The 72,089-nt window shown below is 48.9% G+C and overlaps 1 protein-coding gene across 1 annotated transcript; it reads right to left on the reverse strand.

Annotated features, from left to right (window-relative positions):
• Positions 1-18,209: 18,209 nt before the first annotated feature.
• On the reverse strand, positions 18,210-58,218 carry LOC8051884 (ubiquitin-conjugating enzyme E2 L3). The gene is made up of 4 exons (XM_029990728.4): positions 58,122-58,218; positions 55,617-55,712; positions 52,408-52,594; positions 18,210-19,711 (listed from the first exon to the last, which is right to left on the reverse strand). Exons 1-4 carry the CDS (start codon positions 58,146-58,148, stop codon positions 19,554-19,556), a joined length of 468 nt encoding a protein of 155 aa, XP_029846588.1. The 5' UTR covers positions 58,149-58,218; the 3' UTR covers positions 18,210-19,553.
• Between the last annotated feature and the right edge of the window lie 13,871 nt (positions 58,219-72,089).

Consider the following 72,089-nt stretch of genomic DNA (forward strand, 5'->3'; position numbering starts at 1 on the left):
CTCGCCCTGCTTATACTCGACGTCAACCTCTTTGTGCTACATTGTCGAGGTTAGCCTAGCATCCGCAGTGCTCCAACTCTGTCAAAGCGCATGACACCGAAGGGCGTGTTATCTGTCTCGACATTGCTCTCGGAGACAAAAGAGCTCGCCTTATCAACGTGTACGCGCCCGCCGACAACAAACGTTTGAACAATTTCTATTCCGACCTATTCTCGGCGTCAACTATCTTGCGCTACGTCACCAAGGCTAGCGTAGTTTCACAGTACTCCCACTCTGTCAAAACTACTTGCGTGAGCGCGCGCGAATAAGACGCAGGAAAAAGCCAAATACTTTCACAGCAGCGCGAAGCTGCACCGCTGTGGACGTTACGTTGGACGCTTTCCTGCAAACTGCAGTGCCGAGTGGTACAGAAAAGCCTCCTTAACGTTTACGTATAAGTACGCTTTTTTTCTTCACAGTAATTTTTAGGTTATTGTGTTTCAGCTGCAAAGTTTAAGTTAGAATTGTATTAATTAAATTAGTGATTAAAAATATAATTATATCGCGCTAAATAACGGTATACAACCGGTGCCGATAGCCTTCTAGTCGTGCCTGCTAATAGAAAATTTGACGTGAATGTAGTGCATGTGCGTAATTTTTACTGTAACTCCCGAGTTCCTCAGCAAACATAGTGAATATCATGATCAAGAAAGCAGATATTCAATAGCCTAAAAAAGATACCGAGAAATCCCCAAGAACGCAACACAACCGTGTAGTTGCACTGGGTGAACACCTCTTTGCAAAACCACACATTGGGAAAATGGCCTATTTAAATTTGTTTTGAAAATGCCAGCGCGTTCAAGTGAGCCCGTTCAAAAGTGCAGACCGAACTTTCGATGAGCGGTCCCATACAAATCTGTCTAATCGATAGGTCATGTTTGAACCGAATGCCTGTGCACCTTTAGAAAAGGAGGCGAGATGAAATGTGGGCCGGTGCGACCACAGCCCGCTGAAGTGCGTCTCAAAACCACGCCGTACGTACGGGCTTGAGGCTGGGTCACACACTTGCGACTGCTAACCAGCTAGTGCAGTACCTCTTGTGATACGATATCTTACGAGAAAACACTGGCGCCATCTATGATTTGGCCCTGGAACTACATTTCACTAGAGCGAAGGTTTTACAATATGTGCGAGATCAAATGGACGTACCGTGCGTCCATGAGGAATGGTCGTTTATAACGTGGTCAAAAGTTCTTCAAAGTCCAGTGAAATAATGATGCGCGAAAAATAGGAAATCGCAAGTGTTCTACGGCTACCAGATAGATGGCGCCAGTGTGTTCTCGTCCTAAGACGTCGCAAAAGGTTTAAAAACACTTGCGACGGTTTACGACCGAGTGTGTCGTCGCAAGACAAGACGTCTTGCGACGGCACACTCGGTCGTAAACCGTCGCAAGTGTTTGGTCTGGACAGTTGCTCAGACCTAGTGTTAATTTCTTGGGGCGTCAACATAACCGAACGCATCCTTCGAACGGGATAACCGCTAAAGTCGCCGAACACGGCTGTTTCAGGCAGTCGGCAAAAGCAGGGAACATGACGAAACTGGATACCGACGAAAACGAAGGGGTCGCTTGTGTTTTTGACGAATCCCCGCCGCCAGCCTTTACATCTGTTCAACAAAAACCATTACCGTAGCCAAGGGAGTCGACAACACGATGCGGTAGACGGTAGGTCGAAATTCTGATATCGAAACAACATCGGTTTATTTTTGCACGTTGCTCCAGAGCAGCGGTTCTCAAATAGGGGTCCACGGACCCTTTGGGGTCCGCGAAGGCATTCTAGGACACCGCGAAGCCCTGCCTCATCAGTCAAACCCGGTTGTCTTTTTTGAAGTTGAGAAGAAATGTTCCAATTTTCGGGTGAGTTTTTCCGAGTGTTCGTCAATGAGAAAAGTCTACTTCACACAGCCCTTAGTTATATTCGTTTATTAAACAATTATTATAATTAACCTATACGTTTCCCTTCCCGCCCATCATGAACGGGGTCTTCCATCATCTCCGCCGGTCGAAAAAGCATCAGTAGTTGAGAACCGCTGCTCTAGAGGGCGTCAAGGAACGCAAACTCTAGAACAAGCAATCGTGCTCACAGCACTGCTGCATTCACAATGGCGTTCGGTGAGGTGCTCCCCGAACGCCAGAGTGAATGCAGCAGTAGTGAGAGCACGATTGGCGGTTCTAGAGTGCAGGCACCTTAGTTAAACGCTATTGAGGGCACTGAAGGCTCGAATGCTTACAAAATCTATACTGTTGTCTAAATTTTGCAAATTCAGCAAAGATTGGGCTGGCCCTTCTTGCGTTTTCATCAACGCTAGTTGAACAACTCGGTTGGGAAACGAAACTGCCATAGATCCTGCCCTGAAAAAGTGGCACCGATCCGTACTCAAGAGCCGAGCTAATGGCGATCGCAACGCCGCCAATTCTCCCGCAGCGGCCGCTCGGGGAACTGCACGGCTGCTTGTATTGGTTCGGGAGTATTGCATTCGACAGCGCCCACCGTTTTACTGTTCTATTTTGGCTTTGGAAGCGGTTTCAGGGATGCCACTCCCATCTCCCAAGCGGACGCGCCGCGAATTACTACCGAAGCAGGACGCGCCCAGGTCGGGACGCGCTACCTGATATCACCGGTGAGGCATGGTTGTGTAAAAACAATAATTGACCCCGTAAGTGATTACGTCACAACATGGCGTCTGGGTCCAAACAAACCGTTGCAAGAGAAGTTGCTATGGACTAATGCATGGGAACTCCACATAAAGCTAGACTTTTGCTTACAAGTAAACGTTTTTTGTAAGCAACCTAACTTCTTGATATCTAATTACGAAGATCTTCTTCATTTCTGAAGTATTACACTCCGCTTTGCTTTGGTAGCAGACGACACGATAGATTCGCTGGCCTCTGTTGCAGCGGGCGTCTTCATTGAATTACGTTGGTAAACGAGCGATAAAAACGAGTGCATCGCCATGGCCGTAGAGGCCTACGCAATGTGCGTTTTTTTTTCTGTGAAGAGCCCAGCTTAGTTAAGAGGGATGAAAATGCCGTAAAATCAAACCACGCCATGCAGATCACTTACGACAACCTGAAGTGCATTACCGGCGTAGTGCAGGACGGCATGAGAAACAAATCGTACGCCGTCGAGGTAAGTCGTTTTTTATTATTATTGTTGAGGTTGTCAGCTTATTAAACGAGCTGTGCAACAATTTCAGGGCTTTGCTTAAATAACTGTGGAAGTTGATGCCTGACACTTCTGAAGTGAACTACAGAAAACAGATTTTGCCTGGATACCCTAGTTTTTATTTAAAAAAATGAAAAAAAAAGATCCAGGTTCTTGCCATCTCTCAACTCGTACATCGTCTTCCGGGTCACGTGCGCAGTGACGTCGATGGGGTGGGCGCAGGGTTCCGGTAAAGTTCTCTCTTTAGAGCAGCTTTAGAGCCATCAGTGAGCAGCGAGAACTGATCCGCTCGCGACCGCGTGACCACGTGCTGGCGGGCGCCGCGCGAACAATATGGCGAAAGGAGGAAAGTCTCATTCGGGTCCGGCCATACCCGCCCGGCCCTGCCCCCCTACCCCCCTCTCCGGCTTCTGGCGGCTGTTCGCGGTAGCAGATAGAGCTGACGGTTTTGCCGACCTAGGATAAATTGCGCCACTAAAACTCCGTATAATAAGTTTTGTCGATGATACCAGGTTTTTGACGCATTTTTATTTATGTTGGAACGACAAGATTTATAGAAAAGTTACCTTTTATCGAGGAGGTATTCGCACAACTTGCTATCTTTCTAAAAGACCCCCATTGACGTCATGCTGCGTGTTTCTCTAGGCCGCCGCTCGCGGCAGCAGGTCGGGGAATATTCTAATTTTTGACTCGCTATTACGCATCGGAATATCAACATTTCAATGAAAGGAGGTGTGTTTTCTGTAATTTGTGACAAGGTGAGCAATGTCAAAAGTAGAAGATGCCAATTCTTTCACCGTTAGGCTCCTTTAAAGAATTGCATGTCTATCGCCATTTCGCAGTATCTTTTTTTCCTTGGTACACATCAAATTTCGCGGATCTGCTCTTTTGGTGAAGATCTCTATCGAACCCGCGATGCGAGTACAATCTGTAATAAAGTCACCTTATGTTTTTTTATCCAGTTCTTTCGTGCTTTGGGGTCTTGCGGAATTCTGAAGAAACTGCAAGGATCTTTCTCCACGCGATGGCTACAACCAGGTACGAAGCACCCTCCCATAGCGCGAGTCCGCAAACAAAATTTGGGATCTAAACCGATCGACTGAAGTGCTTTTCTCACGGGTGCAATGCGATATTTTAGCAGACGATCAACTCGATCGACTCACGGACTTTCGATAAACCATATTTTGCATCGCACCCCACTATAAATTCTTATAGGTGTCTGAAACTCATTATATTTCAAACAAATGCAATATCAGAATATCGTCTTTATTCACACGATTCAGACGCCGGCTTGGCCGGCAGGCGAGTGGCAGACGGCATACTTCTTGCATTCGTCGTCTGCTGCAGGCATCTTGAGGACCGGAAGTTGCAGTCGTAAATATTTCAGAAACAAGCGATTACCGGCACACTTCTGTCGAAACATATATGACATTCAAGCTTTCTATATCTGTGATTTTTAGAAGTTTAAAGCCTACTCCTGATTTTTGAACGGTCAGGTTTTCGTAGCGAAACCTAGACACGTGTATTTGACCATAACAACGACCCTAGCAACGCTTTGTTTGGACCCATCACGTCACACGTACAGAGTCAATTGTGCCACAAAACCTTGTAAACTAACGGTTTTAGAAAACATCACACGCCTGCCATTCTGCGCTAATCTCCAATAAAAGTTCCTAGAAAGAGCTTTCTTGTTTGCTTTTACGCAAACATGCTTTCTAAAAGCTCATATCATGACCACAGTAACGAAAAAAGATTGAACCGCCATCTAGGCACCTCAAGCCTGTAAGTTTCGGTACTCTGGGAACTGTTGGGACCGCGGGGGTTCTCCGGGTAGCGTCACGCAGGGCCAGGCCAGGAAAGGAGCAGCGGGCAGACTCCCGTCCAGGAACATGACGAGACGGGAGGGTCTCTCGCAACGAAACTTTGTTTAATACATATGTACAAAGTATTTACAACGTCCGAGAGCACACCTTGCGGCCTCTCGTTTGCTCTTTTTATACAGTTGCTGTTGATGTTCCCGCGGTTGGCAGCCAATGGTGGCCGAACTGCCAACGAACGTCATGTTCAGGCCCCGCCCCCACTCATCCTCTCGAGCGCGCACACACATACACGCACACCCTGCAGCGTCGGACGGGCTTCCTAATCCGGCGCCGGGGCATTCTTGACCTCGATAAGCCGCGCCAGGAGTCGGTGACGAAGGGTCCGCTGTCAGCTCGTGAGACGTTGAACGTGATGGAGATGATCCCCTCATTATGCGGCGTCCTGCCTCGGGAAAGGTTTAGCGGGATAATCCGCAAGTGGCGCCGGACGAAAACTTGAGCCGAACGTACTCGGCCGGAAGTCCCACCGCCGTCGTCGTCCCCCGGAATCCTCTCCCGGTAGGGCAGCTGGTTCATGGATCGACTGACCCCCGCAGCCAGAGAGAAGAGTCCGGCTCAGCTCCGCTCCCAGGTGTGGCGGCGTCCACGCGGCGCCGGGCGACGTGTTTTGTCAACAACGGCTCAGACGGCCGGTCGCCGATCCTAAATGCGAAGGCCAAACCCCGCCGGGTGGACAAGAAGGGGAGGCGAAGGAAGGACGTGACCTTCGCCAAGGCCTATCGCAACAACAGGGAGGGTCTGGTCCGGGGCTTTTCCGTTTTCACAACAGCTCCTCCGCCGCTGGGAAGAGTGTCTTGAAGGGGAGCAGTCCACACTGGTCCCTTGAAAGACGCGGTCTCACGGCAAGGCTGGCGACTGAGGTCCAGGCTGGAGTCAACTCTGGGAAGTGACAGTAACGCAACCCACAACACCGAACCAGACTCCGCGCGGCCGAGCGCCCAGCCCTCCATACCCTCAATCCGCCAGACCACTCTCAAACAACAATAAAAAAATGCCACTTGGAAGTTCCGTGCTATTCTATCAACGAAAGAACACATAAACTTATTTCCTACGCCAGGTTGCTTTAGCGAAAGAAACTTTTGTAGACCAATAAAAGCCCTCTAACGCTCAACCGAAAATAAAACGGACTCCCGTGAAAACAAAACCACCTTACAAACCGGAACGTAACTCACATGGGGCATATCCCTATTAAATTCGAGCACGTCCTCCAGAACGAAAAACTCTACTGAGGAGGAAACCGCTTTAAAGGAACTTTAGCGCCAACGCAACGAGCTAAAGCCGAACGAAACGCAAAAACGGACTCCCGGAAAAAGAAAAGCAAATAACCTTGCCGAATAACCTAGTCGACTCAATTACACAAAAAAAACCACGGTTAGCCCTCCCTTTTCCCCCGAAAGTCCTTCTTTGCATCTAGCCCACGCCCTGTCTATTCTTGGCCTCACTCGGACTGTTCAGGCTTTTCTCCTTGGACTTGAGTGCAGGCCCGAAGTTCTTGAGTGCAGGCCCGAAGTTGCAGTCCCGGAGATCTCCCTTAGTGTCCGCGTCCGACGTGACGCCAGGCTGAACCACAGGCGATGAACTGCGTCTGGAACCTCGTTGAGTCGTTCCAGGCTGGTTGTTGCCTCCTCCAGGCTCCTTGCTCGTACTTGAGCTGTCGGTCCGTGGCTGGTTGTGGTGGGGGTCCTGGAGTTTTCCCCCTCCTAGCCTCGAAGACCGCTTCCTCTTCTTGAAGTGGCGCTCGTCGTGGTTGCCCTGACGCTCTCTGCAGGAAGCGTTGCTGCCAGAACGTACAACGCTGAACCGGCGCTGCCTTTTCTTCTTTCGTCTCGGTCGCTGGTTCGTGTCGGCATCCAAGTTTTCGGTCTCGGATCCCCCATGCCGCCAGCACGACGACGTCTTCAGGTGCACTTGTGTCGGGTCTGTTTGGTCCCGCCCGGGCTCCATCGTGACTCCGGAGGGTCCCTTGCCCGCGCAGCCGCCGCCGGTTGCAGGTCCCCTGGGATGGCCGGCTTGGGGTCTCCCGTCCTGCAACCTCGATGACGACTCGCTGTGGGACGCGTACTCGTCGACGTTCTCCGGGCACCCGGACTCCGTGAATGGTCTAGAATCCGGGCTCCGCAACCGCACCAGGCAGGATTGGTTGATCTCGTCGAAGGAAATCTCAATCACCTCCCTCCTGGTGGGCCGCTTGGACTCCTGTGACGGCGCCGTGGACTTATCCTCAAAGCCGCACGGGTGCCGATCAGAGCGGTCAGGATCTTGGCTTGATTGCTGGGCCGCTCTCCCCGGCGTCTCGGCGCTGCTCTCCATGAGCTGGCTCGACCTCCCCGGCGTCGTCTCCGCCTCGGCGTCGCCTTTGTCATCCGGGAAGTCGCCGCTGGACGCCCGAAGAGCCTTCTCTTCTTTCCCGTGATCCCAATCACTTTCAGCCTCCCGCAGCTCGGGCGTTGGGGAGGTCTTGCGCGGAACGGCGTCGGTCTTGCGCGGAACAGCGTCGGTCGCGTCGGAGGAAACATGCTGGTTTCCGGTCACCTCGGTGTCCCCAGCTTCTATTTTCCTCTTTTCCTGACACACCACTTTTGTTGCTGCTTCCACGTCACTCTCACCGTCCCGCCGCTCGCAGTTCGGGTCGGGCTTGCGAAGAACGGTGACGGCCGTGTCGGGAGAAAGACGCTGGTCTCCGGTCATCTCTGTGTCCCCAGCTCCCACTTTCTCCTTTCCCTGACACGCCTTCCCTGTCACCCTTTCAACGCCTGTTGTCTCCCGACGAAAACACTCAACCTCCCGCGCTTTCTTCGCGAGCTCGAGCTGCTCGAACTCGTAGTCGAGCCGCTCCATTTCGCGCTTATAGTCGCGCTTCTCGAGCTCCCATCTCGCGGTCTCGAGAGCCCTCTCGTCGGCCCACTTTCTGCGCTCCTCCCGCTCCCTTTCGCGAACCTCCTCCAGAGCCTCTGTGAACTCCTCAAAGCTGACGTCTTCGGCCTGAAGGAGCTTTATAATGTGCGGTTTTCTTTTAGTATGCCCCAAATCGATTCCTAATTCGGTACAAACCTGTACCAACTCGTGCCAACGAAATGCCTCTAGACTCATGATCTAGCTTGTGTTGGACCCCCTTTCTCACAAAATGCTCGCGCTAGAACGGTCACACAGTCCTTCTGACAACGACTATCTCCAACCCCCATAGTCAAAACTTAGAGCTAATGGGTCTGGCAGATTGAGAAAGAAAGGGCCGGGCACTCACCCACACAGAAGTCATGGTCCGGCGAGTCGATCCCGCCGCTGCCATCCAGTTGTTGGGACCGCGGGGGTTCTCCGGGTAGCGTCACGCAGGGCCAGGCCAGGAAAGGAGCAGCGGGCAGACTCCCGTCCAGGAACATGACGAGACGGGAGGGTCTCTCGCAACGAAACTTTGTTTAATACATATGTACAAAGTATTTACAACGTCCGAGAGCACACCTTGCGGCCTCTCGTTTGCTCTTTTTATACAGTTGCTGTTGATGTTCCCGCGGTTGGCAGCCAATGGTGGCCGAACTGCCAACGAACGTCATGTTCAGGCCCCGCCCCCACTCATCCTCTCGAGCGCGCACACACATACACGCACACCCTGCAGCGTCGGACGGGCTTCCTAATCCGGCGCCGGGGCATTCTTGACCTCGATAAGCCGCGCCAGGAGTCGGTGACGAAGGGTCCGCTGTCAGCTCGTGAGACGTTGAACGTGATGGAGATGATCCCCTCATTATGCGGCGTCCTGCCTCGGGAAAGGTTTAGCGGGATAATCCGCAAGTGGCGCCGGACGAAAACTTGAGCCGAACGTACTCGGCCGGAAGTCCCACCGCCGTCGTCGTCCCCCGGAATCCTCTCCCGGTAGGGCAGCTGGTTCATGGATCGACTGACCCCCGCAGCCAGAGAGAAGAGTCCGGCTCAGCTCCGCTCCCAGGTGTGGCGGCGTCCACGCGGCGCCGGGCGACGTGTTTTGTCAACAACGGCTCAGACGGCCGGTCGCCGATCCTAAATGCGAAGGCCAAACCCCGCCGGGTGGACAAGAAGGGGAGGCGAAGGAAGGACGTGACCTTCGCCAAGGCCTATCGCAACAACAGGGAGGGTCTGGTCCGGGGCTTTTCCGTTTTCACAACAGAACATTCAGTGACTCTAGCACTAGCCATATAAAGCAACTTCCATGTTTCAACTCGTCGCTAAAGGGTGACGCTGTTAACATATTTAGTTTCTCGATGTTCTTTCGGTGAGCGGACGTGTTTCCTGGTTCTCCTCGAGCATCCGAAGCTAAGTGCCAGTTTTTCTTCTTTTCTCTCTCTTTTTTTGAGAGTTGATTGGAAGTGACTATGCGGTAGCAGTATTAGGTTTGAACAGCAGCAGTTAACGTTTGTTTCGCAAAGTAGGCTCTGTTTGAATTTTTGGCGGGAAGGGACGGTTTGTTCCCGGTCTAGACATGGGGCTAGATTTGGGTCGGCATGACAAGGGTGGGGACGGGTTGGTGCAGTGCGAGGGGTGTGGGAGGTGGTGTTACCTAGAGGAGACGGGTTTCGGGAGCCTGGAGGAGGCGGCGGGGATGAGTTTCGAGTGTCGGCTATGTGTGAAGCTTCAGCAGGTAACTGGGGAATGGGAGGGTAGAGTTCGGGAGATTGAGGCCGAGCTTAAGGCAGAAGGAGAGAAGCGGGTGGGTCTCGAGGCCCAGGTAGAGGACCTGACTAGACAGCTTAATCATGAGAGGGAGCAGCGGGTCGGCCTCGAGAAGCAAGCGGAAGAGCTGGGGGAAGTATGGAAGGCGGGTTTAGAGGAGCGGTAAGAGGGAGTGTGACAGTAGGGTAGAGCGCCTGGAAGGGGTAATTCAAGCGAGTGAGAGTAGCGAGGGAAGAAAGGAGGAAGTGTCAGTTCTAGCGGGACGAACCACCAGTCTGCAGGCTGGGGTCCCTGGTGGTCGGGAGTCCGGCCTATTGGCTGGCGGGCTCGAAGACGCTGGAGAGCTGATTGAACCTCAGCTCAATGGCGCCTTCGAGCAGCAGGCGTGGGGCAGTCAGGTGACAGAAGATAAGTCGCAGGACAAAGGCGCGCAGGCACCGGGGGATCTAGGGTACTGGTAGTGGGGAGCCCTAACGTAGCACGGGTTAGGAGGGGTGTACATAACAGGGTAAAGGGAGACCAGAGGGTAACCGTAGAGGTCCAGCTAGGGAAGTGTATGGTGGATGCTATGACCGCAGCACGTGAGGGGGTGCGGGATAACCGGGAGGGAAGGAACCTAGCAATAGTTCATGCGGGGCTTAATGATGTGCTCAAGGGTAGGAGCCAGAACCTCGGAAAGCAGCTAAACGTGGGAATACGTAAGCTGAGGGACGTGTCTGAGAATGTGCATGTGGTTGTGTGCACCATTCCAGAAGTTCGGGGGCAGTCCGGGTTAACGGAGAGGAGGGTTGTCGAAGCCAACGGAGTAATTAAGGGTATGAGTCGACAGCTTCGGTACGACGTAATGGAGGTAAACAGAGAAGTGTACGAGGCTGGCTCCCGCCCTTTTGCAGGTGGCATTCACTACAGTGAGGCCACGGGTTACAGGGTGGGGGGTAGGATGGGCCGCACGGTGACTGCTTTTTTGGGGGGACCGAGGGCCCTGGGGGCGCTGAAGTAACTGAAAACCTTACGAAGTCAGGAGAGGCACCCAGGGTTAAAAAGAGAAAACGTAAGGACAGGTATAAACAAACAGCACAATCAGACATTGGATATATTAACATGCAGGGTGGTAGAAATGGGTTAAAATGGGAAGAGGTAGAGGAGCAACTAAGAAAGGAGGATTTAATGGTGTATGGGTTTGTGGAAACACATCTCAGAGACATGGAGCAGCCACCTTGCAACCCTGACTATGTGTGGGAAGAATGCAACAGAATGGAGGGAACGAGGAAGGGAGGTGTAATTGGAGCATTTATTAAGAAGAATATGAACTTTCAAAGGATCAGAAAGGAGTGCGCCGAACATTTGTGGCTGAAAGGAAAAGTCGCTGGGGAATCAACAGTCCTTGGAGTTGTTTACTTATGAACAGGGACAGGTGCTAAAGAGGAAAACAGAAAAATGATTGATTGCATATCAAGAGACATTAGTGAACTAGGGGAAGGCTCCGATATAATTATTATGGGAGACATGAATGCCCATATTGAGGTTCTGGATGGGTATACGGACTCAACTGGAAGCATATTACTAAAACTGGTGGAAAATCATGACTTAGTTTTATGTAATACCAGTCAGAAGTGTGACGGGCACATAACTTGGGAAAATGGCAATCTACATTCAACTATAGATTACGTACTCATGTCACACAAAATATATGGTAAGTTACAAGTAATGAAAATAGATGAAGAAGGTTCCAAAAGTCTTGGTAGTGATCACAAATGTATTAACATGAATTTTGCCAGAGAAGTAAATGCTGAAACTAGACAACATAATTCAAAGCAAACTTTCTGCAGCGACAACGAGTTGGAAATAGTTGTTGAAAGAATAGAGGCAGCAGTTTCAGGGCAACGGTATAGAGATTGGACCTATGAGAGCCTAACTAGGCTTTTTGCTCTAGAACTAGACAAAGTTCAGAGTAGACGAAAGGGGAAGCAAGGACATAGACCAAAAAGCTGGAGGGACAAAGAAGTGAAGTAAGCGATACAAAAACGTCAGGAAGCCTCTAGAGAACACAGATATTCCAAGCGTAGTGGGGAGTCCGAAACGGAAGTAAAAAGAAAATGGGACAATTTTATAACATGTCGCCGAGAGGCATCCAGTTTGATCAATGCGAAAATTCAGAGAAAGGGTGAGGAATGGATGAGTAATGTAAGTAAGAAAGATAAAAACGCTGCCAAGCAGTTTTGGGAGCACTTGAACTCACTCGGTGAAACGACGCAAGCTAGACAGAGGTTCATACTCTCGCATCAGGGAGATCAATTAGAGGGAGATGATGCGATACAATATATAGGAGCAGTGATGGAGGAGAAATTTCGGGAACGGGTACATGTGGAAGATAGGAGAACCGAAGGAAGTAGCAGTCCAGTTTGTGACATCGCGGATTTTGGACAAAGATAATGGGAAAAGGCGGAACGAAGAGTCCCTAGTGGCACGTCGACAGGCACAGATGGTATCCCTATTAAGCTGGTGAAGAATTTGGGTCCTAAATCTAAGGCAAAACTAAGGGAGGTGGTGAGTACCATGATAACAAAAGAAAATATTCCAGATGAATGGAGGCTTAGTAGGATGAGTATGATATATAAGGGAAAGGGAGATAAGTCTAATATTAGGAATTATCGTCCCATAATCGTGACACCGGTTATTTACAGGTTGGTAATGCAGATTATACAGAACAGACTGGAGGAATGGGTAGATTGCGAGGGCATACTGGGCGAGTTACAAAACGGGTTTCGGAAACAAAGAAGGTTGGAGGACAATTTATTTTCTCTAACTCAGTGTATAGAAATAGCGCAAAAAGAAAACAGACAGCTCTGGCTGGCATTTCTGGATATCAAGGGTGCCTATGACAATGTGAACCAAAGGAACCTGTGGGACATAATGGAGAGCTTAAACCTAGATGAAGGACTAACAGCACTATTAAGGAACATTTACAAAGATAACAAGGTGATTATAACATGGGAAGGAAAGGCGACAGGGAAAATAGAGATAAGACGAGGCCTTAGGCAGGGGTGCCAGTTATCGCCTTTGCTGTTTATGTTGTATCTGAGAGGATTGGAGGATAGACTAGAGAAGAGTGGGCTTGGATTCGATCTTTCTTACAGTAAGCTAGGCCAAAAAATTCAGCAATCCTTACCGGGATTGATGTATGCGGATGATATCGTACTAATGGCTAACAACAGGACAGAGTTGCAGGAATTAATGAGCATCTGTGGTAGGGAAGGAGAGGAATTAGGTTTAGAATTCAGTAGCGAAAATTCAGCAGTCATGATTTTTAACGAGGATGAAGTTGAGAGGCTGAAGATACAGAATATTACAGTTGAGAGAGCTAGTAAATACAAGTATCTAGGAGTATGGATATGTGAAGGTGCAGAATGTCTGAGAGAGCATGAAAAGTATATAATAGGTAAGGGCAACAGAAATGCAGCTGTAATGAAAAATAGAGCACTTTGGAATTACAACAGGTACGAGGTGGTGAGAGAGATTTGGAAAGGGGTCATGGTGCCTGGCTTGACTTTTGGAAACGCAGTGCTATGCATGAAATCCGAAGTGCATGCGAGACTAGAAATAAAACAGCGCGGAGTAGGCAGACTGGCTTTGGGGGCACATTGCAAAACGCCAAACCAGGGAGTACAAGGAGACATGGGATGGGCGTCATTTGAGAGCAGGGAAGCGGTGAGCAAGATGGAATTTGAGGATAGCGGTTGAGGCAAATGGATGGGGAGCAATGGGCACGAAAGGTTTTTAGCTATTTATACATGAGGAGTGTAGACACAAAGTGGAGACAGCGCACTAGGAAATTAAGAGGAAAGTTTTTGGGTTATAGCGAAGATACGGAAGAGCAAGTCTCAGTTAAGAAGAAAGTTAAGGCCACAGAAAGAGATCGGTGGCTAGAGGGAATGCAGACAAAGACGGCTCTGGAAAGCTATAGATTAAACAAAACAGTTATTGCCAAAGAAAGCATTTATGACAATTCTAGGGGAAGCTCATTGCTGTTTAAGGCGAGGACGGGTGTTCTGCGAACCAGAACATACAGAGTGAAGTACCAGGAAATGGATACAGTGTGCACTGCTTGTGGAGAGGAGGACGAGACGGCTGAGCACTTGATACTCTACTGTAAAGAGCTTCACCCTATGCCTACCGAAGACAACATAGATTTAATAAAGTCATTGGGTTTTATAGACAGCGAAGGGAGAGTGAATTTCAAGACTGTAGAGATTACCAAGCAAAGATTAAGTGAATGGTGGCAGAAATCGAGAGAAAACTAGGCATTTTCTTATTCACTGATGGCAAGGGAGTTTCATAGCCTCACTTTCTTTGCACTGCGGAGTGAATATAGATTTCACATTTAAATATTCTAAGCTTAAATGGTAAAACAAAATGGCTAGGTGGCGTAAGCTACCGCCCGATCCAAAGGGCTCAGCCGTATTCATCCATCCATCCATCCATCCAGCCTACGGAAGCCAGAGTTGCGCGTTCATCCCCGAGGCGCGCGGCACGGTCAAAAGCAAGGGCAAGTACGGCGGAGCGCGCGTACGTCTACTTTCCTGCACGGCACTTGATCTGGCTCCTCACGTGATCGGATCTCGGCGAATAGCGGCGTGGCGGCACGTGGAAAACAAACGCGCAACTCTGGCTCCCGTAGTGACCCTATACAGGAACTCTAATTTAGCTTAAAGCCCCTATATCAGTGGTGTCAAACTCAGTTGAGCGTAAGGGCCAGATAGCCCACACTGGGAGGGCCGAGGGCCAATGTTAGACTGATGGGAAGGGTCAAGCAATTTCGAAGTGAGAGATCTTGTGCTCGACGCTTTTTGTAAACCCAGTTTAGCCAGAGACATTTTTAGATTTGATTTGTTCATACTAGTTTGGGCCCTTACCTGGTGTGATAACAATAACTAAAATGACACCGCCCCGCCAACGGGGTCGCATTTTTAATTGAACAAGAGCAGGTACACTGTCGTTCCCCTTGTCCAATTCACTCAGGGATTAACCAAGCTCGACATGTCCCTAAAAACAATCAGTTAATTTGGCAGTTTTAGCTTTCCTGACGATTTCTAGTTCAACACCCATACTTCTTTTAATGATGATATATATATATATATATATATATATATATATATATTTTTTAAAGGCGAGAATTCCGTGCTCGTAGCTTTACATTCTTCAGTTCTCCTGCTGATCGGGAGTTCGCGCATCCAAGATGCATCCTTCAACAAAAAGCTCGCGCTTGCAGCGGAATTACTGTAAATTACGAAAATCTGGGAAGCAAAACATAAAGCGAGACAAAGGGCAAATGAACACAGATAAGTAAAAGCTATGTGAATACGTGAAAAGAGTGGAGCTACTTTTCAAGCGAAAATGAATCGGCGAGATGAGATCACGATGGCGCATGCCATTTCTAGCGCTTGTGACATGGGAACCAGGACTGGCAGCAGGTTGCCTGCGGGCCGCATGCGGCCCGCGGGCCGTTCATTGTTGCAGAAAAGCTTGAGGCACGTGCCGCGCGCCACCTCAGGGAAATTCATGGTGTCTTAAATCAAGCTCAGTGCTGCGCTGTGCTGCCATGATCTTTCCAAGGGCTGCACGCTGCACGTCCATCGACGCACCTTGCCCTACCTACTTCTGAAACATGAAGGGGCTTTAATTTAGCTCGGTTTCGGTGGACGCCAGCGCTCCAGGTTTCAAGGGTGTTTCCCAACAGACTGTTTTAATAACGCCGGTTTTCATTTTTTCAATTTGCAGCCTACTTTGTTAATATGAAGAAAAATATTTAAATATATGCAATTATGAACACATCTTATTATCCCTTTCAGCTGAACTCAGCAAGGGGCGAATTTTGCGGCCCATTCGAGCCAATCAGAGCAAACTCTGCGTTACAGCTCTCTAAAAGTCTGCAGCGATTGGCTCGCTGGGGCCGCAAGCTCTCCCCGTTTGCTAAATTATTCTGAAACGAAGTGCAACCAAAACACTGTCACCCCGATTCTACCTAGGATGTGCGGAGAGTATGTATGTCTGTTATGAAGTTTTGTCTGCTCATTTTTACTTTCTACACAAGGATTGCCGTGGCACAGTTCTGAAATAAATGTTAAGGAATTGATGAGCGCACTACAAAATTGCCTTTAAAGGGACAATGAAGGCGATTTTAATTTTTTTTTTAAATGGTGTTTTTAGGCTTCTTGGGAACTTGGCATACTGCCCAATTTTTTTATAGACATTTGTGACGCGTATTTCTGTATTTACGAAAGAACTGAAGAAACCGAAACTGAACTATCTGCGTTTCTCGTTTTTGGGCCTCCGAAAACGGAGGTGACGTGGGGAGTGACGTCACATGTGAATTGTCGGTACGGGCAGCATTTAGGGCGTCGAGACTCTGGTTACCGCGGTGGGTTATAGCAGCGCGGTGGCGGGGTCGTTTTGTTTGACCAACATGAACGGCAATGCCGCTCTCGCGAGCGAATTCGGGCTCCCGTTCAGGGACCTGACACCAAAAGAACGGGAGATGCTCCTAAGGACACGGAACTCTGGAATGCCTCTTTACGAGGACGCCCACCTGAAGATTGTGTTCAAAGTCTCCTGACCGAAAACGTAGCGCACAAATTCTGACGCCATCGCCGAGACCTCTGCGCAAGACAACGCTGTTCAACCAGACTTCGCAATGCTTCATCGCTTGGGAGTAGGTGAAAACTAGCGTTGCCCGAACGATCACGGGTCTTCAGTCGACCGTTTGAACATTTTTCAACTGCGCACAAATTTGGCATGGCTACCGCTTTGCAGAATCCCTCGAGTGCCCTGTTCCTAAAGTAAACACGGCACCGACATCTGAAACCATAACCAAAAAAACTCCCGCGTGCTCCGCGCTGTGTTCTTTATTTTATATATTTTGTTTGCCCATAGTTGCTCGTTTCGCGTGCAGTGTAGCAAAGAGAAAAATAATTATGGTGTTTTATTTACGGTTTAGTTATCATTTTCGGTTCGATTTATAGTTTTCATGGTTATTCAAGTGGAATTAGAAGTGTTCATAAAAACCACGAACCAAAGCGTGACCGAGGGCACGTTTCTCGTTTCGACCAATCGCTGACGCGTCTCTTGTGACGTCACGCTTCCAGGCCCCGCAGGGCATGGAGAATAGAAGGGTAGGAGAGGGCATGACGTCGGCCGCGTAGCCTCCACAAGCCATGCTCCCTTGACGCCTCGCCACTTTCTCATTTCCCTCCTTACTCACCCCGCCAACGTGACCACATCACGTGACCGTAGCTAGCCTTCGTCTTACTGTAGGCTACTAGAATACACCACAGTCTAACCTTCGATCTGATAAAACCTACCGGACGGAGCGCGCGCAAGCCTGCAAGGAGTCCTTCTACAATCAACCATCCATCTCACACGTGACATGTCACGCGCACCAATCGCCAGAGATCTGCTGTCACGCTGGGCACAAAATCGTTTCAACTTTTTATGACTAGGCTTCACCAATATTGCAACGTGCCCTCTCCTAGTACTTCTAACCTCCTTGCCGCAGGGTCACGTGACCTCCGCTTCTGCTGGTTTCTCCCGCAATGCTCGGGGCGTCGCCTCGATCGATCCCGGTACGATTATTACCGCGACTGTTTAATTGATTTGCGCGGCACACAAGCGCTTGTTTCGGCTGAAATTCGGGCATCGTGGCCTGAGGCGTGCCGGGAACATAGTTCAATCGCCAAAAAAATATCCGAAATTGCTTTCATTGTCCCTTTAATGACGCTGGCACTGCACGATTGCACGCACACGACATCCGTTTCCATTTCATTCGCACATAGGGCGAGGCGGAGGCCAGAAAATGTATCCAAACTCTGCACTGTAAGGCATACAATATCCAAGGGTACCGAAAGGTGTTCACCTTCATTGGCGTCCATGACATACAAATAACATTTCCATGAAATACTCTTGAACTAAAAAACTTCAAATTTCATGCTCTTCATAATTATACTCTGGAAAGGCACAATTATGCCCCATTCATTCGCACATATACACCATATTGTTACTGTGAACAAGCAATTGCCGCTTTTCTTATGAATGGCCGTCAACAAAACTAGGTGTGGTGGGAAATGGCCGTCAGCAAAACTAGGTGTAGTGGGAACTGCTCAGTTAGGGCACTAACCTAGGCAGTAAAATTGGATTCCCGCCAATACCGTTGAGTGTCAATGTCGTGTTTGCACTGTGTCGCAGTTTACCATGCCCTTTGCTCAAACTATTCTAGTTAGAACGACTGATTTGATTGGAAAGTCATTTGAATGTGTTTGTCAGAGAAAGAGGGGTAAGGTACTTTTGCACAAGATAGGCATCAGAGAGGTTGTGGGGGGGGGGGGTCTCTTGGTGAACATTACAGGTCCTAAGGTTGAGTTTCCCGGTGTCCATAAAACTTCAGAAAGGAATGTATGCTGGGTCCACGGGATATCAAAACACCAAAGCATGGCATCGATTGCAGAACAACAAATCAAGTAAAGATTTATTCAGGTGATTCTGCTGCATCTCTTGTCATCTACAAAAATTTTAACATCTGCTATATCGAGCGCTCCTTGTCTCTGGTGGAAGTGTTTCCCGTCCTGCAATCATGGACAAATGAAACCAAGTCCGGCCTTATCCCACCGCTCGTGGAACGAACAGGCGCATTCACAGCAGGTGTTTCTCCCCCTAAAGAAAGACTCCAACACAAAAACCTCTTTCACTTCAGATTACATCAAGTGAAAATGTCTCCGCGCAAAGAATGCCAGGGGCCATGCTACCGCCGACAGAACAAAGTATGCCGTGCAAGCAGAGTTTCCAACTAAAACTAAAATAGACCACGCTACCCAGATTGTGCCATTCTTTGAATCCAGAAAGTGCCAGTGTATAAAAAGGCGAGCAAACCAAATCACAGCCTTACTCACTTTGTTCTCAGATACCAGGACTCCAAAACAGAAACCTCTCGTAACTGCGCACACACACACACACACCATACAACCAAGTACAACTACTGCATTGCCAAGATAGAACGAAAGCACACTGTTCCGAAGCCGACGCGTCAAATTCTTACCAGTGTCCAACTGCTATGCTGGAATATGAACTCTTTTCTCACACATGGTCTGTCTGCGTGGAGAGCCATATTGGTACAAACATGCTCAAACTACTTGTGAAAACAAAAACACAGTGACAATAGCGGTCTAAAGCCACAAGACGAGGCCAATTTTGCACAAAGTACCGAAGAAGGCAATCCTCGAGGTGCGAGAGGCCCTTAGGACATCTGACGCCGTCTAGCTGTGATCAAGTTTTAGAACTCGTGCTTACGCAGCTGTCTTGAACGACCCGTCACTCCTTAGAATCAAAAGGCCACGACTTGTCCCTGATCCCCCGCCTCTTCGAAGAGACCAATGCTAACAAGAATTGAGTGATACTCACAAACAAAACGCCTCGTAATTTAAAGCCAGTTTCCCCAATAGCTAGTCGAATTGAGCCAACTGCTTCGCCCCAAACAAGGCAATGACAGTGAAAGAAATGCGACAGAGTTGGGCAATATTGCAAGTGCCGTGGTGTTACATACTCCAGCTACATTTCTTTCACTGCACGGCATGGAGAAACCGTCACATCCTTTGGGGTGATGACAGTGAAAAAAAAAAAGTTTAATTTTGTTAAGCTTAGAGAACTTGCTGAACAAACTACTAGTCTTAACCCAACATAAGCAGAAATGTGGAAAAAAAAAGAAACCACAATAAAAGCAGCTAAAGAAAACAAAAACATCTTTTTTTAGCTTAAGGGCGGTCCTCGTGTACACCGCTGCCATGTTTAGTCGGGTTGTGGTCGCTTCTCGGAGTGTTTCTTAGTGAAGTCCTCGGCATTCTTCAGGAACTTCTTCCTGTCTTTGCTGTATTCCTCCGCCAGGTCTGCACGCAGGGGGTGCTCAGGCTCGGGGTCGTTGACTAGTGCAATCAGGGCCTGAATCACTAAGAGACGGAAGAGAGAAAAGGAAAGAACAAAGTACCGTTATTTACCACGATGCAAAGCGATTGCTTCACCTTAAAAGGAAAGTCAAAGGAACATTTTAGACCCAGTAGCCTCAGAAAAACCTTTGTGCAATATTTTGTTACGGCGCTTGTTTTTCAAACATGTTTTCAGTGTGGCCAATAGACTTCCAAAATTTGAAGTGCCCTATTGCGGTAAAATGCATGCAATGCACTCTGGGAACTAGTTGGCCACTCAGTTTCGGTTTCAACTGAGCAGCTTCAGTTCACGCTATCAAGCAGTGACCGACATGCTGCATGTGTCCGACTCCCCACATATGTACAATACGCCAAGCATTCTCGAGCGTTACAAAAGAAAGACCGAGTCACTTTTCTTTGTTCCCAACAAGCCGGATATTGTGTGCGCGTATGCAAATGTAGTAAGACGTGGCTTAGTCACCTCACCCCACGACATTATCTTTGAGCTAATTTTCAATAATCCTGTATAGTATCGGTGAACCACAATTGAAATTTGATCATCCTGTCTAGTATTGGTGAACCACAATTGAAATTTTGATCACTTTGAACCCTACAATATTCTGTTTGCCAAACGTCAGCTTCTTGTTATTTTATTAAGCGAAAAACAAGCCGCATCCTCACAAGATACTCAGAGTTGAGCCCAACGTTAATGCATTAACTTGAAAAAACTCAATAAATTTGCCTTTACTTTGCATAAAACCTTCCTCATGTCATCATATATCTCCCACTCAAATTTTATGCTGATGGGAGAGCAAGTTTTCGCAAACGCTGAGATCGGCTATCTCAACGGAGACCCTAACAGTGTCCCCTACTCCTTGCGAAGACTTTTTGGACGAGCCTTTATAGCCGATTCACACGACGGACTGATCCGCCGACGGATTGATCACGTGACGACATATCCGCGGTTCGTCCATCTCCCAAGCGCATCCACACGAGGGAGACGACGACGAGCAGACGCCAGTGAGGACGGACCGAACCTGTTCGCACACCACAGTGCCGCGAACCTCCAACATCGCACAGTAGCACCGTTGTCCAAGAGAGAAATCGACGGTTGCTACCGCGATAAAGAATCGTACGCCGCTGCTACGTACAGATCGAGAACAAAACACCGGGACGGGCTTCGGGCGAAGCGCCACTAACTTTACTAACCCAAACCATGACAGTGACACAGGCATGATCCTGCCCGAGAAAGCTTCGGCGTAGACGCGACGAACTTCTGGGCTCGCGGAGGGGCGTTTGGAGATGCCTTCACACACTCCGCGCTCGTGCACAACACTCAAGCACACCACATCCACAAGAGAGGGCTTGCTCGGTGAAATCCTGATTGGACGTGCAAGAAATATCGCGGCGTGCTAGACTAGTTTTGACGGGAGCTTCTTGACACGGACCCGGAGGAGCACCGGAACCTGCGTCGCGTCAGCCGGACAAAGTTTCTGGAGTTTTTCTCACGCGTGGAACCAAGAATCGTACGACAAAGTGAACCAACAAACGTACAAAACGCAACGACGCGCCATTTTTGTTTTGAACGCACAGAAGCAAAATACCAAGAAAAACATGTACCGTTGCCAGACGAAATGCTTTCCAAGTCAGTCTGCCGCCAAACGTCCGCGAGTGAAAAAGGCGCTCGACTTTATCAGTCTGCGCCTCCGCGGAGGAGGCGCGGATCGCAGGAATCGGTGACGTGCCGGCCACGTGGTACACGGTCCGCGGACGAAAATCGCGATTTGGTCCGTCGTGTGAATCGGCTATTACCGACGTCCAGGATCTGTCTGTCTGGCCTGAAGTTATCTCGCCATACTCAGTCAAAAAGAAAACAAACACATAACAAATCTTATGGTCATTAGCAACCAACAAATGCGCTTAGAATCCTTTAGTTCGTTTGGTGCACCGCATAGGAGTTCACGCCTGTTTACGTGCCGTCCGGCGAACGGTGCGACATTCTTCACGCAAGTGCTCGACTGTTGCTTTCTTAAAAACGGTTTGTATGTGCGGATGTGCCTATATAATTGCAGGATGACTTCATGCGCATACACAATATTGAATTGGTAGAATGCAAGCGGGTAAGCTCCTCACTTCGTGCAGTGTTGCAGGAAGAGATACAAAGTGCATTCTATTTTAGTTTTTCAATGCCGCCTCCAAGTTTCACTTCGCATACTCAGGCGTATTAAGAAAAGCAATAAGGTCAAAAAGGTAATTCTGTCGATGGGCGCACGAAGTAAGTAGCAAACTTGCTGACCTGCAACATTAATGTAAATGTGCTAGCTCGGTGTATGCATATTTATTGGTTGGTACAGCGGTCTTGACTCGTACACAGGCAAAGTGCCCGAGCTTCACAGTGTCGAGATTCCCAACAATGGCTCATCCGCATGCCTCAAAATGCTTAACAGAAAGGCTCAGGTACACGAATACAACAAGCATGTAACAACTGACAAACTTTACGTATGGTTCAGGCTTGTGATAAAGTTTCAAGGTCTGGCCATTTAGGTTAGCTTAGGGACCAAAAACAATGCGCTTGCCATGAGCAAACATGAGACAACGGCTGCTTTTAGTCCCCGCTCTGTGTATGATCTCTTGCCGACCTGTCTATCAAAACCGATACCATGCCACTCTCCTCCCTGGCCAACTAGTTCCCATAGTGCAACACACACAGTGTTGCATGCAGGGACTTATGGAAGTCCCTGCTTGTTCAAGTACAAAAAACGCTGTTCACAACTCCCTGTAACACCGAATTAGAGCGCAGCTCTTGAGGAGGAGGAGGGAAGGGTACTGGGGGGGGGGTGAAGTGACCTGGGGGGGGTCACGTGACAATGCCGATGATGTCATCAGTGACGACGACGATGACGTCATCGGTGACGACGACGATGACGTCATCGGTGACGACGACGATATCAGTGACGACGACGATGACGTCATCAGTGACGACGACGATGCGGACTCCGATGACATCATCAGCGATGATGACGACGATGCGGATGTCGGTGACGTCATCCGTGATGATGACGATGCGGATGCCAGTGACGTCATCAGTGATGACGACGGTGATGATGCGGATGCCGGTGAGGTCATTAGTGACGTCACTGATGATGTCATCAGTGATGATGACGTCATCGGGGAGGTCACGTGACCTCGGGGGGTGTCACGTGACTTCGGGGGGGGGGGGGGGGGGGGGGGGGGGTCACGTGACCCTGTGGTGGTGATCTTGGGATGACCTTGGGGGTCACGTGACCTTGGTTGCGCCGACGGCGACGCCGCTCAAGCCGGGAACGGGCCCCTAAGAGCTGCGCTCTAACAAAGGTTGCTATCTTTGGGGACAACTCACTGGAGAATTTCTGAAGAGAGGAGGAGTGCTCAAGCGCACCTTGAGTCAACGCTCAAAATGTGCGAGCGCATATGCTCCCTCATTTTTGACTGCATCGTCACAGAAAGTGACTCCAAGTCAGTGGCGTCACAAGGGGCGGGGGCGGACTGCCCCGGGTGCTGCACTCAGGGGGGTGTCGCGGCGGGCTACCGTTTTGGGTGCCGCTGACCCTAGGGACGCCACTGCCCCAAGTATAACAGGGTGCATTTGATGCGTCTGGAAGATGTCGTTGCTGTTTCTCTGCCTTGTGGGGTGAGGCACCAAGAACAAACAGGCACGTAGCCAGGGGGTGAGGAGAGGAGGGGGGGACATGGCCCCCCCCCCCCCCCCCCCCTGAAATCTTCCATTTTGCTGGGGCCTCCTCTCCCCCCTTAAAGCGAGTAGAAATGTGGGTATTCGTGCGGCAGTTATGTCATCGATCGGTGGACGGATAATGTTAAACTCTTCAAACGTTTATGCCGCGGCGCGATTTGAATCGTCTGAGCTATAGTTGGTGATAGGTTAAGAATGCAGCGGCAAATTTCCCTGGAAGGATTCACATCGCTTCGCCAATCAATCACTTCTACTCGTTTTCTGGAAGTCATTCATGAAAGATCTTTCTTTTTCAGTATGGCAGTGTGCACTTTTGGCAAGACAACACCAAGAGACGTCGCCACCTTACAGTGTTGCAGTGGTGTGTGTAAATATTGCTTTTATTATAAATTAAAGAATAAATAAAATAGAAAGGGGGATGCAAGACGCATTGTTAGTCACCCATGGAGGGGTCTGGTTCGTCGTCTTGCGGGGATCGGGAGAAAAAGAGGATAGGGTAGGAGGTGACAATGGGGACGGGCGTATTTACAGAAATGAAGGGTATAGCCGCTGATACGATGGAAGGACAGGTCGCATCCCACCGCCGCTCCAAACGCAGCCGGAGCATGCGCTCCCCTGCTGGGCAACGACTTCAAGAAGCCGAAGCGCCACAGGGGCACGAGTGCCCCCGCCACGAATAGGGCGACGGAACGAAGCACCCGCCACTTCGACCCATCGGAGACCATAGGATGAAGGCATGTCGTATGCTAGTTCACAGTCTGGATGACAGGTTTGTCATTTCTAAAAAGTCAATGAGGGCTTTCAGTATATTTGTTCTTCTCGTCTGGGATCCTGATGGGAAGAGGAGAGCGTTGGAATCCCCCGGCGAAACATGGAGAGCCTTCAGTGTTTGCGTTAGTGTGGTTCGCTCTGGTCTCTAGCGACTGACACTCCCAAATAATGCGTTTTCTGTCTTCGATGATGTTGCATGTGGTGCAGTTGGGAGACTTAATGCGCTTAATGAGATGAAGTCCCTTGTTGGTTGAAGCGCAGTCGGCTCGCAACCTGTGTAGGAGTGATTGTTGAGGCCTGGAGAACGTTTTCCGTGGAATCAAAGCTGGGATGGGTGTTGAATTGGTTTCAAAATATGGGTGCATGCTTTCTATTGCCGTTGTTATAAGAGATTTTGCTGCAGTGTACGGGTGGACAAAGATAGTGGGACTTTGGTCTGAGTGGGCCTCTGCTGCCAGCGAATCTGCTCTTTCATTTCCGGGTATACCTACATGTGATGGGATCCATTAAAACCAGGTGGTTGTTTCCCGTTTTGCAGCGTGCCTGGTCAAATTTGCGATGGATCTGGCTAGTGGGCACGCTTTTTCCACGCATGTTAGTTGTTGTAAGGCGCCTCGAGAGTTCGTGAAGATGGCGATGTTGGATAGGTTGGTGTGTCGTAGAGTTTGGGTAATTGCTAACCAAATGGCAGCAAGCTCTGCAGTGGTGGAATCAACGCAGATATCAATTCGTCCTTACCGTGGTCTCCATCTTCAGGCGAGACATAGGCTGCAGTGCATGAGCTGTCTTTTATGCTTCCATCGGTATAAATGTGTGCCATGCCGGAGTAGGTATTTTCTTTTGTCTCAACGGCGATGCTCCGCGCTACCACCTCAGAAATGTGCTTGCGCCGGGGAAGGTCGGCTATCTCTGTTGAGACGTGGAGTTGACAGTCGTCCCGATAGGGGGAGGTAACGGGCATACATCCGTTGGGGAGCCAATAGTCTCGCGGAATGTTTTTACAGCCTTTCCAACCTGAGAGTGGTGTCGTGTCATGAGGCGTTGAAGTGGGTCCGAGGATGGAGCATCTGATAGACGGCTCACATATCTTAATGCTTTCTCCTGTGCTTGGAGCTGCAGTGGAGAATCTCCCGCCTCGGTCAAAGTTGGAGTGTTTTGTGCGGATTTAGGTAGCCGAAGGCAGAAACGGAGGGCCTTCCTGTGAAGGGTTTCTAAATATTTCCATTGCGTATAATTTATATTTAAGAACGGCAAGGCGTAGAGTATACGACTTATTATTAGTCCTCGGTAGAGTGTCATCATTGTCATCTGTCTGGCTCCCCAGTTTTTTCTAGATATTCGATGGAGAGCGCCGAGGAGCTTATGGGACTCATTGAGGATACCTTTTACTGCGGGGCACCAAGTAACGCAGTCGTCAATAATTACGCCCAAGTATCGAACTTGTGGTTCACGTCGAATGACTTTGCCTCCGATTTTAAGAGCAGAGTATTTTCCTTTCATTCTGCCTTTAGGGCGATAGGTGAGAGCTTCTGTCTTAGATGTAGAGAGTGTCAGACCGGCATGGTGGAGGAAAGAGGCCATGCAATTTAGAGCTCTTTGTAGCACTGCGCGGACGGTAGTGGACAGTCGGGTAGGCCCAGCGCACCATAGCGTTACGTCATCCGCGTATATGGCACAGTGTATGGGATAAAGTCCACCCACAGGAAGAGCAGTCGGTAGTCCAGCCATTACGATGTTAAAAAGCAGAGGACCCAAACGCTGCCCTGTGGTACCCCCTGGGTGCTGCTTCGTATCGTGCTCAGGCGGCCAGCCAGTCGGACAGCGAATGTTCTGTTGTAAAGAAAAGCAGTAATGAAGCGAAGGGCGAGCCCTTCTATTTCTATGTTCTGTAGTCGTTCTAGGATTACAGAGTGTGGCAGAGCATCGAATGCTCGATGGATGTCGAGAAAAACGGTGTGGATGACCTTTGCTTGTGCCTTTGCTTGCTCTAACGAGGATACGATGTCGCCGATGGCATCTGTTGTTGACCGGCTTCTTCGGAATCCTGACAGCTGAGAAGGAAAGGCTTGCGCTTGTTCCAATCGCCAATTTAAACGGCAGTGGATCAGGCGCTCAGTCAGTTTGCATAAGCACGAAGTCAAAGAAATCGGACGGTACGAAGATATGTCAGCTGCAGGCTTGTTAGTTTTTTTGATTGGTACTATTACTGAGTGTCGCCAGGTGTCAGGGACATCCCCAGATTGCCAAATATTGTTTATAAGTTGTAACAGTCCGGGTAGGAATGACTCGTCTAGGTTTTTTAGAGCCTGGTTTGTGATGCGGTCAGGACCCGGAGCTCCACGTCGAGGGCATCGGGAGAGGGCATATCGGAGCTCGGACAAGGTAAAGTCATCGTCTATGTTGATTGTTGAACAGGTTGGAAGGGGGGGCCTTCTGGAAGGCAGATTTCCTTGGGGAGGACTTATGGGGCGTGAGAACTCGTCTGCAAAGTGTTCAGCCAGTTCTTGGAGCGATGTTTGATTTCCCATTGCAATTGCTGCATAGGGGCATTGGGGAGTCACTGCACAGTAGTCCAAGGCCGCCTTGACCCAGTATCTGTCGATAGACTTTCACTGCGTTGGTCCCATTGTAGTCTCCCTGGCCTTATGCTATATCGACGAAGTGCTGCGTCGATGCATCGAGATTTTACGCAGTCTTCATCTTGGTGTGTGCGTTGGGCGATTTGCTGTGCTTGTCTGGCATTGGCACGTATTTGAAGACACGCGAGATCGGGTACGGGCTTGCTTATCGGGAGGGTGATTTTTGTTGTAGCTATATTTAAGGACGTTAGTATAGCTTCTTCTAAGCAAGGGGCCTTTGTGCTTTTCATCAAATCTGAGAATACTTCTCTGTACCCGTCCCAGTTGGTAACGTTGTGAACCCTGGTTTTTGGTTAGGTGCCATAATGTGGGGTCAGTCGGATTGGTAGGTGGTCGCTCCCCCAGGTGTCTGGTTCGATGTCCCATAGGAAGCTTATTTCTTTTGATACAAAAGTGAGGTCAAGAACACTCGCCTTTTGTAGGTTTGCGCGAACGAATGTTGAAGCTCCGGAGTTGAGGCAACGCAGTCCAAGGCCTCTGGAGACTTCAAGCAGTGCGGTTCCTCGTTCCGTCGTTGTGTCACTTCCCCAGGCGTAATGATTGGCATTAAAATCTCCGCACCAGACTATAAGCCCTGGGCATCGGTCTCGTAGTACTGCAAAGGTCTGGGTCCCACGATTGGGCTGGTCGGATGTAGGATGATATAATTACGATTGTTTGATCAGCAATCTGTAATTTGACGGCAACATGTTCGGCAACAGTGGTGTTCAGGTCAGACAGATCTATTTCTCCATGCAGGATGTGTCGGTTGACTAAAAGGGAAGTCCTTGATTTTCCATCGGGGTGAGCAGTGACGCTGCGGTACTCCACATAAGGAGAGATTCGCTGGGAGCCGTTCTGGGTGTATGTCTCCTGCAGAGCAAGTACGTCTGTTTTATGTTCAATGAGTCTGCGACGAAGCTCTGGCAGGTGACGGTGTAATGAACTGGTATTCCATTGGAGGATAGATGGAAGTTTTTTAAGGCGTTTTGGGGTTTGTGATCGTTTTTTGGGGATCGTTCGGTTATCAAGCGTGGCGTTGGTATTAATATTTGTTAAAGCTCTGGCAGTTGCCTGAGTCTACTTGATCCAAGAGTGGACGAGAGGTAATGTGAAGTCAATTAGGGTAATGCTTGTTCGTGCGAGCGGGTGCTCCAGTGTGGCAAGAAAGGTACGTAGTAGTGTTGCAAGGGTGAACACCGCGGATCCTAGTCCTTGAGATTCAGTATTATTGTCGTGCCAGCATCCGCCTTTGTCCCCCGCAGTCTTTGTGCAACGATGTGAGAATCCAATAGTCGCATCGCCATCGAAATGTTCAATGTGCCCGCTTGATCAACAAGTAGTCCCAGCACTGTCGAGACCACGGTTGACTCGCTTCGTCCGTGCCGATAACCTCTTTTTATTTGTTTACTGCTCGCCCCTCACTCAAGTATGTAGCAAGATCGTGGTAGTATAAGTGCTTCTTCGCGGTGGTTTCTGTAGGGCAATGTGAAAATGCTGCGGTCACTGTTGTCGATGTGGCACGCCACGCGAGATATTCGAGTGATCCCATGCCATTGCCATGTTGAACACCATCTGCTTTTCTGCTAGCTTTAATAATAGCGAGTTGCCGGCACTCCATGAGTTGCTGCACTTTCCGAGTTCGCTTCGGCGTCGGCACTGTACGCGTTCACTGCACCGAGAGAATCGAGCGTTTGGCCAGAATGCAATCCCGTCATGCATCGCTCAGGGGAGGTGTGAGAGCAGTCGACGGGGCATCGTCTGTTACTGATCTGCTACGAGCTGCCACACGCACAAAGCAGAGCAGAAAAAAAGTGGATTTTTCTGCTAGAAATTGCATACCGTGACAGACAGGATCGAACGTGAATTTGAACAGTCACTTTCTGCTATTTCAAGAAGGGTGCAATCGACAACCCATACTTTTGCAACTTTTGAATCATTTTGTTGGTGTACAGTCACTGAAATCTACCCATGAGTAAAAAGGCTTGGGACGAACAGATCAGCGGGTGCAAAATTTTTCTCACAGGTGTAAAGTTGTCGCCAGAATATGCTCCATTGTAGACTCACAAGTGGACATTTGTCAAGAAAGCTTGCCAAGAAGAACCCACTATGCGTCCAGTTAGTAGCCGAGAGAGCTAAACATGGTGATTTTAACCGAGGCTCAGGTAAAATCACCATGTTTAACATTTACATACACCAGTTACTTTGCACCCTCGTTTTTTGTTGTTTGAAAAAGCTCTTGATCGCACCGCTCTCATTAGAAATATAACTGAAGGAGCTATATGTGACCAAAGATCGAAATCGAAGGTGCCGTGAAACACATTGCTGGAGATTCCAACAGACTAGTTTGAAACCGTATCCTTTCAGTGGCTCATGCTTAAATGTGATCAAGCTTCTGCAAGAATAGTATCAACGGTGTTTTCCCCAGTGTAGACATGTCATAAGAATTAAAATTGCTCACTTTTTATTATTTCTGTTATTTTGTTGTCAGCTTGCGGCGGAGACATGCACCGTCTCTAGATATGTCCACGGCAATCGAGTTATTTAATTCATTGCAAATATTTGCAGTCACTGCTGCCTGACATGTCGAACAGCAAGGCGCTATTTTCGGCTCGAGGTCGGTACTCTTGTTACAACAGATGGCGAAAGCATCAGTTTGCACTCTCCAAGTTTGTCCGGGACCAGTTCTCTGTGTGGCACTCCAAGAGTGCGATGCATTCTGGAAGAATTCTCACAAGGCCAATGCTTGTGAGAATTCGCAAGCATTGTGCTTGCGAATTGCGAAGCGCAAGAGCAACTTGCCAGTGCGTGTGAAACAAACTCGCTATAAGTGAACGATACTAAATAATGATACCTTCATAGCAGTATTTATTTGTGAAACAAGGCACCCTTGCCAAATCGCACCAATGCAATCGTGGCATGGTTAGCCAAGAAAACAATGATTACTTTGTCTTACCATTGTCACACATCAAGGCGTTGCAAGATAAAGTTACAATCGTGCCCTGTCGCCACGAAGTAGAAGACATTCAAGCATTCTTCATCGAACCGTGCGAAGTAGCGCACAATATGGAGAAGACCTGTGCTGCCATGCAACAATATCATACTGCTTGTTCAGCGGTGAGCTTCTACCCCTCTGCTTGCGTCTGAAACCAACATAGCTGATGTCCCCGTGTCAGGTAGCAGATGACACACTATTTTTCTCTAAAGTGGCACATAAAACCTGTGGAACAGCATGCACAGCATTGTAGCCTGTCATCAACTATACTCACTTCCACTCCTGTGGTGCCATTCATAAAGCTCTCTAGATGTAGTTACATGACATAAAGGAACAATGTTAAAATTTCTGGAAGCTGCGCAGTTGGTCAAGATTTCAAGCGACCAAGCATGCTGGTCCTTAATTCGTTTTGAGGCAATCTCACGGACCTCGTGAAGAAGGCTCTGCGCAATGGCAAGACGAACCTGGTCGTCATCCCCGGTGGCTTGACATCAGTGCTACAGCCACTGGATGTCGCACTCAACGAGCCATTTAAAGATAGACTTTGCGAGATCTACAATCAATGGATGACGGGAGACAACCCGAAGACTCTGACTGGCCGCTTGTGACGACCGCCACTTTCGACAGTCGTCGACAAGGAAGTTCCTCCCCGACGAAATGGTGTCGAAGTTGTTCTGCAAGTGCAGCATCAGCAATGTGATTGACGGCACAGGGGACGACGCATTGCGGGACACGAGCAGTGAGAAGCACTCGTCATCTGACGAAGGTTCTGAAGAATCTGAGTAGTAACGCTCGCGCACTTTATTTTGTTGAGCGTTGTGGGAGCCGAGGGTGAAAGACGAGGCAGAGGGCACATGACAGGCGGTTGGCGGAGAAGTCACGAGCTGGCGCGAGACAGTGCGGGCTGAGCGAGGCTGGTAGCTGGACAAAAACGTCGAAGCCAAGCTGCCTAGCCTGGCCCATAGCGAACCCGGGAGCGGTCCGCCAGCTAGGTCTGGAGCAAGACCGGTGCAAACGGCAAGCCCTGGCCATCTGGCCTAGGCCACGACGATCCCGGGGTGGTTTCGCAGCGAGACTCGGGCATTGATAGCCCGGGACGGCCAGCCTATGCAGCGCTGGCATGGGAAAGGGGATCCGCAGCCCTAGACTTGGACTCAGACTGTGAGCTCTGATCGGCGGGCGACAACGAGAGTCGGCGTGCCTGGACTGACGGCTCTTGATGACGGGCAACCGGGAGGTACAGTAAATCCATTCGCTGTCTTCTCGTTGCAGTATGTCACTCCCTGGGTGACGGGAGGAGCGCATACCGATCGGGCGGAGATTACTAGTAGAGGGACTTCTGTAGGGAAACCCACAGTGTGAACCAATTAAATAAATGTGCCGTGTTTACTCGTCCTTCCGTATGCTTGGCCAAATTTGTTATTAGGGTAAGGTTGCATTATCTTGCATAAAAACATGTTTTTTCTGTTTTTGCAACTTGCAGTGGCGGTCCAGCCAGCTTTGAGTTTGGTGCAATTTCTGGAGCAGAAAAAATGTAGTTATGGAGCACATTGGTATAAAAGAAAAGAGCTTTTGGAGCAGCTTTGGAACAGCACACATGCAAGTAAGCAATTCGGTGCATTTCCAGATTAGTGGTACAGTACAGCCCGCTTATAACTATGGCGCACCGTGAATTCACGAGGGCGCCCATCAAACCATTTGGCCAATCTTGGCCGCGACACGATCACATGGTCGTGTTGCCGCGGGGTCGATCGGGATCTCGAATTCGGCTCCCGACGCGCCGCTTTCTCTCCTAGCCACTGGAGGGCGCTGCAGGCGCCCCCGTGGCAGGCGAGGAGAAACCTCCTCGCCCATCGATAGATATACTCGGTGGGGCAGGGGGCAAGAGGTCTCTAAGAACTCCGGACGCGACCGAGACGCAGGGACTGGCAGGCAAGTGGGTGGCGACCGGATCTAGGATATCGCGGGACGCGAGGCCTAAGGGCCTCCTTTGTGTTTAGCTTTAGCCTTAACGTGCATTTGTAAATAATTGTGTAATGTAGCTTGTATTTGTAATTTAGATTGAGTGTTTTGTAGTGTTGTGTTTTATTGTACCAATAAACTGGGAGCGGAATCCCGCTCCCGTGAAAGAACCAGGCTGGACTCGGGTTGTTGACGGACCACGTGGGAAACGGCGAATCGGCGGCGGTACGCGAATTCCCACAAATGGCGCCCAACGTGGGGCAGGCGAGCCGTAATTACGGTCGCAACGTCCGTCGACGACACCACGTGAAAGTTCACGCGGGGCGGTCCCCCTGGTTGGCGGGTCTATACCGCGGCACTGTGAAGGTGGAAAGGGCACGTCCAAACAAGTGTTCGGGATGGCCGCAGGTAATTTCGCGCTAACAGATTTAATGTTTCTGGTGGACGTCGCGACGACACAAGCGGAAAAAGAGCGACGGCTCTCGGGGTTGACGGAGGGGAACGCCGCGGAGATGACCGTAGTGCCGGAAACGCTGACGGTATCGCCAGCGGTTTTTATGCCGCAAAGCACGGAGATGTCCCGTGAGTCCGCGGCGTTGGTTGCGGCGTTCGCTCAGGCCTTACAGAGCATGCAGAAAGAAACGCCGCCGCCGCCAAAAACCCTCATCCGCATTCCGGTGCCGGAGTACAGCGGACACAGCGATCGAGCTCTGAGCGCGACCGACTTCTTGCTGGAAATCCAGCGATATCGGAAGGCTACCGGCGTGACAGAGAAGGAGACGCTAGGCAGAGTTCTGCCGGTGGCTCTTGTAGGCCCAGCAGCCAGGTGGCATCGCCTTGTGGGTGAGTCAGCCGGAACACTCGACGAGTTCACGGCCCTCTTCCGACAAGAGTTCTTGCCGGCAGACTACCTGCCAAGAATGCGCAGGGAACTGGAGGAAAGAACGCAGGCTCCCGCTGAGCCCTTCGGAGAGTACTTGCGGGCAATGCAGGAACTCCTGCAGATCGCCGATCCGAATGCTACGAACCAGGAGCAGGTCGAGCGGGTGGTGAGGCAGGCGCATCCCACCTTCTCGCGGTATCTCCGTGGGCGCCCATTCGGAAGTCTAAGTGAGCTCGCACAGGAGGCGCGCAGGGTTCAGGCCGACATACTGGCGGAGCGCAGGTACCACCTTCCCCCAGCACCAATCGACACGCTCGAACCCCGATGCGCGTGGCAGGGGCCGGTGCCACGTGGGTGTCGACGGGGGGAGGCCGCAATGGCGGAGGCCAGCGGGGAGCCGAGCCGGAATCCCTGGGAGCTCGCGGATGACGCCTTGGAGCCAGGAACGCGCCGAGGAGGGAGCGCGGCCGTCCACGCGACGGAATTCCGTCTGACCGGCGCACCACGGATCGCCGCAGCCCAGGAGCAGGCTGCCGCCGACCCGCTGCCACAAAGCGGTGAGCGCATCGGACGTCCCACTGGGGAGAATCCTATCCCAGGTTGGCGAGGCCGCTGCTTTCGGTGCCACGAAATCGGGCACTATAGGCGCGACTGCACAAGGGAGATTCCGGGAAACGGAGGAGGCCGCCGATAAAGTTATCGGCGGCGAAACAGACCAACGAGCGGGTCCCCGACACCCCTTCGACCGTGTGCGTGCCGACGGCGTATCGAGTCGGAGCAGCGACAAGCACCGCGGCCCCAATTATTTCCCTGACGGTGGCGGGAAAGGAGTTCGCAGCTCTTCTGGATAGCGGGGCTAGTGCGTCGCTAATTGGGGACGAGGTCCTCAGGCATCTCCAACAGAAGTCCGTTCGGGTGAGGCATGGGGAGACCACTTTCCAGTTGGCTTGTGGGTCGACGACTTCGAGGGGAGCAGTGCGTCTCGTGGTACGTTGGAATCAACGCGCGCAGAGACAGCGGTTCGTCCATTTGGCCGGGCTGACAGTGCCCATCATTCTGGGACGGGATTTCCTGGCCCATACGGGCATCATCATTGACGTGGCAAGTGGCGGGTACCGAGAGGGGGCACATGCACCCCTTTCAAGTTTCCGAGAGCGCTCCATGGGGGCCATGGCGGCAGCGCTGGGAAAAGCGACAGAACAGGAAAGAACCGACCGCGACGACGCCATGCCCATGAGTCACCCAACTCCAAGCTCCGCCGAGCACTGCGACGAAATGGGCCACCCGTTGGCCAATGCCGATGGACTGTCCCGACCAGAGCGAGAGAGGTTGGCGGCTTTGCTGCACAACTTTGACGAAATGTTCACCGAACAGCCGGGCTGCACTAAGCAGGTGCAACATCGCATTGAAACTGGGGACGCACGCCCTTGGAAGTCCAATCCGCGTCCTGTGAGCCTGGCGAAGCGAAAAGCGATAGATGCCGCAGTCGATGAGCTCCTGAAGTCGGGAATCATTCGCCGGTCATCAGGACCCTGGGGATTCCCGGTGGTTTTGGTGCCCAAGAAGAACGGAACATCGAGACTCTGCGTCGATTATCGGCGCTTGAACGCGGTGACCGTAAAAGATGCGTATCCATTTCCGAGCATCGAAGAAATCATCTCGAATCTGGGGAAGGCGAAGTATTTCACTACCCTCGACGCAAGCAAAGGCTACCTCCAAGTGGAGATGAGCCCGGGCGACGAAAGCAAAACTGCATTCGTGTGTCACCGAGGCCTGTTCGAGTTCACTCGGATGCCGTTCGGATTAACAGGTGCACCGATGACATTTCAGCGGTTGATCGACGGGGTGCTCGGAGATGCCAAGTGGCAGCACGCGCTCGCGTACCTGGACGACATCATTGTGTACTCGGAAACTTTCGAGGACCACCTTCGTCACCTCGAGGACGTGTTGCGCAAACTACGAATCGCCGGCCTCACGCTAAACCCGACTAAAGCCCAAATTGGAGCTTCTGAGATCAGCTTGTTGGGATTCCGGATCGAGAGAGGAAAAGTTTCCCCCGACGCGGACAAGTTGCGGGCGATCTTGGAGTTCCCAGTCCCTACCGATGTCGGGGGAGTGCGCCGTTTTCTCGGCATGATAGGATACTACCGAGCCTACATCCCGAACTGCGCCGCCATGCAGGCACCCCTCACGCAGTTGCTGAGGAAAGCTGCTCCCTGGAGCTGGGAAGCGCCGCAGGAGGAGGCGTTCCTCCAGCTGACCGAGGCCTTGGCGCGTACAGCATCCCTCAAACTGCCAGACCTGAATAGGCCCTTCACGATCCAGACGGACGCCAGCGACCAGGGACTCGGCGCGGTGCTCTTGCAGGAGACAGAGGGAGAGATCCGCCCGGTGGCATTTGCCAGCCGGGCGCTGAACCCGGCGGAGAAGAACTACACGGTGAGTGAGCGCGAATGCCTCGCCATCATTTTTGCTCTTAAGAAGTTCGATCATTATGTCGAGGGGACGGAATTCACGATCGAGACGGACCATATGGCCCTCGCGTGGCTCTCCCGAATCAAGGAACCCGCCGGAAGACTGGCGCGCTGGGCCTTGACACTGCAGAAGTACGAGTACCGAATTCGGTACCGGAAGGGCACGACAAATGTGGTGGCCGACGCGCTCTCCCGCGCACCCGTGGATCCCCCACCGCGCGAGACAGCAGACTGCGGAGGCAGGGCCATCCCCCGGGAGACGGGAAATCCCGCCTCGCGCTCCGCTCCCCACTGTGGCGGCGTCGCGCAGCTGGCTGAGGCGATTACCTCACTGGGACCGGCGTTCAACCGAACGGAACTGTACGAAGCACAGCAGAGCGATTCGTTTTGTCGCGCTATCTTCGACCGGCTCAGGCAAGAGATGGATCCTGACCAGATGGGCGAAAAGACACTCCGGCATTCCGGAATACCGAGAGGGCCAAGTGCCATCGCCCAAGAGTCAGACATCGAAGCAGGTGAGCTGGAATCTTACCTGATCGATGGGGACGGCGTCCTGCTGCGCTACTTCCCGGAAGAGAGCGATTCAAGTGAGTCGTTCAAGACCGTGATTCCCCGCGATCTCAGAGTGGCAGCGCTGCGTCACTACCACGATGCGGACGGTCACGGCAGTGCACCGAAGTCGTGGCATAAGCTGCGCCGTTTCGCTACCTGGCCGGGCATGAAGGGGCAGCTGTGCCGTTATGTCCGTAGCTGCGCAGTGTGCCAAGAGCGCAAGCCCAGGGGGGGCAGACCACCCGGCCTGCTCGAGCCCATCGTGAGTACGCGGCCATGGGAGATCGCGGCCTGCGACTTGATGGGACCCCTGCCGCGGTCAAGCAGAGGCTATCAACATGTGTTGGTAGTCACTTGCCACTTCACCGGATTCGTCGAGATGTTTCCAATGCGGAAGGTGACAGCCAAGGGAGTCCTGAGCAGGCTGTCCGAGGTCTGGTGTCGCTACGGGTTCCCCGAGAGACTGGTGAGTGACAACGCCTCGATATTTTGCTCGAAAGTCTTCGCGGCAACCTGCCAGGCCCTCGGGATTAAGCATTGTAAGACTTCGTGTTACCATCCCCAAGCAAATGTGACCGAGCGGCGGAACCGCGACATCAAGCCGCTGCTCGGGGCGTATGCTCGAAAGCAGCGGGACTGGGATCTGCATTTGGATTCGATTTCGTTTGCATTGCGGTCCAACCTCAACCGCAGCACTGGGTTCACGCCTGCGCTTTTGAACTTCGGCAGAGAACTCTCTACGCCGACCGATGCGGTTCTTCGCCCACGACAGAGCGCGGCCAGAGCGGTGCCCTCGCACGAGGACTTCGCGACGCGCACAAGAGAGCGACTGTCGCGGGCGCTGGACGCCGCCCGCGGAAACAGGGCTCGCGCGCGGGCGGAGCAGAAGAACACCTATGACAAAGCGCACCGCGATGCGCAGTTCGAGGTGGGCGACACCGTTCTGCGGCGAAGTCACGTGCAGAGCGATGCGACTAAGTTCTTCTCGGCGGCGTTGGCCCCCAAGTGGGTTGGCCCCTTTGTCATCGATTCCAAGAAGTCTCGACTGACATACACGCTGAGGGACCAGAATTCTGATCTCGTCCGCGGGACAGTTCACATCGGCGAACTGAAACCCTTTTTCCCCAGGGAAGGGGATGAGCCGGTCAAGCGGCCGCAAAGGGGCATTCGCGGGCGCCAACGATCTCAGGAGTTCCTGGGACCACCGCGGCACAGCTACAACACGCGTAGCCGGAGGCAACCCGATGGGATCGGAACCTCGTAGAGTGCGTGGCCCGGGAAAGGGAAGAAGAGGGGGGACGATCCGAAATCGGCGTTCCGTAACCCGGGAAAGGGAAGAAGAGGGGGTAGCTATCCGAAATCGGCGCTCCCGGCATATTTTTTTTATTGTTTTTTGTTTTTCTTTGTGGGTGGGGGGAGGGTGCCTCGGAACCCTTAGTGCTTGTTTTTCTTGTTTTTGCTTTGAATTTTTTTTTTGTTTTTTGTGCGCGGCGTTGCTGTTGGTGTTGGGGTACTGCTACCTCGCTGGGCGCACGCCTTGGACTTTTCCCATCTTGTGCTTCATCGCCCCTGCGGCTGCTGCTTCGAGACGCAACTTGGTGTGCACGAATGGTCCTCTCTGGGAGAGGATGAAAGGAGGAGTCGCCGTTTGGACAAACACCAGCTTGGGCTGAACTCCTCGTCTTCTGGCAGCGTATTCCCCGGCAGGAACCACAGCTCGGGGAGCTTTGTGGGACGTCCGCGACGCCACGCAGGACGCCGGGGTGCAGTTCTCAGTGACACTGGACTTCCAGCCCCGCATCGTTCCGGGAGGGCGGTCGCAGCTGGGTCGCAACCACAGTCCCTCTCCGGTGCACCACTCTGTGGAGGGGCCAGTCTCATGGTGGCCAGGCACACTGCTCAAGGACCCCGTTGCCCCGGAGGCCGCCGCCAAGCTGAAGTCGACACAGTCTACTGTGAGGTGCTCGGGAGAACTGATGGACCTCAGTGAGGACGACCCCTGGGACTAGCGGTGTGTGTGTGCGTGTGGGGGGGTCTCCAGGCCAAACAAAGCGACGGTGTTCCCAGCAGCCTAGCCGTACGTCTGAATTCCGGCGTACTTCGATTTTTAGGAGAGGGGAGTATGGCGCACCGTGAATTCACGAGGGCGCCCATCAAACCATTTGGCCAATCTTGGCCGCGACACGATCACATGGTCGTGTTGCCGCGGGGTCGATCGGGATCTCGAATTCGGCTCCCGACGCGCCGCTTTCTCTCCTAGCCACTGGAGGGCGCTGCAGGCGCCCCCGTGGCAGGCGAGGAGAAACCTCCTCGCCCATCGATAGATATACTCGGTGGGGCAGGGGGCAAGAGGTCTCTAAGAACTCCGGACGCGACCGAGACGCAGGGACTGGCAGGCAAGTGGGTGGCGACCGGATCTAGGATATCGCGGGACGCGAGGCCTAAGGGCCTCCTTCGTGTTTAGCTTTAGCCTTAACGTGCATTTGTAAATAATTGTGTAATGTAGCTTGTATTTGTAATTTAGATTGAGTGTTTTGTAGTGTTGTGTTTTATTGTACCAATAAACTGGGAGCGGAATCCCGCTCCCGTGAAAGAACCAGGCTGGACTCGGGTTGTTGACGGACCACGTGGGAAACGGCGAATCGGCGGCGGTACGCGAATACCGATCGGGCGGAGATTACTAGTAGAGGGACTTCTGTAGGGAAACCCACAGTGTGAACCAATTAAATAAATGTGCCGTGTTTACTCGTCCTTCCGTATGCTTGGCCAAATTTGTTATTAGGGTAAGGTTGCATTATCTTGCATAAAAACATGTTTTTTCTGTTTTTGCAACTTGCAGTGGCGGTCCAGCCAGCTTTGAGTTTGGTGCAATTTCTGGAGCAGAAAAAATGTAGTTATGGAGCACATTGGTATAAAAGAAAAGAGCTTTTGGAGCAGCTTTGGAACAGCACACATGCAAGTAAGCAATTCGGTGCATTTCCAGATTAGTGGTACAGTACAGCCCGCTTATAACGAACCCGGAAATAGCAACATAGCGGATATAACGAAGGAATTTTGATTACCCGTTCCCGTTTGTATGCCTGCAATGTAATACAAGTCCACTTTTAGCGAAAAATCTCGGAAGGCCTGTGCTGATATAACGAACAAAAATTCGCCGAAATTCTTCACATTCAATATAGAACGTACCACAAAATTTAAGCTCAGCTAAAATAAACAAAATATAAAAAGTAGCTGCTGACCAACAGCGTGCGGACCGTGCGTCTTTACAATGCATACCTCGGAGAAGTTTGGGCTGCTCGTCAAACCCCGCGCAGAAATGGGATGCTTCTCCACAAGACACGTGACGAGCGCAGCGTGGAAAAACCCGTTCGCTTATCGCGTTGCCGTGCTCCCTTTTCCCGCGTGGTTTTGGTTCACCCTCCTCCCGATCTCTGTTTGGATAGTGTTTCTCTGCTGCTTCCTTGTTGGCCTGTCATCTTGTGACCCAGACTGCCTTCCTGATTACCCTTTGACTACGGACCCTACACCAACCGCTTCTCCCTCGGCAAAGACTGACTATGAACTCGGCTGAGCGCACCTAATCGCAACTGACCGGACCGCCCACGGATTTTCTTGTTCATGTCAAGCACTGGCATTTCCACCCTGAAAAGAAAGATTCTGTCCCTAAAGGTGAAACGGGCAATTCTTGAGGAAGTTCGGTGCAATCTCAAAAAGTCAGAGATCGCCCACAAATACGAGATAGCGCCGTCGATGCTGTCGACGATCATCAGGAACGGGAACACGATTGACGCAGCCCTAAACGACGATGCTGGCAGCGTAAACCGGAAGCAGCTCCGCAAGCCTTTGTACAATGATGTGGAAGAGGCACTGTACAAGTGGTTTGTTGACGCCCGCGCAAAGGCAGTTCCAATAAGTGGTCAGATCCTTCTAGAAAAGGCTCGGAACTTGGGGTTTGTGTTGAAGTATGATAACTTCAAGCTTGGAAGCGGCTGGCTTCAACGCTTCAAGGATCGTCACAGCATCACTTGCAAACACATCGTCGGCGAGGGCGTGTCTGTTGATGACGCGTTGCTCCAGGCTTGGCTCGACAAGCACCTTGATCGGATCTTTGCCACTTACACTGATCGCAACATATACAAGGATGAAACTGGTCTTTTTAGGGGTGAAGTTCCTCAGGGTCTAGCCTTGCCCGTCTGGCGTCCGTGCCCACATCGATCTTGCTGGTGCTCATGAGCTCACATGCTGGTGTAGGGCAAAAAAGAAAAAACATGTTTGCGCAGTGGACAGGATTCGAACCTGTGCGGGGAGACCCCAATGGATTTCTAGTCCATCGCCTTAACCGCTCGGCCACGACTGCGGGACGAGTAGGGGGCTCCGAGATGTGGTAGTAACTCAAGAGCTGAGGATGTCATGGATGAAACGTTGCATGTAGCTGCTCAATGTCTATACAAGAGAAGGCGCTGCGGTCAAATGCGTATATAATCGCATTAAACTTTGCATGCATTGGCTCAACGTTTATAGACGAGAGGGTGCTGCGGTCAAATGCTCAAATGCGTATATAACCATGTTCCATACCACACATTCTCTTTCTGACATGGATGAAAACGAACGAAAGGCTCGGCATGCTGCGGCTCAGCGTCTATGCAGACAAGCACCACCAGAGCTTCGCCCCAATCAACATCATTCACCACGTGGAGATGCGATCAATTATTTACCAACTTCTCTCTGGCAAGACACTGGCATCCAAGGATGACAAGTGCATAAAAGCCAAGACGAGTAAGGAGTGCGTCACACTCCTAGTTTGTGACAACATGGACGGCACCGACAAGCGAGAGCTGCGGCTCATTGGGAAGTCCAAGAAACCACGGGGCTTTGCGAACACCATGTCCATTCCCATGACATACGTCCAGAACGGCAAAGCGTGGATGACGGGGGACCGCTTCCGCAAGTGGCTCACTGATTTTGACGCAGGCATGGCTTTGCAAAATCAGAAGGTGCTGCTGCTCCTGGATAACTGCAGTGCCCACCACATCAACCCACTGCTCAGTGCCATGGAGGTGCTCTTTCTGCCTACAAACACCATGGCCAAACTTCAGCCAATGGACCAGGGAGTCATAGCGAACCTGAAGGTGCACTACCGTCGCTGAGTTATCGAGCGTCTGCTTATTGACATTTGCACCGCGGTGCCACCCAAGGAACGCAAGGTTACGTTGGCCGGAGCAGTGTTTATGGCCAGCAGAGCGTGGAGAGACGTGAGGCCGAAACCATCGCCCACTGCTTCAAGAGTGGCGGCTTTTCCTGGACGAGGGTTTTGGAGGCTCCTGCTGCAAGCGACGAAGTGGTTGCCGACGCCGGAGTACCTGCTGTCAACGAGATCTGAGCACCGCTGGAGAAGACGTGGGAGAGCCTGGCACAGGTCCAGCTGGTCCCATCCGGCGTTAACCTTGTAGAGTCCGTTACGACGGAGGACGACATCGTCGCCACAGAGGAGATGACGGATGAAGACCCTGCCGACTGTGGCCTGGTTGAGGATGTGTGAGCCAATGAGAGCGACAGCGATGACGACTGCAGTGTGAAACCGTTGGTGTCCACCGGAACGGCGACCGCGGCGGTTGTTGCGCTCCGCTCATACTTCGTTGGTGCCGGGCTTGGACAGAACATTTTCGCGAAATCGGACAAGTTAGAAGCAGCAATTGTGAGCACGTCGGTGAATCGCGGGGCAGTCGTGTATCGACAGCTTCTTCGGTAAGCAGTAAACCCTCGCTTTAAAAGATTATTTTGTTGTTTTGTTTTGTATCCAGATATAGCGAAAAACGGGTATAACGAACTGATTTCCCGTTCCCGATGTGTTCGTTATGAGCGGGCTATACTGTACCGGCATGCATTCATGCGATCAGTAACAGGACGCCCATTAAAAACCCGAATTTAGCAGTTATGCTGTACTATAGTTGATGACAGGTTAAGAGTAAAGTGGAAGCTATTTCCTCTTTTGTCCACTTCCGCAAAGCGAACGCTGGAGAGGGCCTCCTTTTCCGCAGTCTTTCCAGTGATGCCTGGCCGTGAGCCGGGCATCAGTGGAAAGACTGCGGCCATCTGCGGGCCGGGGTTTCGAGACCCCTGCTCTAGATAGGGAGGTAAATTAGCACTATAAAAAGTCTTACGACGTGAAACGAGCAAATAATCAATAAAACTATTGTGGGTTTCCCTAATGTACAGATATTTTAATGAGTTCTACGATCAAGGATTTAGATCATTTAACGGGAAAAAAGGCAACAATTCGTAACCAAGCAGTCCTGACCGAGCATGATAAAGAAATTAGAACCATGTGCGAGCACATTTGTATAAAAGAGTGACGCTTCTGAACATGAGCACGCAGAAAAGAAAAAAGAAGAATTACTTGCGCTTGCTAATCTTCAGTAGTGTGCTTCGAAATGCAACTAAAACTGTTAAAACTGTGGTGTGTTAGGAATGTCGGTAAAATTGGTGCGAACCCTGTGAAACAATGCCGTGAGCCGGAAAACTGGATTGGATTGTGATGGCCAAACCCCACTGGATCCCCACAGTTATCAGACGAGAACGAAAACGCTCCAGAAAACCAATTTGTTTGCAGATTTGTTTGCCTTGGAGCAGTTTGGCAGAGCAAGGTGGAGGCAAGCGGGAATTTATCAAAATGGCGCAACTAGACCACCCCTGAACTTGTAAGTTAGGGGGTCATGCTATATTACAGTTTATACGGTAGTTTGTTTTTGCGGTAAAAAGAAAACCCTGCATATTTTTTTGGGGGACACGTTGAACATAGTGTGACATATGGTTGGAATAGATGAGGACTGATTGACTCACTTCTTTAAAGGGTAACTGCAAAGAAAAAAAAGTTTTTTTTTTTAAACAGCCTAATTGGGACAAGCATGTCCCAAAACAAATGTTCCGCGAAAAAAATGATTTTTTTAATCAATATTTACGCCACAGGACGCAATTTAGTAGAGTGAGAACCTCTCCACATTTGAAACTCCCGCTCTTTCGACCCCCGCGGAAGAGGAGTACGCCCCGCCCCTCACTCACCTTGCGTTGCGGAGTTGAACGACGCAGCGTCTTGACTTCCGGCAAGATCTGGCAACTACGCCAGGCCGCGGTCGCCGCGGTGCCGCCAGTACCGCGGTATTGTTTTGGTTTGACGCGGTTTGCGAGCACATGTAACGAAGACGTGACCGGAGAAGTGCCCCTGTGATGTTCCCGGAAGACGGAAAGTATCGTTCGTAATCGTCGTGCGCGCTTTGAAAGCGAAGGGAGTCACAGAATCCACGAGTGCGCAACCACAAGCCAAGGTTCACGACAGCGCTGCGTTGGTTTCGGCGATCTCGTTCTGTTTGGTGCAACACGGCGATGCGACAGAGCTGAAACGTTCGTGGTCTGTGTAATGCGGTGCTAACACGGAGCGCAAATTGGTTGTTGTGGGGTTGACGTTCAACCAGTTAAGTCCCGTCGTCGTCAGCTGATCCAGTCAAACTGGTCCGGGAGGACGCTGGGAGCGTTTTTAAAAGTAAATCTGCCTCGTTCTGTTTCAAAATGTGCAAGTTTCCCGACGCATACAGTGAGTAAAAAGCTGCGGGCGTTTTCAACAAAATTACGTCGTTTTAATTGAACAATAGACTCCGAATTGTTGTCCTAAATCTGCCGTTTTTATGCTTCGTGTTGGACTGCGTTTGTACAGCGACGTGTTGCATCGTGCGGTGTGAATAAATTTGGGCACGATTTCGTACCTGCCTACAGATGCATGAACTGAGACCATTTTTACGTAGTGGACATAGTGCTTTTTTTTTATTTTCTGTCTAGTTGCGGACGTTAGGTGCACACGGGGCGAATCTCGACGGCCTCCAGAGCGATATGACGAGAACGTAACTTGACACGTTGGTCGCTACGCGAACGCCCGATTGCCTCCAGCCAAATCGCATTCCTTTCGGGGCGACATGGCTGCTGGAAGGCTCACTGTCGGGATCACACATCTGACATCTCCGAAAAGTCAGCATTTGCACGCGCAAACATGCAAAAAAAAAAAAAAAAAAAAAAACATGCTAAGCAAGCAAAGAGGAAAACGAAAGAACCGCGCTATGAAAGCCAAAACCCCGCGTCGCTTCCTATCACTAACACCTGCGACAGCTGCTAAACACACACTACTTCACTTCAAGAAGTCTCACTCAAGCACCTGGGTCAGCACGAAACGACGAAACACTGATCACTTCGGTGAAACGATTAGTTGAGGTAGGCGAGACAGGCAGGAGCAGAGACGTCGGCGGCCATGAAAGAATGGCGAAGCGCTTTTGTTTGTATGAATCCAAACGGAAGTGCCCGTCTTGTAAACCTTTTGTAAAGAATAATAACTCTCATCACATGGGTTATTCTTTAAACGTAAAAATATGCCGATTAAAAGGAAATTGCAACATAGAACAAAGGTTTAACAACCGTATCTAAGCTGTCAATCAAACTCTTAGCCAATGAGAACCTTTTGGGATTGACGTCACATAATCAAAACTTCGTGGCGCGCGATTTAAAACGGACGAAATAGCCGCAAACTAAAATGAGTCTCACGCAATAAATATTGCTGTAAAAAATGTTTTTTCTCGCGGAAAAATTGTTTTTTGACATGCTTGTCCCAATTAGGCTATTTAAAAAAAAACTTTTTTTTCTTTGCAGTTACCCTTTAAAGGGTCGGTGTAGTGTGTAAATACCGCTTAGAAAAAATCCCTGGTGTTTATAACTTACAAAACATGCATTAGTATAACTTACAAACAACAGATTAGTTTTTATCTGCATAGAATCGTCGTAATCGCCAAAAAAATATTAAAAAAAAAAAGCAACGTTTTTTTTTATTTTTTTATTTCAGTCAGATTAAGTGGTTACATGATCTGGAGCCGATTATGTGTCGCCCATGTTTATCATTGTCACATGCTGGAGGAGGCAAAGAACGGAGCACGAAGCCCAGTTCAGAACATTATTGTGGTTCGGCTATTGCCGTCATCGATGCGATTGGACACAAGGTACTAATTGAATGCTTGTTCGGCTACTGGTCATCACGAGCCCAAATTGAGTGCTCATGCAATGCTTGAGTCAATCTATGAGTCACATTTAAACATCGTCACTCAGGGAACCATGCCAACATTGCGACCTCAGAGCTACGTAATAAATTTTTACAAAGGAGAGATCTTGCTTTGAAATTACACCACAACAAAGAAGTTTCTTGATCAGTGGCGTTGTGCACGAGTACAGTTGAGTCCCACTAGTGCCAGTAAGCTCGTGGAAAGTGAAAAAATTCCAAATGAATATCTTTGCACTCCACCTTTAATTATCATTACATATTCTTGCTGACAAGTCTATCAAAGTATGAAATACACTTGTCCTGCTGATTAAAGTTAAACACAAAGTAATAAGAATTTGCAATGCATGGCATGCTCTTAGGTACAGACAAAAGCATACTTAACTGGAGCAAATGATAAGTCTACTCTTCGTATATTTTGCGCTAGCATTGAGATACTCATCTCCTTTATGTCCCTTTACACATATGCTACATCTTCCGTTCACAGGAATATGCCAGAGCGCTATTACGCTTTACTTACTTTCTGCATTAAAATTAACTTCCACTTTTTCATTAATGACTGTACGTCCGAAGAATCTCAGGAAGGAGTGTTTATGGTGAACGAGATTGGAAGAGCTGCAGCCAAATGCATATGTAAATAGATGGCTGAAACAGTATGTAAAATTAACCCTATGGTTCAAGGCCCAAACAGCACCATGTGGTCCTTGGGCAATGCGAATTGTAAAATACCAATTTACATGCGAAAGAACAGTTCACAGATTGTATCGCTCCTTTGATAAACACGTGGCTCCTGCTGCTGTTTGCTTACCACTATTGGGTGGCACTTGAGCACGCTTTACATGTACAGGCTCTTTCATAGAGCATGAATGGGTTCTTTGCGCTTCGAACAGAATGAATTTGACGACAGAAAAGCTCCTGCAACGGGTGGTTGGCTGGACTGTGGACTGTTGCTCTTTTTCAGTTTAAGAATATAGTCCAGCGACCCGAAACAATTCAATTAGAAAGTTAGAACATCAATTAGCATTATGGCAAAGATTGGATTGTGTTAGCCTGAAAACGATTTAGTAAGCAATCTACTGAAGAGTAATGTGCTGATGGCAAGCGCCGATGGATCTCACTCTTACGCAGGAAAACTGAATACCTGACAAGCTTGACATCTTCCTCGGGCCACAGGCCAAGCCGAGAAGGCTACATCTTCATAGCTGCACATGCTAGGTACTAAATAAACCGGCCGCACGCAATTTCCGTTCTTTGTTCCTGAAACAGGTCTTCAACGCTTTGGAGAGTATATAAAAACATCCAAAGATATGAGGTCTGTGAGGGCGGTATCCAACCTTTTATTATTTTATAAGAAGTCGGCTACCTAGGACAATGGCACTTTCATCTTTCAAAAAAGACCTGACAAATGGGCATGCGCATTGTCGTGATGAAGCTGCCAGTCCCACAACTGCAGTTGTTTTCTTTTAGTGGTACCCTTTAACTGGTGAAGAACTTCAATGTAGTAGTTTTGATTGAATGCCTAGCCCAAAAGAGCATGCTTGTGCTGGACAACACCTTCGTGATAAAAAAACCCCCGCCAATGTGACATTCACATAGCCTTTGCCATACTTTCTTCGGATGTGGAGACGCAGGTGACTTCCACTGACTAGACTGGGCTTTTGTTTCAAGATCATAGCCACATACCCCTGAATCATCCCTGGTGATAATCCTCTCGAGGAAATTCAGGTCACTGCTAGCAGATTCCAGCAAATCTGCGCAACTATAGCAGAAACTTCCTTCCGCTCTCGTGACAGAAGTTGTGGGATACACTTAGCCGCCACATGTTCCATGGCTAAATTTTCCGTCAAAATAACTGAAACAGTGGTCACTGGAATAATCAGATCTCCCAATAGGTGGTATACAGTGGAAAGCATATTTTAGCTGACAGCTCACAGCGCACGCTCAAAAGAGGAAGGAGAAACTCTCTTGTCACCGAAACTCTCCTTTGTGTATCACAGAGTTGCCCAGACGTCGCTATTCTCCCTCTAGAAGATTCTAGAAAATTACCCAGTCACTGAAAATTCATACAAAGGCAGCTTTCCCCTCTCGCTCTTTCTCACGTGGTGGTGCAAGATGGATGACTTGACGTCAGTGCAAGGCATGTGAGCATGTTGGAAGCATTGTGGAAGCTTATTATCAGCCATGACCACCAGCGAATACCACCTATACTCCCAGGACCAGGGTTGGGCAGAAATACTCAAAAATGTATTTTGAAATACAAATGTATTTGTATTTTGAAATACAAATACTGGGATACATGAAAATAGTAGCTAAAATACTGATACTGAAATATATCTGAGAAAGTGTATCGTGATACATATCGGAAATACATTTTAAATAGAGGCAAAAAGTATCTGGAAATACAAATACAGGAATACATTTTTGGGAGGGCAGAAATACAGATACAGAAATACTGATCCTGCAACATATTTTTTTTAATTTGTTTGAGACGCCAATTGAGATGAAGCTTCAAGTTGGAAGTGGAAGTTTTTGATCCCGAAATTACTTCCCCGTAGGCTTGGCACTTCGCCTTGAAGGTAGTGGTTTCAGACGACAAGGAGACTTCAGTGGGCTCAAAAAAAAAAACATTTGATCAAGGACTGACCGCGATCCCCCCGACATCCTGTCTGTCCGACGAGGGATCCGAAAAGACTTTGACCTCTAAATAAATTATATGTCATCCTAAATCCCATCAAAACGTCAGAACGCCCCTGTCCAATAAGGACGCCCCTGTCAACATTGATCACATGATGTCACGGCGGAATGAACTGGTATTCTTGATCTGTAGGTGTGGCCTTGACCATGAAACTTTACCACGTTGCTGTATGAAAGAACAGTACGTACTTTCGTTGTAGGTTACCTCATTGAAGATCATGCAGGCGCATTTGTAATTTTCGAGAATAGTGAACCACCTGAAACATTCTGGAAGACATGCCTTATCTTCTGCAACAGCTGAAAAAACAATACGGTGGCATCCCTGTTCTGAACGTCATTCCTGCCGACCCTCCGCCACCCGACATATGGATTGCAGTTTTCAAGTTTCGCCTAGCATCATCTAAACAGAGGCCTCGTGGATCGCGACCCGATATTGCCGGCACAGGTGCGAGCCCTTCGAGAAACAGCGCGCTCGAGACGAGTCGCAGGTGTTCTGTTGCGAAAGGCCCCAGGAGACGACCTTGCCGTTCCATACCGCAGGGGTGGAACTCATGAAATGTGCTTGGGAGCAGCCACGGGAGCAGCTAAAACAGCTGTTTTGGAGCAGGTTGGGAGCAGCTAAAACTACACTCTGGAGCAGGCTAGGAGCAGCTCAGATCAGTTTTCATTGCACTCCAGCTTGTGTCTTAGACAAGCACGGGAGCAATTTCAGTTGTGCTTAGCAGCCCAGATAAACATGAGTGGTTAGGGACCTAGGCAGATGGGATAACAGTGTAACAGATGCGAAAACTTGGAACTTTGTGAGCCTTGATATTTTCTGAGTGGCTTTCAGCTGCTCAAAATGCAAACCAGCACCGCTTATCGCACAGTCCACACGTCCCCGACAGAGTGATTTTATGTGCGAACCACGTGACGTGCGTAAGCAACGGACGTGCAGTTGCGCGGAAGAACAGGGAAACAAATTTCGAGTTTCTCATATTGCGCAACTCAATATCGCAACAAAATTCGAGTTTATCCTATTGTGCAACTCAATATCGAAGCAGCAGACTACGATTAACGGAGTTATCGTATTCGAAGCGATAAGCCGGAGCAAGGTTAACGTATGCCGAGCAGATCTACCGCTCGCGTGAGAGCTGCTGGCCGGCAAGGTTTCGGATCGGACTGCGTTTCAGATCTATCAAATCACGATTTATCTTGCAGGAATGCAGTTCCAACTTCTAACGATGAAGTGCTCAAAGGAATCTTTTGCTCATTTGTTTTCAACTGACTGACTTCCGGATCCCGGGCTTCGGAGCCTCAGGCAATCTGACGCTTAACGACTCGACCTTACCTCGACCGACTTGTTTAACCGCTTATGGTTGAAGAATAACAATCCAGAGGCAGATGGTGTAGCGCTTGGAATCCGAACCCAGAGTTTTTTTTCGCACACTTCCTACTCGGGATACACAGGGAGAATAAAGAGAAAAAAAAGGATTGCAAGGCCGACCAAGCTAAATGCGATCATTGTTGCCAATCGAGTCGATAGAAACCGAAACCAAGACAAAATACAATTTTTTTGGCGCACGTTTTCCAATTTGGTGCATAATGGCGCGAGGTATTGACTGTGGCGCAGTTTCCGAAACATGGCGCAGGATGGCGCAGACAAATGCGTCTGGCGCAAAATGGCGCAAATGGCGCAGCCGTTCCACCCCTGATACCGACAGGCACGGGTGAACGCCCTGGAGCATCGTATCCAGGTGGCTAAGGTCAGCTGCGCCCGGAGACAGAGCGAGAGGCGCCCTGGAGTCGCCAACGCACCTTGGTTTGCGGGGACGACGTGACCTTCTCCGAAGGATCATCGGCTTGTCCCACGCCAGTGTCATCTAGCCGACTTTGCCGTCCGGCCCCTCTCCTTGCTTCTCCTGCCTGACCTCGACGCACGGCGACCCGACAGCCTTGGGATGTCCTCAACAAGGGAGGGGGCTTTATTCAATTTCCCCAGCTTAGATCGCCCATGGAATTATCCCCTAACACACGGAAGCCAGGACGCCTGCAATTATGAATGTCTTCCGCCTTCCTCGACTTTGATGGCACCATTGTCCGCCGACACTGACCGGCGACACCGCGGCCAAGGATGTCTGGCCCTTCCGTGTGTGTGTCGCGTGTGGCAGTGTGAGAGAGGGAGATGGCGTGCCTGGCTGTTACGAACAATGAACCCTGGGGATTTCCTACTAGGGATGTGGGCAAAAGTGAGGCTATAAAACCAGCAGCAAGCGGCTGCTACTGTGTGTTCTCCACAGTGTTCTCAAGTGTTCTTGAGTTGATGTAACCTGTTCATATGTACATATAGTTATATCATATAAGAGACAGCCCTCCTGCTCCCTGGTCCTTCGCGATTCCGGCCTCCACATGAGTTCCTGCCCTGGCTTGGTTGCCTGCCGTACCCAAAGTGCCCGGACAACTGCTCGATCCCAACAGTATGAAGTCTGGGTCGGCACAGTGAGGCCACGTCTGGCCTCCTTTCCGGGTTTCGCATCACCAGATCAGCAAGCCACGTTCACGTCGGCTGATGACACACGCTGGAGCCGTGCAATATTACGGGAGCAGCCGCAGATGCCTTCGAATGTGTGTTGAACTTCACTGCGTGAGTCTATTTCAAGTCAACCACCGCCACGCTCGTGCTGCAACGGACTGTGACTCAGCTTTGCCAGCTGGATGTACTGTGTACGCTAAGGCAAGAGAGGCGGTTAGCCATGGGCATTGGATGCCAGCAAACAATGACTCAAGAAATCACTACCTAAGGACCTGCGGCAGAAGATGCTCTCACTCGACTCCTGGCACGCCACCTGGTTCGAGTCCCCGACTACGCAACACTTCTCAAAAGAAAGAAGAGGACGCATAGAAAAATAGTTCGGAGAATCGGAGGGTGTCCAGTTACGTTCTTGTCATATCGCTCCGGAAGCCGTCGAGATTCGCACCGGGTGCCCCGGGTGCATCAAATGTCCGCGACCAGACACAGTTGTTACGTAAAAAACCTGGCACAGCCAGGTGATTACGTAATAGCTGTTCGCAGAAGCCCTCGGACGTTCAAATTCTGCGTTAGCCAGCAGATTTTTTTTCTCGGCTTTCGAACCATCTTACGTAAATTGTTTGAATAAATATGTACTGTTATCGTAAATCTTGGCTTGTGATCGCGGCTTTGTAGATTATCGTACTCGTTTTGCTGGAGACGCAAACGACGGGCATAACAAAATCGGTTGCATATTCCACATACCTTGCAAAAGCACTTCCCCAGTCACCTTGCGAAAAGTGTGAAACACGGAGTCCGCACAGTCCCGACTTCCCAGTCTTTTACCTGCTTTAGAGCAGTTTGTACCTGCTAGTAGGTATGTCTACTGAAACTTGAAACTAGGGGCAGTGCCAGAGAGCAAAGAGACAAAGTTCGGAAAGCTCGCTCGCCCTCCCCGATTTCTGAATTTTCAAGTGATTGTACCGTAATAAATGCACAACGCCTCTTCCCTCCCCTCCCCTCTCCCCTCCCCCCTCCCCCCCCCCCCAAAAAAAACACCATGTTCACAACGTAAAAAATGGTCTCAGTTCATGCATCTGTGGGCAGGTAGGAAATCTTGCCCAAATTTATTTACACTGCACGATGAGCGCAACACGTCGCAGTGCAAACGCAGTCAAACACGAAGCATAAAAACAGCAGATTTGGGACAACAATTTGGAGTTCATTGTTCAATTGAAACGACGTAATTTTGTTGAAAACGCCCGCAGCTTTTTACTCACGGTATGCGTCGGGAATTTTCCACATTTGGAAACGAAACTAAGGAAGATTTACTTTTAAAAACGCTCGCTGCGTTCTCCCGGACCAGTATGACTGGATCAGCTGATGACGACGGGACTGAACCTGTTTAACCTCAACCCCACAACAGCCAATTTGCGCTCCGTGTTAGGTGTCTACTTCCAAGCGCAACACCACACACACCACGAATGTTTCCGTTCTTTGTCGCATCGCAGTGTTGCACCAAACAGAACAAGATCGCCGAAGTCAACGCAGCGCTGTCGTGAATGTTGCCTTGTAGTTGCGCACTCGTGGACCCTGTGGCTCCCTTCGCTTTCAAAGCACGCACGACGATTACGAATGCTACTTTCCGTCTTCCGGGAACATCACAGGGGCACTTCTCCGGTCATGTCTTCGCTATGTGCTCGCAAACCCCGCAGCTTTTGTGTACCGAAACGATACCAGCGCCATGTTTAGCGTGCGTTGTTGCCTGATCTCACCGGAAGTCGAAACGCTGCGTCGTTCAACTCAGCAGCCAAGTCAACAAAAAAAAGAGCAAATCCAAGAGTGAGGGGCGGGGCATAGTTCTCCGCGGGGGTCGAAAGAGTGGGAGTTTCAAATGTGAAGATGTTCTGATTCTGACTAAATTACGTCCTGTGACGTAGATATTGCTAAAAAAAATATTTGTTTCGCGAAACATTTGTTTTGTGACATGGTTGTCCCAATTAGGCTGTTTAAAAAAACACTTTTTTTCTTTGCAGTTACCCTTTAAGAACCCCGAAAATGGAAGAAAAAGAACCACGATAACGGTATTTGGGTTGTTAGAAGTATAATGAGCTTGCCACCCGGAAAGAAAGCTTGCCATGTATCTTGAGATAGTCCCTAGTTAACCTGGGCTCAATCCCAAGAGAGAACTTTCCTTTCAAAATCCCATCTTGCGATTTGTATGCGAAAACCAATATCACAGAAACCTGGTCCCATAATGAGTTGGACAAGCCTACAGAACTTGAACCCCCCCCCCCCCCCCCCGTATTCACGAGCCTCAAAAACGACAAAATCGACAAGCTGAGAGACAGATGTCTCACCCCTCCCGGTGGTCTTTGACCGTATCGACGAGATGTCCGCAACATTGAAACTCGGAAGCGAAGCCTAAAGAAATGCAAGATGGCAGCTGTAAGCGAGGGCCATACCTTGGTCCGTCTTGGTGGCGGGCTTCCAGTTGTCCGGACTGATGATGGGCAGGCAGACCTGCCCCTTCTCATCGATGTTCGGGTGGTAGATCTTGGTACGGAACGTGATCTTGGGCGGCTTGAATGGGTACTCCGCCGGGAAGTTGATCTCTATCCGAAACGCACCCCTGTTGTACGGGACATTCTCCTGCGGGGGAGGAGAAAGACGGTCAAACTCCCATTTTCGCGAGACTACAGACTTTCAGACTCGGCCTCTACAAGCACCCGTTGCACCCAATTTCTTTAAGTAACGCGTTTTTTTGGTTCCGGACAGTTCAAGCATGGCAGAATCGAGTGCAGAACATGTGGCTATGATACAAACCCTTCCGTCCTTCTCAACAGTCTGTGTTACTTGAGACGAAGTGGCACCGCTTTATTTCAGGGATGAAGAGGGGTTTGTTGGCTGTCGCTCGAGTAGCGGGGTGCTGCCTGGAGCCGCAAGCTATGCTTAGAGTAGCAGCACTCCGTTAAGCAATTTTCTCGTGGTGCTTACAATTCGTTACGTTACAATTCGGAAACGAGCTTCAGATATAGTGTTTTCAGTTTATCTGCGATTTAAGATAAAGCTTCAGATGACTGGCAACATTAATTTTGAGCACCAGGATGGCCGAAGTAGTTTTACTCCGAAGCATTGCTTGTTTACTGGCGTTAGCATTGCCCCAGATCAATCCGAGGGAGTTGGGCCACATTCAAAACGGGAGGAAGAGGAAAGAATGTCTGACTGACAACGTTGCCAGTTTCTTTCCGGCGCAGACTCGACTGTTTATAGATCAGCGAAATAACTCCAGAGCATTGCTCCTTAGAATTCAGTGTCCCTGTGGAACCATTAAATGCCTTCAAGTGTACAATTGTCAACGAAACCTGTTTTACCGTCCTCTGCACAGACACATTTTGTTGCTCATCGTTCCTTACATGTGCCCTCATCTCTGCATGTCTACAATGGCCAAACCAAAGCATGCTGTTTGCAAAACACTCACCTTGCTCAAGTTCTCCCACTTCACACTCTACATTTAGTTAAAGGGCAACTCTGCTTCATTTTTGATATCTAGAAAACTATGTAGCCCTCTTCAGTATGATATAGGAAGACCCCATGTCAAATATTACGATCTAATTCTGACCATATATTTAATAAACTGGCCAGCAAACTTTCAAATCAGCCAAGTTGCCGAAATCTGCCAACTCCAGCGTGCGACGTGAGGCGCAATCATCAGCGAAGTCAATGCGACGGAGTTGGAGCGGCCAACGTTGAGCCACTACGTCAGAGGCATGACTACTTCATTCTCACGTTTTGTTTGTTTTTACTTCTCAGAGCAAAATTAAACGATGACGTCATGAGTTCCTCCTCCCAGTGTTGGCTGAACGGCATCCGCGTGATCACCGTAACGCGGTGCGCTAGTTTGCGCTGCCCTGCGCGTTTATCGGTCTGTTTCTCCGCTCCCCCTCTCCTCTTTCGTCTTCTCCCCCTCCCCCTCTCCCCCGGGCCATCACTGTCCACGCCATGCGAAGCGACCTGCCCACGTCGCGTGTCCGGTCCCTTGCCCCCACGAACGTCACAAGACCACGTGGTTTGACGTGACGTGGCCATGACTCTGACGGCAGGAGACCAATGTTGCCTGACGCAACCGAAGTTTTGGCTTCGGTATCAGCTGATGTTTAAATTAAGATTACACAAATAATATTCCACATTTCGCGAATCCGAGGACGTAGAGCTGTTTAGTAGTGCTTTGTGAGATGGAATCACGTGTAAGCCTAAATTTTTCGGAATTGAGCGGAGTTGCCCTTTAAATAATCTGTACACTGTCTATCAGCGAGGTGTGTACTTGTCCCGACATCTTATTGCATTTAGGAGTTTCCTTGTGACCAGGCCTTGAAAACAAGCCCAGTCATGATAAAAAAATGAATGGTGAAAAACATGGGGCAAACTATCTTCTGGGGGTGCAAGGGGTAAACTTTACAGAAAAACAAATACCAGAATTTATCACAATCCTGCACGCCAGGGGAATTGACGCAGCAAACTAGCATTCCAAGGTGCTGTTTCTGGACTTATGCCCATAGCAAGTTACTTAACCAATCTAGAAATTTTTTTCTAAAGGTGTCTAACAACAGTTGTGACCAACCACTCTGTGGATGGTCCGTGCAGCAGCGACCCGTATAATAGCAGCCCAGGAAGCACACACGGCTTTCGCCACTGTCTGCTACGTGGCGCAAGCTGGCACCCGAGTCGGTGGTGTATGCAGTCACGTGCATCCCCTCATTTCTCAGCGACGGCATATTTTTTGCTGCCCACTAATTTCATGTTTCCTTATTTAAAAACACAATGGGTTGACACATGAAATAGAAAATGAGAAACCTTGGGATTGCTCCGGGCATTTACTAATGTATCGCTATGCAGAGATTGCAATAAATGAAGAGTGATTTATCCTGTTTGTGCCACGACCCAGTATTCTCCCTCTAACCGAAGTGTGTGAAATGCTGGCATAGTCTTTTTTAAGTGGCAACGTTGCAGTTGAGCATTTCACCAATGTTTTACTACGCAAATTTGTAGTTCCTCACTCAACAGGATGGGCAATCTCTACCTATTCTCCTGCAGGGTATAGGGATAAACAGTCATTACAACCCCTGCAATGAGCCAGGCAATAAACCGTGAGACTTGGAAAGCATTTGTTTCTGAGCATATAAAATGTCTCGCTTAGTGTAGCAGAGCAGATAGCACTTTCAGGAAGAAGCGTTTCTGCTCCGTCGTTTCAATGATCCTTTACGAGGCAATGACCGCACACTCTAATGTTTCCAGACCCTTGCCCACAGATGTGGAATCAGCTTGCACGCGAACAAGAGCAACGAGCTCGCAGCTTTTCAAGGTCCTTCTACTGAAAGAGCACATGTGCGGGCGCTAGCTTGCACCTACACTTTTTGCAGATGGCATCGGAGAATAGAGTAGGCTTTTCACAAGTTTCTGACAACTAAGCTAGCCACTGTGTGACGAGCCTGGTGAGTATTGTCAGACAATCCAAATAAAAGTTTAAAACATGAGAGCTTGATTATTTGTCTCGCTTTGAAGCATTTCCTTTATTAGCTGCCAGGTGTCATGTTATTCGAGGCATATTTTTCAACATCGAATCCATTATACAAATAGAAAAAGGTGAGGACAGATCCTCGACAGAAAAACTCACCGGAACAATGAGGCCTTGCCACGTGAGGAGGTTGTTTTCATCTACTTGGATCTCGCGGAATGATTTTCCTCCAGCCTTCTTGATCTCTGTAAGTTCCTATTGTGACGGATCAGGAGAGACAATTAGTGTTCAATGACACTGGTGTCAACAGCAGCATGCAACAATGAGTCAGCAAATACTGTGCCCATTATCATAATAACTGAGCTCATTTGGTGGCATGAACTTAAGGAATAAAACTTGATGGATACTTTGGTGAAGTAAAATAGTAAAAGTGCCAATATTGTTTTTATGCTCACTGTGCTGTGCACTGCACAACCGAAGTGCTTTGGCACCAAGTTTTCATTATGGCAGCAAAGGACAAAACTCCAGAGAAGAGCTCTGGGATTATAGGCCCGAGGTTGAAGATAAAGATAAAGCTGACAACTCCGACTGCCGGAGTCGTCCGCTTATTTGGCCAGTTTAATCATGATCTTCTCTTCATGCCTTCTACAGTGGTCACGAATTTGTCCCACTTTTAGCAGTTGCACAGGGTATGGCACTATGAACTAGCCCTACGAGATGCAGCAGTAGCAGTAAAAATTCGACACGGGGCACCACCCTAGGCGCGATAAGACACCGGGAGCGAGATTAGAATGGACCTCCATAAATTGATGAAAGGGTGCTGCTGGCAAATTGAAAATTCGTGCATGCGGGGGATTGGTGGCAGAGCGTGTGGACGCACTGCAGCTCGGAGCACAAAGAGTGAATGCTCGCTTTGCAGAGCACAGGGATCATGGTTAAATTCCCACCCCTAGGGGCCCGTCTTGATCTGGACGAGCATCGTACCGGCATGCGGTTGTGTACCATTACCGCGCAATGCACATTAAAAAAAAAAAGAAACGAAACCCAGACTAGCAGTGGCACTGCAATGGCTAAATTTCTGATCCACAGCATAAACCAGTATCGCTGCAACTCAAAGGCAGAACGACTTTACACTGGACAAACATGAACGTCAAATTTGATTTTAGTAAGCCGTACGTACGCTGTAACCTTCATACATTAAATTTCTTGTTGGCACAGGGCTGGATTTATTACGGCTGACAACCAGAAGGCACAAGGGGGGTGCCTTCAAATCGTTCAAGGTAGCACCAAGTACTTCTATCCTGCACAACTCAAGACACGACAGATCACACCTCAGCATTTTCATAATGGGCAATGACATGGGTAATCAATTGCTTTCTTCAGTCACTGTTGTCAATAGCGAATAAAATGAGCATGTGAAAATGCGTTCCTGCAATGAAAGAGCGACACTACACAAGTTTCGGAATGGAAACAATGCCTCTTAGTGATACACACGACCACAATACATTTTCTTCTCAGGCATGCTGGAACACATCGTGAGCCCGAGCGAGTCTTCAACCGAACGGCAGAAATGTCATTGGTCTCAGTGATATCAACAGAAGGTTCATAGAAGTTGCGCAAAACTGTGAACCACAAGTCGTCAAACTTAGACTAGGACCTGGAGACGCGTTTCTCCTGTCTAGCGCGTAAATAACTTCACACGGCACTCGGGTTCAAACAGCCGGCTCAAGGGAGTCACAGGACTTTGGCCAAAGCCCTTCGCAAGAATCTATTTTCGGAACAACTTCATCGCGCAATTTCAAGTCAAAAAGGGCGATGGGATTTCCTATCAATGGACAAAGCTAGACTTAAGATTTTGACGAATTCCGCGTTCAACCGGATACCGCCCTTCAACGATAGTGGCCTTATCAGGAAGCTTGAAAGCGTAATAACAAAATCAATAAAAAAGAAAGAAAGAAAGAAGACATTTGGGCACGTATTTGATGGCGCGCAGGAAAGCACACCGATTTGCCTTCTGAAAGCTGTCATCGCCGACTGAAAATGCGTGGTTGCCGAAGTTTAGAAACCGAATTCAGCCGAAAACTCGCTCGTCGGACTGACGACGCTAATCGCCGTTGCTACACGGGCGCAAAATACTTCCTTTTGTAGGGGTAAAAAATAAAAAGGAAACAAGGTGGGACTTCATCCTGCGTCTGAAGGAATATTGATTGGTATTCTAACAAGATCAAAAATTACAAACATAGAAAAGACGTCACCCTGCTTAGCGTCCGACCTGACAAGGAAACTTCGGGAATGAAAACCGATCTGTGGCTCGACGCCCAAAAAGCTCGGTGGATGTTTTGATGGATGTCACTCCCAGCACAGCGCAGCTAGAACAGCCTATCACCCCTCATCCACCGAAAGTGTAGCGATGAAAGCGCATTTTCTCGCGTAGATACGCGGAATGGACAGTCGATAGCCACTATTTTCACGCGAACGGATTCGGGCACGATTAAGGAACTAAGCCTACTTTCAAACCGAGACGGCGGCACCGGTCGGCACCAGTTCCTCGCTGTCATAAATAAAGTGTGGCATATTCAAGACACGGTACGTGTGTATTAAAAACTGGAGAATTTGTTTTTACAATACGACTATTAGGGGTGACTTCTGCCAGAAATGACTCACTTTCTGCAGCCGCCTAGTCGCTGCCATTTTCGAAGAGAAGAATCCCGATACCAGCACCACCGCGCGATGCTTGCAAGAAGCGAATGTTGACGAAAAATATTTCGCGTGTTGTTGATGGCGATCGGCAGCGGCAAGACACGCGAGTTTCGAATTGAAATAAAAAACGACGCCATATTTACATTGCATTAAAAAAAATAAAAAAAATAGTTTCACTTAATAGCCAATTGTTCAATCTTGAACGAATTGGTTAAATCATCATTCAGAACGCAAGACGAACTGAGGGGGTACTTCATAGAGTTCTTATAATGTACGCTAGAGGTTCAACTGGCGCGTGTACTGTCTTGGTGCTGGCGCAAATTGAAGCAGACAGCAACCAGTTGAAAATTGAGGTCCGGTATGGTGCCTGGAGCGCGTCTTCGACTGGTGTGTTTAACGTCCTCTGCTGCCCATACATCAAAAGTGGCCCCGAAGTGGCAACAATTGACGTCACAGCAGTTGCGATCCTGGCGGTTGGTCATAGAAATGCTAATGAGAAGGCTGCGAGTAGCACAACAAAACGCGAGTCTCGCTGTCGTCACGGCGTCCCAGCTTTTTGCTGCTGAAGCTTCCGTGGGCTGCCACACTGGAAAGCGACCCGAAGGAGAACAGGTGTCTGCCACATACACCACCGCTGTTCGGACGCCGCCAGGATCGCGACCGGCGACAGCATGACACTTCTATGACGTCATGAGGCGGAAATCGAGGGACCACTTTTTTTAAGACGCGGTAAACACACCAGTCGGGGACGCGTTCAGGCAACACCACCTAGACAGAAGGCCTCCACACGCGTCATCATAGTCAGATCGATCGAGGCGAGAGATTGGGCACGAGTGCTGCGTCAGTGTTCGGCTGCGGCTCGTGGCCAATCAGCGCGTCGAAGGTCGGGCTCGGGTCCAATAGCCGACCGAGCGCGATCCGACTGTGATGACGTTTCATAGAAGAAGAGGAAACCATGCGGAGGCCTTCTGTTTAGGTGGTGTTGGTTCAGGGGGCATGGCCAGTGACGTCACGGATGTCAAAATAACAGCTTTTATTTTGGCGTCCTAGTTATTTTGACATCAACAACACGTTTCCTTTGGATGTTGCTGACTGCATTTTGAAATGTCGGTCGCCCGGCGTGTGTGTGGCCGGGTGCTCGGCGGTGTCCGCGCTGGTGCGTGTTGTCAACGTTGCCGCCTGTACTCAGACCGACACGCGGAGCGGCTCTGTTTACCAACACGGCCGGAAGGCCGCGCATGCGCGGTAGCTATGTGGGCAAAAGCAGCCCGGCACTCCGTGTTTTCGCCATTGCGCTCTATGGCGTGCGCTCGTTGTTGACGTTGTAATGACGCTTGTATCTTTATTTGTGCGTCGTATTTCCTCACAACGTATGTCGTATGCTATGCCCGACTATTTGAGCTCGTTCCCCGAGCCTGAACGGCAGCGGTATCGAAACGAACTGTGCGTAGACGGCGTGGACTACGAGGATCCGTACGCCGTATAAACAAGACTTGCTGGACTTCCGACGTAAAGTTGCTGCCACCGACGTCGATGGCTCACGTCGTCGTTTATTTAGTTTTTTCGCCAAGCCAGTTCACGGCCGACACGGTGCAGGCGTACACGTCTCTCGAGGTCTACGATTACTTCGAGTTGGTTTCCGCACTGCCGGCGGGATCAGCAGCCTGTGGGTCCGCGGAAGTGTGTGCATTCATTAATTGATTAAATACACACAGCGTCTTCAAGTCAAGGTATGATATTTTCCCTGCCCTCATGACCACAAGGCATGACAAGCAGTAACGCTTTGTCCGTTCTGCAGTCTTGGCGGTAACAGGTTACAAGTAACGGCGTTGTTGGTAACGCGTTACTTTTTTCAGTAACGTAGTAACCCACTCGTTACGTTTTCGACACAGTAACGGGTAACGTACTTGTGTTCCTATTTCAAGTAACGTAGTTACGTTACTCGTTACTACTTCCAAAGTATTAAAGAAATTACACTTAAATTTTTTACGTATTTTAGGCGTCAAGCCATGATTGGCTGTGCGTTTTTTCTCGTAAGTATTTAGGTGAAACCGTAAAAAGAGATAAAGTAATTATGTTCAGTTTCTGCATGAACATAATGTTTCTTGATATATTACCTGTATCGTCAAAACCGTAAAATGTGTTAAATCATAATTTAAAAAAAAAGTAACGCAGAATCAGAAGTAACGTGCGTTACTTTTCATCGGTAGCGGTAACGCGTTCCTTTTTTTTTTTAGGTAACGTAGCTCAGTAATGCGTACCTTTTATTTGCAAGTAACGAGTAACGTATAGCGTTACTTTTTTTCGGTAACGCCTACAACACTGCCGTTCTGTCGCCGTTCCCCTTCTGCTGGGTAGCACGGGCGTAGCGAGACTCGGACGAGCGCTTGGCCGGTGCTTTGTGCGCGAACACCATGGGAACAAAATCCGGGTGGTCTCGATCAGACAACGGTTTCCCTGCACATAAGCAAGCCTCGGGATGGAGATTGAAATGGAAGCCGCACTTGCCTTCAAGAAAGTGTTTGCCGCACAAAAGGTCGTTCGCGCGAGGCGACCATTCTTTTCAATCCACGGATATTATCCACCTTCTATGCCTTCACAGTCTGCCGGGAACTTGTGGAAACTCACACTGCTGCGTTTCTTGTACATTTTGGCGCAATTAACGGCAACACAGCTTCGCGGCATGCTGAAAGGCTATCACGCCCATGCGAAACGTGCGCGCTTTTGCCCACACCCCCCGGCTCCGGCGCGATCGCAGCGCCGCCGCAGCTCCGTGACGTCAAGCCCGCGTGTCGGTCTGTACTCGTCGCGTTCTCAGAACATCAAAATAAGCGTTCTCCATTTTCAAACTTCGCCCGGTGCCGTCTGTCACTCCTGTTGCAAATGAAGATTACGTGTACCGGAGGCGACGGAGCCCAGCCGAAGTAATTTTGTACGCATTTTTCTGGAGCTGTACTTGTGTGCAATACGACGGACTATCACCCCTGCATAGAATAGCTGCGAAGGCCGTGCAAGCGGCGAGCGAGTAGCCTTGACCGGCATGACTGCACCCGCTGCAGGAGCGCTCGTGCCGGGTGATCCAAAGCAACTAGCTCGCGCTTTTAGCACTGTCGTCGACAGCATTTTTTTTTTTTTTTTCAGTGTTAGTCGTAAAAAAAGAAATGTCGTAAATAACAGCAAATGCCCCAACAAAACAAAATGTTAAAAAAAAAAAAAAAAAGAAAAAGGAAGCCTCCACTGCGGATCGAACCCACACCGCTTGCGTATGAGCTATTTTAACCGCTAAGCCACGCTACAGCTTCGTAAATCGCGTTTTGACAATTTGTTTTATACGACACTTTCGGACGGCATTTAGCGCGGAGTACCGTCGGTGGAGTACCGTCGAACGGCACCTGAATGCTCTGCAAAAGTGCCTCCGGACGGTACTGTAGTCACTACGAATCTTCTTTTGCAACAGGAGTGACCGACGGCACCAGGCGAACGAAATTGGAAAACACTGTTTCTGGATACGCGACGAGCACAGGCGGCACGTCGACGCACACCAGTGAGTACACCGCCGAGCACCATCGAGCACCCGACCGCGCGCACACTCGCCGACCGACCGACGTTTCAAAATGTAGTCGACGGCATCCAAAATAAAACGTGTTTACATTAAAGAGCACCAAATAGGGGCGCGGCCAATGACGTCCGTGACGTCACTGGCCGCGCCCCCTGCACTTCAAATCGGTGCCGAAATTACTCACCCCGTTCCAGGCACCATAGTTCCGGTAATTCACGCTAGGGAAGGACGGGGCCCGCGGCCCGCTGTCGATTTCCGACAGCCGGCCCGGCCCGGCCCGACCCGACACTTTAACTTAGACGGGCCCGCTCCGGCCCGTTTCATTTTTGCCAGTATCAAGCTGAGTTTACGCAGAATGGCAGGCTAGCCTGCCACTACTGCGCATATTTATTACAGTGTACTTGAAAGTCAGCATCATTCTTTATTGTCGCACATATATTTACACTACGACTCAATGGGCAATAAATGTTTACAATAAGATATAAGCACACACACACAAAAAAAGCACACACACACACATGTAAAGCACTCCTTGACGTGCCCTCTGAATTCAGATAAATTATATTATAGAAAAAAAGACTAAACTCATTTTTGCGAGACGAAGTGTAATATTGAATGAATATGAATACGAGACGTCCAATTAAATGTATGCCAAGTCATGCAGTTACTGAGACAAATAAGTACACGTGACGTGAAGCCATCTAAAATGCATTGCGAAACTCCGTTGACGAGGAAAATTAGTCACTCTTAACGCGACAAACTAAATAACAATACAGGCATGCGCTCAACCAGTCGGCGGTGGAAGGGTCGGCGAGATCGGTACTCGGACACTTTCAAACAAAACAGGGCTTTAAAATAAAAATGTACTCATATGAAACAGACGCCCAATATTTTCCAAGACTCGGCTCCATATTAACACAGAGTACAGCGAGTGTTCTTAGAGGTTCTTGTGCAAAAATAGAAGATTATTTACCCTATCTGGCTTTAGACGGGTTCTCCTTTCCTGGATGAGATAGCCAGCAGCACTCAGGGTTGGCCAGAAATACTCAAAAATGTATTTGGAAATACATTTCGCGCGCCTCCCTTGGTGATTCGATTATTCAAGGGAGGCGCGTGAAATAACGTAGAACATTATCGACCTATTTCCATTCTGTCTTGCTTTGCTAAAATCCTGGAAAAACATATGTTGATAACTATAAATAGCCTTTTAGATAAATACAGTTTACTATCTCCTTATCAGTACGGATTCACACAAGGCCGAGGTACTCAAATGCTCCTTGAGGACTTTTCTGACATGCTCAATTTATCTTTTGAACGGAATCAAGTTGCCTGCGCACTGTTCCTTGATGTCCGCAAGGCATTTGACAGTGTTAACCATCACATTTTGATAACAAAGCTTTCAAAGTTCGGCTTTCGAGGTTCTTTTTTAAATTTACTGGAAAACTTTCTACAGGAAAGGCGTCAATGTGTTTCATTTGGAGGGTATCAAAGCGGATTCTTTTCAATCAAAGCGGGTGTCCCCCAGGGCTCGGTTTTAAGTCCACTGTTATATAATCTTTATGTTAATGACCTCTCCATGGTGGTACCAATTTCACTATTTCAATATGCTGACGACACCGTTATTTGATCTAGAGCGTCCAATTATTCAGATGCCTTTTCGTCTTTGCAAACTGCGGCAATTAAAACTGGACTGGTTTGAAGCTAATTTAATTAAAGTTAATGCATCCAAAACGCAGCTAATATGTTTCCACAACCCTTTGAAAAAACTTAATATGACCTGCTTTTACGATTACATACGTCTAGGTGCCTATCATGTGCATGTGAGCCCTGTACAGCATATATCTTCTATAAAATATCTTGGCCTATTCTTTGACAGTGACCTAACCTGGAACACTCATCTTGCTCATGTGTGTAAGAAAATTCGTGCAGTCTTGTTTGCTATACAACACGAGATATTTTATGCCACTATCCGTTCGAAAACTTTGTTTTACATGCTCTTGTTTACAGTGTGCTCCGTTTCGGTATTACCGTGTATGGTCATTGTGCTCTGCGTTGGCAAATTAGAATTAATTCGATTCTGCGTTCTTTGCTAAAGAACATTTCCTATGATTTATGCCTTGGTAAGGACATTGATGTATTTAAAGCACTGCATTTGCCTGATTTTAACTCGCTATTGATGGAAACTGTTGTTCATAGGCATTTTTGGGACAGCCAATTTAAAGTTCCATACGTACCTTCTCGTATTCTTAGACCCGAAGAGCGTTACCGGATACCTCGATGTTCGACAAGATTTGGAAAAAGAGTTCGGAGTTACTATGTACCAGCATTTATGAACAAACTACCTTCTAGTATTCTAAATTTAAGAACAAAATACAAGCTCAAGAAAGCCCTGAGAAATTTTAGATCGTAGAGTGCTCACTAGTTTGCTTTTGTTATTCTGATTTTTTGTGTGGATTTTATTTTACATGTTTCCTTTTGCAAACGGCATGGTCTCAGTGATTTTAAGACGCTGCCAGTCAAGCCCAATGTGGCTTAGGCAGGTCAGACTTAACATACGTTATGTTCATTTGCAATAAAATTATTATTATTATTATTATTAAATACTGGGATACATTAAAATAGTAGGTAAAATACTGATACTAAAATGTGTCTGTAAAAATGTGTCGCGATACGTATCGGAAATACATTTTAAATAGAGGCAAAAAGTCTTTGGAAATCCAAATACAGGAATACAATTTTGCGAGGGAAGAAATAGAAATACAAAAATACTGATACTGCAATACATTTTTCAAATTTGTTTGCGATGCCAACTGAGATGAAGCTTGAAGTGGAAGTTTTTGATCCCGAAATTAATTTCCCATGGGCTTGGCACTTTGCCTTGAAGGTAGTGGTTTCGGACGACGAGGAGTCTTCAATGGGCTCTACAGCATTCCATATTCAAGGACTGACCGCGGTCCCTTCTCTGACATCATGTATGTCTGACGAGGAATGCGAAAAGACTTTGACCTCTAAATAAATTTTAAGTCACACTAAATCCCATCAAAACGTCGCCACGCCCCTGTGCCATAAGGACACCCATGTCAACATTGATCACATGACGTCGCGGTGGAATGACCTGGTATTCCTTATCTGTAGGTGTGGCTTTGAACATAAAACTTTACCACGCTGCTATATGAAAGGACAATACATACCTTCACTGTAGGTTATCTCGTTGAAGATCGTGCAGGCAGTGTCATTTGGAATTTTCGAAAATAGTGGACCACCTGAAGCATTTTGAAACACACATCTTCTGTTACGGTTGAAAAAATGATACTGCGGCATCCCTGTTGTGAAGGTCCTCTCTGCCGACCCTCCGCCACCGACGCGTGGATTCCAGTCCTCAAGTTCCGCCTAACATCATCCAAACAGAGACCTTGTGGATTGCGGCCTGATATTGCCGGCACAGGTGCGAGCTCTCCGAGAAACAGCGCGCTCGAGACGATTCGCAGGTATACGAAGTCTGGGTCGGCACAGCGAGGCCACGTCTGGCCTCCTTCCTGGGTTTCGGATCACCAGAGCAGCGGGTCACGCTCACGTCGGCTGATGACGTACCCTTGAGCCGTGCAATATTACGGGCGCAACCGCAGACGCATTCGAATATGTATTGAACTTCACTGCGTGAGTCATCCTACTATTTCAAGTCAACCACCGCCAGGCTCGTGCTGCAACAGACTGTGTCTCAGTTTTGCTGGCTGGGTGTACAGTGTACGCTAAGGCAAGAGAGACAGCAGCGGGCATTGAATGCCAGCAAACAATGACTCAAGAAATCCCTACCTAAGGACCTGCGGCAGAAGATGCTCTGACTCCACTCCTGGCACGCCGCCTGGTTCGAGTCCCCGACTGCGCAACACTTCTCGGAAGAAAGAAGAGGAGGCACAGAAAAATTGTTTGGAGAATCGGAAGGAACCTTGGTCAGCGTAGTAACAATGCCCCAGCATCCCCTTCACCCTGCAGGTGCCCTCAAAGAAAAAAAAAGCGTTTAATTTTTTTTTTTTTTAGGGGGGAGGGTGGACTATTTTCCGAGAAATGTAACGAAATACATTTTATCCTGATTCAATCGCGACGCAAAGAAACATTCCAAATGTGTTTCGATACAGGAATACAGATACTGGCGAAAAAAATGTAACGCGATAAGAAATACAGATACGAAATGTATTTCTGCAATACTATCGCGATACTGCCCAACCCTGACAGCACTGAAGTTCCTCTCACTAGAAGCACTTGCGGCGGGCACACAAAGTAGCTGCTTGGCGAGTCGAGATAGTCCTGGAAACTCACTCTGATGGCACTTCCGAAAGGGCAGAAGTTCGCTCTCACTAACGTTTGGAAAGTCTGCTTTCAAATATCGCTGAAGCTCGTCAGATCCTTCAGTACTTGAAGTTGATCTCGCACATCTTTCCATTCAAGAAAGTCGTCCAACGTCGTCTTTGCTCGCTCCGTTTCTTAGGGTCCTGGGAGCTCTGAATCTCGGCTCACGCAAGCCGAATTTGATTTCAATAGCTGCCCGACGCTCTCGAGGACTCAATCACTGCCAGAAAGCATGCGAAGCTGACGAAACTGGGACCAAAGAAATGTAGCAATCATGTGAATGTCGTGAGCTTCAACCTTTGCTTCAAGGTATTCTGCCGTTCGCTTCTTGATCCGCGTGAGCTCATCATCACGCTGGTATGATGCGCTCAAGTGCCTTTTGAGCTTGTACAAGAACAATATGAAAAACGAAAATGTTGGAACCGCCTCACTCCCCATCGCATCGCTGGCATCTTTGAATGGCTGAAGAAAATCAATCAGCAGCTTCATATCGATTTTGATGATCCCTTCCATCAGGAGGCTACCTCGTTCGTCCAGGACTGCTTGGGTGTTCTCGTACTGGTCATGGACCGATTTCAGCATGGCTAGTTTCGAATTCCACCTCGTCTCAACGTCTTGATTGACGGTCTTTTGCAGGTGATTCAGAAGGCCCGTTTGTTTCAAGAAGGTCACGACAGCCTTTGTTTTTTCAATAAAATCCTTCAGGTTTGGCACTTCATTTACCATGAACCCCGAGTCGAACACCTGGCGAAGCACAGTGTTCAACAAGTGAGCTGCGCAGTTTAGTCGTGTGAACGACTGTAGCGCGTTAACAATGTTGGCGTTTTGGTCTGTCACGAACGTGATGTTTTTCAGCAGCTCCACATTGAGGCCCCACTTCAGCAATCTGCGCTGCAGTTCTCTCCTGTTGTTTTCGCCGGTCTTTCTTTCGTTAGGAAAGTCACAAGTGAAAAGTACCTTGCTCTGAATGTTCGAATTATCATCGATGAAGTGAATTGTCAGCGTGGTATATGCAACTTTCCTGAAGTCTTCGGTCCACATGTCAATGGTTGCTGCACATATCTTCTCTTTCATTGCAAGGTCCACTTCCGACCTCATTGCGTCTCAGAGACTGTCCGCAACTTCGGCCACACGCTTTGAAATTGTTGTAGCGTCAGGGAGGATAGCCGCAACGTCAACATTCCCGAAATTGGTGCCAATTTTGATTAGCGCCTGACACACTTTTCGAAAGTCAGTTCCACTTACTGTGGGGTCATTCCATGTCAAACGTCCCAGACGTTGCGCTCGACCACCTTCGATTTAAAAAAAGAAAAAAAAAATGCATGGTTTTTTGCCGCATTGTCTGTAGCCATGCCCTAAAATATTTTTGACGAAATTTTTTTTTTGATGGCGTGAGCGCGGTTTTAGCTTCTAAAAATAGCGTGAAACTAGGTATCACTCCATAATTTATGAAAAATCAGCTTTTTTATGAAAGACCCTACAATATTTTCTTAAATCTGCACGGCTTTCGACTTGCAATGTGGTTGGGCTTGTGCAGTTTTGTTTAATTTGAATATTTTGTAAAAACACAATTATTTTGTGAAAATTTTAACGTTTTTGTTATTTTAATAAAATATCTAATTGCTCCGGGGACTTAATAGAACTTTTTACCGGCTGCCCTGCCGGTATATAATCTATAAAAAAATGTTTCAACCGCTGAAATAAATATGTCGCAGTAAAAAGAAAGGTCCTGAAGTTGCCAAAAAGTGCGCTTTGAGCATAAACACCGTTTATTTCCCCCTGAGGTGGTTCAAGTAAAAATACAAAATATGATGGGTTTGGAAGAACAATCGATTGTCTTTTGATTCTGAAAGCTTGATCAAAGTAATTTTTGTTTAAAGCGAGAAACCAATTTTTGAATTTGAACTCTCGCACCACAACCCGGCGTCGCTTCCTACCGCCTCTTCGCCGCACAGCCGCCACCGGCGACGATAGCTGACACGATTATGTCCAAAGAAAGAACGGAGTTTACTGCCGCTTCCCCTTGTCCGCCCTTTCAGCTGCAAGGGAAGAAACGGCAGGCATCGTGTTGATAATCAGAGGTGCCGCCAATGCGTATAGCAGGCCCATGGTGCCCTTTGCACTTATGCATATATGCTACATGCGTCACCTGCGATCACCGGTATGTAGCAAATTAAATTGCGAGGGAAGAAATAGAAATACAGGTGCGATCACCGGTATGTAGCAAATTAAATTTGCTACATACCGGCCGTGTTAAAAAATAGGTTGAATATGATCCACAATATCCGTAATGACAATCGGATACTTCAACAAAATTTGAAATATACCCGTCGTGTTCAAAAATAGGTTGAATATGATTAGGGTATATACTTTTCGGTGTTTATTTATGACAAAAATCGGCGGATGTTTATCGGTGTTTTGTTATCTCCAGAATACCGGTGCTTTTCGGTGAATTCTCTTGTGCAGACGCTAAAAACGGCTATTATCGTGGGAAAAAAATTGCGAATGTAAATGACCACTGAGGACGAAAATAAGTTGAAATTTTATTTACATCTTTTACACAATCTTTCACCCTTGATTATTGTAGTATATGCATGCATACATTCCTAGGCTCGTGTTTGTCACCCCTTCCTGCTGACGACGCACGATTTCGAGAATGCCCGCTCAACATTTGCGCTGGACACAGGAAGCCCCAAAACGTCCAGCGTGGCTTGGGAAAGATACTGGCCAGCTGTGACTGGCCTCTCGGGCCACTGATAGTGTTCTTCAAGGTCGGTGGCTTAGGAGGACCGCTGACCATGGACAACAGTGGAACAAAACTACTGTCCTGCAAGAGTCCAAGACTACGTAGGTCACAAAAGAAAGACACACAAAGTGCATGATTCTGGGTAAGATGAAGTGTTTGACGAAAGTTTTCGTAGGATGTTTTAAATAAAAAAAAAGAAAAAAAAAACATTGCTGGGAAAACATATTTAGAAACATGTTTTCTTTCGCTTGTAACCATTTTTATTTCCGTCACAGGCGGATGTTTATAGGTTTTTTTTTTTTTTAACCGAACTTTTTTCTTGAAGAAACCAGCGTTTGCATGGAATTATGAAAAAAAGAAAACCGGTGTTTTTGGGTTTTAACCGATTTTGTATTTTTAACACCGGCGGATGTTTATCGGTGTTTTTCGGTTAAAACCGGAAAGCATACAGCCTAAATATCATGGATGGGCAGTATTTAAAATACAAGTATTTGAAATACGTATTTCAAATACTTTGTGCATTTTGCATTTGTATTTAATTACAAATTGGGTAATGTATTTGACGTGTGTATTTAAATACTAAAACGTGGGCATTTCAAATACAATTGTAATTAAATACAATTTTGTGGGCGAAAATACATCCCTCAAATTTATTGCCACTGTCCACAGCAGGAAGAAAACTACGTTCTGCACCGAATGCAGTGTCTCTCAATCAAGCACAAGCTTTTAGTGACTTTGTGATTACGATGCTAGTCCAGGGCAAGAATAGTGACGAAATCGACGTTCACAGGCAGACTGGCTAATTAAGTGCCTGTGAAAACTTGTGATGCTTTCCAGCCTGATTTCCATCCATATTTTTGCCTGGAACATTCTAAATGCCGGGTCGTCCAGATTTTCGTAACTGGTGCGAGTTGCAAAAATAAAAAATTCTCTAGCTAGTGCTGCGCGTCTTGGTCGTCTCGGTTCTTTGTTGGACTCTATACCAAAATGTAATTGACAAAAAGCGCTGCTTGAAGCTCTGTACTTTTTCACCTATTACGTCCAAGCTGATTACATTTTTTTGTGATTATATTTCTATTACGTTACTAGAGCCTCGCACACTAACTCCCGAGTATGCGATGCAAAATTAAAATGAGATACCCAGAAACCCGTTGCAGGTGCCCTGAAGTCGCTGACGCAAATTTTGAGGAATGTATTTGGAAAAGTATTTGGAGGAGATCAAAAACATTTGGTTGTATTTGTATCTTGTACTTAAATGCTTTTTTGGAAATGTAATTAGATTTGTAATTAAATACATTTTTGACGAAGTATTTTGTATTTCGATACATATTTATATGTATCTTGCCCATCCCTGCTAAATATGATGCACTATATCCGTAAATGACAATCGAAAGTTTGTATTTTGAGCCTGGTTGCTGTATTTTTCGTTATAAACAACCGAGTCTGGCAAGCGCTCGGAAAAGTCAGCGGAGAGCACGTGACAACCAACGCAATCGTGACGTAGTTCGACTCGGGACGAGCAAAGCTACGGCGAGGTTGACGTCGAGAGGATGGTTCCAGCCACTGAAGCGGCTGCTTTTGTACGAATTTTGAGTGACGGGTTAATCTTCTATAATCTTGGAGAGGGACAATAGCGACTTCTGGGTCACACAAAATGGATTCTCGGGAATAGGGAAGTTCCACCTTCCGCCCATTCTCTCGTCGTGGGCGGAGGCGAGACAGTTACCGTCACTACCTCTCAAGGTTCCTAGACGGGCATTACAAACGAGGCGTTAGCGACATCCACCAGGTGCTCTATGCTAATCGTTTAATTTGTTTTAACATTTCTTTTCGCGACTTTTTTAACAAGATATTGGTGTGCTCGATGCGATACTGTTCCTTTAAAGACATATAGACAAAAAAATAAGCGCAGAAATTTTGTTGTGGTATCCCTTTAAAGGGCAACTCCACTCAATTCCGAAAAATTTAGGCTTACATGTGATTCCATTTCACAAAGCACTTTTAAACAACTCTACGTCTTCGGATTCGCGAAATGTGAAATATTATTTGTGTAGTCCTAATTCAAACACCAGCTGATACCGAGACCGAAACTTTGGTTGCGTCAGGCAACATTGGTCTCGTGTGGTCACAGTCATGGGCACGTCACGTCGAACCACGTGGTCTTGTGACGTTCGGGAGGGGGGCTAGGGACAGGACACGCGACGCGGGCAGGTCGCTTCGCGTGGCGTGGACGGTGACGGCCCGGGCGAGAGGGGTAGGGGAGAAGACGAAAGAGAAAGGGAGCGGAGAAACAGACCGATAAGCGCGCAGGGCAGCGCAAACGAGCGCATCCGCGTTGCGGTGACCACGTGAACGCCCGGTCAGCCAACACCGGGAGGAGAAACTCATGACGTCATCGTTCAGTTTCGCTCTGAGAAGTAAAAACAAACAAAACGTGAGAATGACGTACACATGCCTCTGACGTAGTGGCTCAACGTTTGCCGCTCCAACTCCGTCGCATTGACTGCGCTGACGATTGCGCCTCGCGTCGCACGCTAGAGTTGGCAAATTTCGGCGACTTGGCTCACTTGAAGGTTTGCTGGCCAGTTTATTAAATATATAGACGGAATTAGATCGTAATATTTGACGTGGGGTCTTCCTACATGATACTGAAGAGGGCTATATAGTTTTCAAAATATCAAAAATGAAGCGGAGTTGCCCTTTAAAGGGTGTAAGGTCCCTTAGAAACACGGCAGGACAGCATTATCCTGTCGTGTTTGTTCTTCGTAGTTCTTTAGAAAACTACATCTGAAACCCGCCAAACATTTTTAAAGGACACGTCAAAACATTTTAAAAGTCATGGTGTGCCCCATAGACGGGTTTTCAATAGGGGTATGAGCGGTGCAACTGCGACTTAAAGGTGTACTTCAACGAAATTTGAAATATACCCGTCGGGTTTAAAAATTGGTTGAATATGATCCACAATATCCGTAAATGACAATCGCACGTGAATTCGTATCTTGAGCCTAATGGCTGTATTTTTCGTTATAAACGGCCCACTCTAGCAAACGCTCGGAGAACAGCCAGCGAAGAGCACATCACGTGCTCTTCGCTGGCTGCTCTCCGAGCGTTTGCCAGAGTGGGCCGTTCATCCAACGCAATCGTGACGTAGTTCGTCTCGGGACGAGCAAAGTTACGGCAAGGCTGACGTCGGGAGGATGGCCTAGTCGTTCCAGCCACCGAAGCGGCTGCTTTTGTACGAATTTTGAGTGACGGGTTAATCTTCTATAATCTTGTGGAG

Source organism: Ixodes scapularis, unplaced genomic scaffold (assembly GCF_016920785.2).
Source record: "Ixodes scapularis isolate PalLabHiFi unplaced genomic scaffold, ASM1692078v2 PGA_scaffold1__304_contigs__length_218370807, whole genome shotgun sequence".
Classification (NCBI taxonomy): Eukaryota; Metazoa; Arthropoda; class Arachnida; order Ixodida; family Ixodidae; genus Ixodes; species Ixodes scapularis.

Bases quoted from the DNA above. Each gene is read 5' to 3' on its own strand.
- LOC8051884 (XM_029990728.4), bottom strand. From the start codon at position 58,148: ATGGCAGCGACTAGGCGGCTGCAGAAA. The intron at 55,713-58,121 runs GTGAGTCATTTC...CCGTCACAATAG, and splicing joins CGACTAGGCGGCTGCAGAAA to GAACTTACAGAGATCAAGAA. The intron at 52,595-55,616 runs GTGAGTTTTTCT...CCTCCCCCGCAG, and splicing joins GGCAAGGCCTCATTGTTCCG to GAGAATGTCCCGTACAACAG.